This window comes from Bos taurus, unplaced genomic scaffold, assembly GCF_002263795.3.
Source record: "Bos taurus isolate L1 Dominette 01449 registration number 42190680 breed Hereford unplaced genomic scaffold, ARS-UCD2.0 Leftover_ScbfJmS_1316, whole genome shotgun sequence".
Classification (NCBI taxonomy): Eukaryota; Metazoa; Chordata; class Mammalia; order Artiodactyla; family Bovidae; genus Bos; species Bos taurus.
Genome location: NW_020190421.1, coordinates 8,674 through 80,762, shown reverse-complemented (window position 1 = coordinate 80,762; position 72,089 = coordinate 8,674). Strand labels below are relative to the sequence as shown.

Here is a 72,089-nt window from a genome sequence, read left to right as displayed (position 1 = left end):
AGACCTTACACTTAGCTGTGAAAAGAAGAGAAGTGAAAAGCAAAGGAGAAAAGGAAACATAAATCCATTTGAATGCAGAGTTCCAAAGAATAACAAGGAGAGATAAGCAATCTTTCCTCAGTGATGGATGCAAAGAAATAGAAAACAACAGAATGAGAAAGACTAGAGATCTCTTCAAGAAAATTAGAGATACCAAGGAAATATTTCATGCAAAGAAGGGCACAATGAAGGACAGAAATGGTATGGACCTAACAGAAGCAGAAGATACCAAGAATAGGTGGCAAAAATACACAGAAGAACTATACCAAAAAAATCTAAATGACCCAGATAATCATGATGTTATCACTCACCTAGAGCCAAACATACTGGAATGCAAAGCGGGCCTTAGGAAGAATCACTATGACCAAAGCTGCTGCTGCTGCTGCTAAGTCACTTCAGTCGTGTCCTACTCTGCGACCTCATAGACGGCAGCCCACCAGGCTCCCCCCTCCCTGGGATTCTCCAGGCAAGAACAGTGGAGCGGATTGCCATTTCCTTCTCCAATGCATGGAAGTGAAAAGTGAAAGTGAAGTCGCTCAGTGGTAACCGACTCTTCGAGACCCCGTGAACTGCAGCCTACCAGGCTCCTCCGTCCATGGGATTTTCCAGGCAAGAGTACTGGAGTGGGGTGCCATTGCCTTCTCCGCTACTGTGCTACTATAAGTGAAAAAAAAGTTGGACTACCTACATTTACTTCAGAGAAAGCAGTACTCAGAACAAGAAAGTCAGGAGCAAAGATTGGAATTACTTAATGATTAAGTGGTCAATTCTCAAAGAAATTACAGCAACCCATAATGTGTATGGACCAAAAAAAAAAAAAAAAAAAAACTACCCTAAAATACACAAGGCAAAGATTGATGATGCAGAAATACTATTATACCAGGAGATGCAAACATATGTCCTTTAGGAATTGACGGACTTAGTAGGCAGGAAATCAGTAAGGTGTAGCTGAACTGAAAAGCACCAATAATTAATAATAATTAGATCTAAATAATAATAATAATAATTGGATCTAAATGACGCCTATAGAATATTTAACAACAGCAGAAAACACACTGTTTTCAAATTCACATGGAACATACATCAAAGTAGATCACATGCTATGCTGTAAAACTCACATCATCAAACTTGAAAGAACAGAAATCATACAAAGAATGTTATCACACTGTGATGGAAAGAAACTAGATACTGACAATAAAAAGCAGTAAAATTGACAGTACTTGGAGATTAAACAATATATTTCTAAATAACACTCGGGTCAAAGAGAAAATCTAATGAGAAATTTTAAAATATTTTCAACTAAATGAAAACAAAATTACAATTTATCAGAAGCTGTGGCATATAGCAAAATCTGTAGATATATATATACAGCATTGAACACCTGTATAAGAAACCTTAAAATTCATAATCAATATTCTTAGTAAACTTGTGAAAAAAAGAAAGAAGCAAATGAAAAAGAAATAAAGGAGCAATCTACAGCACTGGAAAAAGGAAGACAATAGACAAAAACAACAAAACCAGAAGCTGTTTCTCTGGAACAAGAAAGGATGAAATTCTCAGCAGAGAATAATCAAATTTCATCTTGCTTAGATGAAATTTCTAATCAAGAAAACCGAGAACACACAAATTAAATTGCAAATTGTGGAAATGAAAGAAGGGCCATGACTACTGATATCACGGACATTAAAAGGATAATAAATGAATATTATAAACAACTCTATGCCTACAAATATAAAGATTAAATTGAGAAATTGCTGGAGGATGTAATTTATCAAAATTTTGCAAGTAAAACTGAGAAATTGATAAGGTCTGCATCTATTATATAAATTTAATCTGTAAGTAATAAGCTTCTAATTAAGACAGCGACAGGCCCAGATGATTCCACTGATGAAATCTAACAAAAATTTAAGGAAGAAGTGATAACAATTCTTTAAAATGTCTTCCAGAAACAAGAAACAAAGGGCACCCTTCCTCATTCCTTCCATGAGACCAGAATTACATTTTAATTTCAAAACCAGAAAAAGAAATTAAGAGAAAAAAAAATTCACACCAAGATACTATTATGAGAATGAAAAGCTAAGTTGCAAACTGTGAAGAAAGAATTGTAAGACATGTATCTGATAATAAACATGTAGCAAAAATACACAATGAACGCTTAAAACTCAACAATAAGAAAATAATGAAGTTAATTTAAAAATGCTTAAAACTGTTGAATAGACATCTCACCGAAGAATATAAACAGATGGTAAATAGCATATGAAAAGATGATCTATTTCCCATGTCTTCAGGGAATTTCAGATCAAAACAACAACGAGATACCTATTAATAGGGCTAACACAAAAACAAACACCTCTCGATACTAAATGCTGGCAAGGATGTGGACAAATAGGAACTCTAACTCATTGCTGCACTGGGATGAGCCAGAGGGATGGTAAGGGAAGGGAGGTGGGAGGGGGGTTCAGGATAAGGAACATGTGTACACCCATGGCGGATTCATGTTGATGTATGGCAAAATCAATACAATATTGTAAAGTAATTAGCCTCCAATTAAAATAAACACATGTAAATTAAAAAAATAGACAATGCAGTGATACAAATAATTTGGAAACTGGCAATTTCTTTTAAACTAAACATAGTCCTATCATATGATCTAGCAAATGAACGCTAAGGTATTTACTCAAAAGAGCCAAAAACTTATGCACATGCAAAAACCTTCAAACAAATGTTAATAGCAGACAAATTCATAGCTGCCAAAAACTGAAATGACCAAAGATGACCTTCAGTAGATGAGTGCATAAACAAACTATGGTAAGCTACATGGAATGCTATTCAGTCCTGGCAGAAAACATTTCAAACCATAAAAAGATAAACAGACAATTCAATGTATATTGATTAGCTGAAGGAGCCAGTATAAAAAGCCTACACACTGTATGCTGCCATCAATACTATATTCTGGAAAATGCAAACCTTTAGAAAGAGTAAAAAGTTCAGTAGTTGTCAGGGCTTCCAAGTGAGGTTTTGAGGGATGGACAGGTGGAGCATGGGAGATCCATGGGGGATTCAAACTCCTCTGCATGACACCGTGTTGGCGGAGTACAAAATACACATTTGTCGAACACTAAAGAACTGTAAAACACATAAAGTAAAATACATTGTAAACAATGGACAATAGTTAATAATAACGTATTGATATTAGTAGATCCATTGTGACAAATGAACTCGTATCCATTGAACCAATACAAGATGTTAATAACAGAGGATACCAAGTGGAGGAAGAGTGGCTGGATGGGAACTGTCTATACTATCTGCTGACCTTTTTCTAATCCTCAATCTGTTCTTTTAAAAAAGAAATACAGAGGGTCAGCAAACACATGAAAAGATGCACAACACTGCCCATCATGAGAGAAATGCAAATCAAAATTACACTAAGGTGTCATCTCATAATGGTCAGAATGGCCATCATCAAAAATTGTGCAAGCAGTAAATGCTACAGAGAGCTTAGAGAAAACGGAACTCTCTTCCACTGTTGGTGGAAATGGAAATTGATATAGCCATGATGCAGAACAGTAGGGAGATTCCTTTAAAACCTAGGATTAAAGCTATCATATAACCCAGCAATAGAAATACTGTGCATATACACTGAGAAAGGAATAACTTTAAAGACACCTGTATCCAAAGTTCATTGCAGCACTATTTACAATAGCCAGGACATGGAAACAACCTAGATTTCAACTGAGATGAATGGATAAAGAAGTTATGATAGACATATACAAAGGAATGCTGCTGATGCTGCTAAGTCGCTTCAGTCCTGTCCAACTCTGTGTGACCCCATAGACGGCAGCCCACCAGGCTCCCCCATCTTTGGGATCCTTCAGGAAAGAACACTGGAGTGGGCTTCCATTTTCTTCTCCCATGCATGAAAGTGAAAAGGGAAAGTGAAGTCGCTCAGTCGTGTCCGACTCTTAATGACCTCATCGACCAGAGCCTACCAGGCTCCTCCGTCCATGGGATTTTCCAGGCAAGCGTACTGGAGTGGGTTACCATTGCCTCTCCATACAGTGAAATATTAGCAATAAAAAGGAATGAATTTAAGTCACTTGTAGTGAGGTGGATGCACTTAGAGCCTGTAAACAGAGTGAAGTAACTCAAAAACAGAAAAAGAGTGCATATTAATGCATACACATGGAAAATAGAAAATGGTACTTATAAACCTATTTGAAGGGAAGAAATAGTGACACAGATGTAGAGAATGGTCATGTGGACACAGCAAGGGAAGGACAGGGTGGAATGAATTGTGAGTGGCACTGACAAAAATACTGTACCAAGTGTACAGTAGAGAGCTAGTGGGAAACTGCTATATAATACAGGGAGCTCAGCCTGGTGCTATGTGACAAAATAGAGGGGTGAGGTGTGGGGCTGGGAGGGAGTCTCATGAGGCAGGAGGAATATGTACTTATAGCTGATTCATTCGGTTGCATAGCAGAAAATAACAAAACATTATAAAGCAACTATCTGTCAATTAAAACAAGTTTTTAAGTCTACTAATTTAAAAACTAGAAAAAAATATGGATAAGAACACACAGCCAGTACAGAGTTATATGCACCAAAGCAAAATTAATAAAATCAGCAATAGTAAGAAGCAAAATATTACACTAAGTATTTGATCCTTGAACTAAAATTCTTAGAAACAGGCACAGAATATATTGACACATATAACGAACTTCAGAAATCTGGCATAAAAAAGATCAACACAGCAAAATCAAGAGACTGGTCTGGAAGAATCAACAGTTACTTGGATCATGTAATAGAAAATACACCATAAACAAAAGCAACCATATAAAAAACGTACCTACAAAGAAACCTTAGAAAAATGTATCCAGTCTACCTGGAGGAAACAAGAATTTCCTGAGACACTTCGGCAAAGAAGTCTCAAACAGTATCTTAGGTATATACACGAGGAGGACATACTGTAATACTGTCAATTTTCCTGAAATCCTTTACAGATTTAGTACCAAACTGGGAGTAGTTGAGACCACAATCACACATGGGCTGCTGTTTCCTGTACTCAGAACAAACCATGGAAAACTAATACAAGGAATAAAGACAACTACTAACAAAAGCAAGAACACAAAACTAAATAATCCCTGAGGAACAATAAGTCTCCATTGAACTTGACCCTGTGAGTACCCAGGTCGGGGAGTACTCTGAGGCTGACACAGGTGTGCAGGCCACAAAGGAAACAGACAACAGGATTAGCTGGAAAAGGCTTTAAACTGGAGCAGTTGATTCTTCCACTGGGCCGTGGGACCATGAACCTCTACTGCTTCACAGAAGGAACCTGAGGCAGCATCTCAGAGCCCCATGCCAGGATCATGGGGCACCAAAGTTTGGGATGGACATGGCAGTATGGCCCAAGGGTCATGAAAACATCAGCACAAACTTTGTTAGTGGATGAAACTGGCCCTTGTAAATAATCAGCTTAAGAGACTGTCACACATGGACTAAAAGAGAAAAGCTTGTATCACAGTAATTGTACAAAAGGACAGAAATTCATCTCAGAACTTTCAAGCAATGCCCCTGCAGTCGACTAAGAGCCCACAGTGAGAACTGGCAGGCTAAGGAGCCCCTTCACTTTCTCTGCTGGGATTGTGTGGGGCATGGTTGGGGACAGGGGTGGTTTTATACCAGAAAGGGAAGGGTTTCCAGGCTCTGCCTGCAGTCAATATAAAGATCCTGAGTGAGATGTGAGGGGTTCCACACCACAGAAGTTATTCTCCCATCCTTCCCTCTCACTTATCTTACCTGCAGCAGCCATTTCCAGGAAGCCTTAGGCAAAAGCCTCCAAATGAGATGCGGGTGCACTTCTCACCAGGAGTCTGGGGATGTGACATCTTCCAGGTGAGGTCTTGCCCTTAGGACAGCAGATGGGACATAATGCACCATTAAGGTCAGAGGAAGACAGGGACAGAGAACAGAGAGCATCGCTCAGCACACAAGAAGGAGCCCCAGAGTGCCCTCACTGTCTGTCTCAGCAGCTCCAGAAAGGCTGTCAGGCTCGGGCTCCCAAATTCTTCCTGCTTGGTTTACTGGGAGAAGTGAGAGGCAAGGAGTGAGGCCAGTTGACTGAGATCAGTAGGGACGTCCCAGGAGCCACTGAGTCGAAGGGACCACATCCCCCCTCTTGCCTGAAACTCCCTCAGAACCCCGCCCACCCAGGCCCCGCCCCTGCTGACTTCCTGGAGCCCAGATGGGCATGATAAGAAGTGACGGCCCCCTATCCACACTGGGGTGCGATGCCATCTTTGAGAGGGCTGCTATCTTTGAGAGCTGCTGTGGTTGTGACCAGAGGGAGGAGTCCGAGGTCTCACCAGGGGTCCAAGTTGGAGGTGACATGAGTTACAAGTGCACTGGTTAGTTACAAAGATATGCCCTGGCACTCCCAACACCTTTTCCATCTGAATAGAGGGGACTTCCCAGCCCCCAAGCAACCCTGCACCTGCTCTATGCCTGGACGCTCAGACCAGGATCTTAGGTCCAATGTCCATCTGTTATGCACGTCGGTTCTCGGGACATAACCTGGGTCGAGGGGTGGTGGATCTGGGTGTGGGGTTGCTGGACCCTGGCTCTGTTCAGTAGAGGGAAGTCCGGGATCCTGTGAAGTGAAGGAAGGACCTGTGGGGGGACTGAGTGTCTCCACACCTTAGATTGGCGGCCACCCCTAACCCCTTACCCAGGGTGACTTGGCCAGAATGCAACCAGTCAGCATCTGGGCAGTTCTAAAGGCTGAAGGCTCCCTGACTGCGATCACCGACACGGGATGCTCAGGGAACAGGGGACCTCGTTCAGAAGGGCTGGCAACTGGTCAGCAGAGGGAGGATGTCAGGGCTCGGGGGGATTCAGGGTAATGACCATCCTCCGCACCACACGGCCGACTCAGGACCCTCCCCTGTGGCCAGCACTTCCTCCCAGCCAAACATGGGGACAGGGGTGGTGGTCTGTCAGGGGAGGCTGCAGCTTGGTTGTGAAGGGGCAGCTTTTAGACAGCAGAAGGGCGGGTCCCCGCCTCCTTCACTGGGGGCCTGAACATTCCCTCCTCTCATCATCTGGGGTGACAGGGAAGGTGGCAGCGTCAACTTCAAAGCAAGAGAGGGAACAGGGTGGGTGAGTTTGGGGGCGGCGGAGATATGAGGGAGTCTTGCCCCAGTTGTCATCATGACTCTGAAATGTGAACTGAAAGGACCTGCCTCCCCTGCCAGCTCCCACAGGCCTCCCTCTTAACACCGAGGCAGGGTTGTCTGGCTGCACCCCAGTGATCACTCTCACTTCCTACTCAGTGGTCTCAAGGGAGGGGCTCACCAGGAGAACACAAGACTTGTGGGTCCTAGAGCACTGGCCTCAAGGACTGCTCAGAGGCGGATTTGGTTCAAGCCAGGGAGGAATCTCCTCACTGAAGTTGCTCACAACATCTGCTTGTTCTTCCTCTAGGTGCCCTCCTTGCCTGCCCCCTGCCCGAATGCGCCTGTGATCCATAACCTGTGTCACCATGCCTCGAATGCACAAAAACAAGTACCATGCCAGTGTGAAATGTCACCAGGTCAGGGGGACACTCAGTGTCCCCAAGAGGCCCAGTCCAGTGCTGCTGCAGCCCCCAAAGAGGAGTGCCCCTCCTCCCCCTCGTCTGTCCCTCAGGGTTCTCCCCCAGCTCCCCTGCTACTGGAAATCACCAGGAGCTTCAGGGAGCTATGGCCTGTAGCTCTCCTGATGCAGGGCCTTCCTGTGCAGGATCTGATGAAGGTGCCCAGGGCCCAGAGGAGGAAAGTGCAGGTGCCTCCCAGGCAGCCCCTGCCACTCAGAGCCCTCGCATAGATCTTCTGACCAGGAAGGCCAGCATGCTGGTGGACTTCCTCCTGGAGAAGTACACCAAGAAGGAGCCCATCTCGCAGCACGCCCTGCTGAAGGTCGTTGGCAGCAAGTATAGGCAGCACATCCCTGAGATCCTCAGGAGAGCCTCTAAGCACATGGAGCTGGTATTTGGCCTGGAGCTGACGGAAGTCAACCATAGCAGAAACATCTATGCCCTCATCAACAAGCTGAACCTCGGGGGCGATGAAGGTCTGAGTGATGAGGGGAGTCTGCCCAAATCGGGTTTTCTCATGGTGCTCCTGGGCATTATCTTCATGAAGGGTAACCGGGCCACCAGGGAGGAGGTCTGGGAATTCCTCAGTGTGTTGGGGGTCTATACTGGGAGGAGGCACTGGATCTTTGGGGAGCCCAGAAGGCTTATCACCAAACATCTGGTGCAGAAAAAGTACCTGAGGTACTGACAGGTACCCAATGTCAATCTTCCACACTACGAGTTCCTGTGGGGCCCGAGAGCTTGTTTGAAACTAATAAGATGAAGGTGTTGGAAGTGCTGGCGAAGATCCAAGATATTGTCCAGACTTCCTTCCCAGACCTCTATGATGAGGGTCTGAGAGATCAGGCGGAGAGAGCAGGGCTGAGAGTTGTGGCCAGGGCTCCAACAATGGCTGAAGCCAGTGCCCCTTCCAGGGCCAAGTCCTACAGCTCCTCCCACATCTAGGGAGGGAGGCCCAGACACTTTCTTCCCTTTTGTTTTGGAACAGAGCTGTCAAGATCCTAAACAGTAGAGAGTACTAGGGTGGAGGGAACAAAACTGGTATGTTCTTTACTGTTTTATGTAGTAAAGGAGTTTAAGTGCAACTCATTTTTAAAAATATATGTCATTTTTCCTTTATCCATAGGAGAAATATCTAGTGAAAGTTGATTAAATTAGATTAAGGAGATGAAGGGAGGAGTTCAGTATTTTCAAATGTTAATTACTTTTCATAAGTTTTCTTGTGCTTCAGAATACAAATGGATTAATTATATAAATCACATTGTTTGCTGTTTTAAAGTTTTGAAAGCCACAGGTTGGGTATATGTAAAACACACTGAACATATTGAATATGTTGTTCACCATCTAAACAAGGTAAGATGACACTGGAACAGAATTTTCTCAAAGGGTAGTCAAGCTCCTAGATAGTGCAGGTTAGTAGGGGTCGAGAAAACCAAGTTTAGATCTCTATTTTCTTCCTGATTTAAACTAGTAACTTCTGCATATTATCTATTTCATTTTTATCGAATATTTTTACTTCTACAAGATTCCATTTCTTTAGAATACTGATTTGGTAATGATATTCCAGTTTTATTTATTGCTGTTTTAGGATTTTCAAGTTACAGTTTTGGTAGATGTAAAAGAAACCTGACATGCCTCTTGAGAAATTTGTATGCAGGTCAGGAAGCAAGCGTTAGAACTGGACATGGAACAACAGACTGGATCCAAATAGGAAAAGGAGTACGTCAAGGCTGTATATTGTCACCCTGCTTATTTACCTATTAACTTATATGCAGAGTACATCATGAGAAACGCTGGGCTGGAAGAAGCACAAGCTGGAATCAAGATTGCCGGGAGAAATATCAATAACCTCAGATATGCAGATGACACCACCCTGATGGCAGAAAGTGAAGAGGAACTAAAAAGCCTCTTGCTGAAGGTGAAAGAGGAGAGTGAATAAGTTGACTTAAAACTGAACATTCAGAAAACGAAGATCATGGCATCTGGTCCCATCACTTCATGGGAAATAGATGGGGAAACAGTGGAAACAGTGTCAGACTTTATTTTTCTGGGCTCCAAAATCACTGCAGATGGTGACTAGCAGCCATGAAATTAAAAGACACTTACTCTTTGGAAGAAAAGTTATGACCAACCTAGACAGCATATTGAAAAGCAGAGACATTACTTTGCCAACAAAGGTCCATCTAGTCAAGGGTTTGGTTTTTCCACTGGTCATGTATGGATGTGAGAGTTGGACTGTGAAGAAAGCTGAGCGCTGAAGAACTGATGCTTTTGAACTGTGGTGTTGGAGAAGACTCTTGAGAGTCCCTAGGACTGCATGGAGATCCAACCAGTCCATTCTGAAGGAGATCAGCCCTGGGATTTCTTTGGAAGGACTGATGCTAAAGCTGAAACTCCAGTACTTTGGCCACCTCATGCGAAGAGTTGACTCATTGGAAAAGACTCTGATGCTGGGAAGGATTGGGGGCAGGAATATAAAGGGACGACAGAGGATGAGATGGCTGGATCGAATCACTGAATCAATCGATGTGAGTCTCAGTGAACTCCGGGAGTTGGTGATGGACAGGGAGGCCTGGTGTGCTTCCATTCATGGAGTCTCAAAGAGTGGTACACAACTGAGCGACTGAACTGAACTGAAAAGAAATTGATGAACCATCTGTATTGTCTTTATGATCTGGAAGTAGGTAATATGTCGCTAAAAGAGAGATTTTCTTGGTAATGTGAAATGTGACCACAGAAAGTATTGAGAAACCAAAGCAATTAAGCAAATATAAAGGAAAAAGCTGTTAATTTGTAGCCTGCCTTATTTCCTCTAACCATTTTTTTTTGTTTAAAAAAATATATATATTTTGCCTTAATTTGGCTCATTTAAGAGTATTTATATCTTTTGTCCCAGTGCACTGCATAGTCTGTGCTATCCACTGGATAAAAATAACCTCAGATAGGAAGGGGGTATTTTGGATGTTCATAATAATCATAACTTCTGTTAAATTAAAGACGAGTGTTTCTTAATAAGTATGACTCTGCTTTATATGTAGTACATGCATTCCAGCATTCATGCAGGATAGGATTTAGCAGACTCCATTTATAGATGGATAACTTGCAATTGTCTCAAGTTCACAAGACTGATAAAGTGACCTTCATCAGACAAGTCCCCTGATGTGCACTAGTCCAGAGTCCTTCCCTTTCTTTGCAAGAGCAAGCACTGAGGAAATCTCTTTTCACCGTGACATATTTGGTACCATAATTAGGATTGTTGCCACAGTGAACTGCAGTTGTCTTGCCCAAAATGCTGGCTGGAGACCCCTGACTTTTGCTCTATCTCTCCCATGAAAATTTGCTTGCTGTCACTCTCTGCTTTGTTCTTTTTCCATGACCCACAGGGCAAGATCTGGGTCAGCCCACTGTGTCATGGCTCCCCTCAATTAAGAGCTGCAAGGAGTACCCCCAGGCTGTGCATACCCAAAGAACACTTGGGTGGCAGCTGACACTGTCTTAGGCCTGGAAGACACAGAATTTCCAATGGTGAAGGTGTCCACTGAGGCCAAGACTTTTCTCCTCTCAGCCTTTGTCATTTCCTCTATGGCTCTACCCATTTTGAGGTGAGAAGTTTAACCGAGAAGACTGCATGATGTTCAAATTAAGACTGGACAGATAATCATGGACTTGACTGGGTGAGTTTCTTCTCTGTAAGTCCTCGAGCCCAATTCCCTCCCACACATTCTTAATCCCAGTGTGGTTCCGGGACCAGAACTGCATCAGGGGCCAAAACTGGGGGAGTCAGCATCCTTCTCTAGATTTTTGGCATAACTCACCACACCCCAACCTTACACTGTGGGCGATCACCTCCCTTCTGGGGTTCTCAAGCAGACTTTACCTATAAAAAGGGCAATGTGTCCTGGAACTGCAAGCTGAGCTTAGGAACAGAGAACTGCAAAAACTATTGGCATGAACAACTCTGTCCAAACATTTACATTAAGAACCTTGACTGACCTCTAGCATGGTTTCTAGCAGCAACCTAAGGCCACGTTCTAGGACAATTCAGCTACCCCTGAGTTCCTGTTTAGAAAATTTCAAGGCTGCCAAAGGAATCAGTTCCAGCCAACATCTGGCATAAGCCCCTCATCTTCCTTTATTGAGACTGTCTATTTAAAACAAAGATCAAAAAAAAAGAAAAAGAAAAAACCCTCATGATTACAAGAAAAGTGTGACGGAAATAAACTAGAAATTGATAACAAAAAGTCAGCAGGAAAATTAAAGATAATTTGCAGACTAAACAATAAACATCTAAATAACACATGGGCCAAAGATAAAACCTAATGAGAAATTTTAAAATATTTTTACAAAATGAAAACAAAATTACAACTTATCAGAAGGTGTGTGATAACAGCAAAATCAGTAAAGAGGTATACACAGTATTGAGTGTCTATAACAAAAAAACCTACAATTAATAACTTAAGCTTCTATACTAGTAAACCTGTGAAAGAAAAGAAAAAGCAGAGGAAGAATAAATCAAAGCGGAAACCAATGACACTGAAAAAAGGAAGGCAATGCAGAAAAAAACAAAACCCAAAGAAGTTTCTTTAAAGATACAAAATAAAAAGAACATAAAATTCTCCCCAGGCTAAAGAAGAACAAAGAGAAAAAACACAAATTACATTACTAATAGTAGAAATGAAGGAGGGGCCATTACTACTGATTCCATAGTCATTAAAAGGATAATGAGTGAATATTATAAACAACTCTGTGCCTACAAAAAGGAAGGTTCCATTGAGAAATTGCTTGAAGGTATAACTTAGCACCACTTTCACAAAGAAAAATAGATACTCTGAATTGGTCTGTATCTATTAAAGAGAATTAATCTATAACTAATAACCTTCCAATAAAGACACTAACAGACCCAGATGTTTCCACTGATGAATTCTAACAAAAATTTAAGGAAGAAATGATAACAATTCTCTACAGTCTCTCCCAGAAAATAGAAGCAAAAGGAACACCTCCTAATTCCTTTTCTGTGAGGTGAGTATTACACTCGAATATCAAAATCAGATGAAATTAAGAGAAAAAAATTGAACACAAATGCCTCTCATGAACATAGAAGCCAAATCCCCAACAAAATATAAGAAAAGAAACCTAACAATTCATAGAAGGAATTACATACTATAGCTAAGTAGGATGCATTTTAGATGTGCAACATTTGAAAATCAGTAATCACAAATCATAATAACAATATTCTAAGGAAGATAATCACAAGATGAGATCAACAGATGAAGGAAAAAAAATCATCTGATAAAATCCAACACCCATTCATCATAAAAATTCTCAGCAAACTAGATACAGACAGGCATTTCCTCAGCTTCATATACAACATCTGAAAATACAGGTAAAACATCATACTTTATAGTGAGAAGACAGATGCTGTCACACTAAGGTGAGGAAGAAGGCGAGGATATCCCTTCTCACCATGCCTATTCAACACTGTAGTGAAAGTCCTAGCCAATGCAGTGAGATAAGAGAAGGAAGCAAAAGATACAGATATTTGGAAGGGAAAAATGGAATTATAATCATCAACAATAAGAAAACTCCTGGCATTAGTAAGCCAGGACTATATGTTAATAAGGTTAATATATTATCAATATATAACTACTATATAATTAATATATTAATAAGGTTAATACATAATAGTCAATTCTTTTCCAATAAAGAGATGGAAATTGCAAATAAAAACCTAACACCATTCACATTAGCACCAAAATATATTAGAAATAATTCTTCAAAAATATGTATAAGATTTACATGAGTAAAACTCATAAACTGCACTGAAAAAACTTAAAGAAGATCTATATACATAGACACGCCATGTTCATAGATAGGGAGATGCTGTATTGTTGAGATGTCACTTATTTCCAACTTAACCTAGATAATGCAATTCTGTTTAAAATTCCAGCAAGATAGCTTGTAGATAGCAGCCACCAACTTAAATTTTACGTCAAAAATGAAATGATCCATAATACCCACTGAAGTCAATATGAAAGGTCAAAGTTAGAGAATTGATATTACGGGATTTCAAAACTTGCTTTAAAGCTACAATACTCAAGACTGTATGCTATTAACAGAACAATAGACAGATCAATGGCACAGAACAGAAAATCTAGAAACAGACACCCCAAACACTCAACCGACTTTTAACAAAGGCGCAAAGGCAATTCAATGGAAAACGACAGTCCTTTAAACTTACAGTCCTGGGATAACTAGACATCCATATCTAAGAAAAATGAATCCACATACAAACTCTAAACCTTTCAAAATAATTAACTCAAAGGGAATCACAGACCTAAATGAAATACTCACAATTTAAAAGAAACTGCAGGGACATCCCTGGCAGTCCAGTGTTTAAGACTCAACACTTGCACTGCTGGGGGAAGAGGTTTGATCGCTGGTCAGGTACTAGGATTCTACATGCCATATGCAATAGGCAAGAAAATCTAGAAGATAACACGGGGGCAAAACATAAGTTTGGTAATGAGATTTTAGGCTCAACACCAAAAGCACAGTCCATGAAAGAAAATAATAAGCTGAACCTTGTTAATATTAAAAACTTCTATCTGCAAAATATACTAATAAGAGAATGAGAAAGAAAGATCACAAAAGGGTAGTTATAAATCTATTTGCAGGGCAAGAATGGAGACACAGACGTAGAGAACGGGCATGTGGACACATCGGGGGAAGCAGACAGTGAGACGAATTGAGAGAGTGGTGTGGACAAATATGCACTACCATGTGGACGACAGGCATGAGGGGGAAGTTGCTGGGTGACACAAGGAATCAGCTCAGTGATGACCTAGAGGGGTGAGGTCGGGGGTGGGAGGGAGGTTCATGAGGGAGGAGATATATGTATACTTATAGCTGTTTCATACAAGAAGCCTGACACACCATTTAATTATCTTCTAATTAAAAATAATTGTTAAAAAATCTATGAATTTAAAAACTAGAAAAAAAATCTGGAGAAGTACATATAGCCACTAGAGTTATATACAACAATGCCAAATGAATAAAAGTCAGAAGTGATAAAAAGCAAAAGATCACAGTAACAATTTGATTCTCGAATTACAAATCTTAGAAAACAAGACAGAAAATATTCAAACATGTAAGAGACTTCAAAAATCTGGAATAAACAAAGATCACGGCAGCAAGATCATCCAGTTGGTCTGGAAGAATCAACAATTACTTACACCAAGTAACAGAAAATACACCATATACAGAAGCACCATAGAAAAAATTTACCTACAAAGAAACTTTAGAAAAATGTATACAGTCTTCATGTAGGCAACAAGAATTTCCTGAGAGTCTCAGGAAAAATAAGGCTCGAACAGAATAGTATGTTATGTATATTCATGAAGAACAGATCTTGTAAGACTGTCAATTTTCTGTAACTCTTTTACAGATTTACTACCACATTCAGGGTAGCTGAGACCACAGTGAAACACGGTGTGCTGCTTTTTGTACTCAGAAGTAACCACAGAAATCTTATGGAAAGAATGAAGAAAACTATTAAGAAAAGTGAAAATATAAAATTAAATAATCCGTGATGGACAGTAAGTCTCCACTGAACTTACCCTATGTGTGCCCAAGTTGGGGAGTACTTAAGAGACTGGCACAGATGTGCAGGCTGCAAGGGAAGCAGACAACAGGATCAGCTGCAAAAGGCTTTAAACTTGAGCCCTGGATTCTTCCACTCTGCCCTGGGATCATGAATCTCCACTGCTTCACTGAAGGAATCTGAGGCAGCATCTCCAAGGCCCCATGCCAGGACCATGGGGCACCAAAGTTTGGCTTGGATGTGGCAGCATGGCCCAGATCATAAAATAACCAACACAAAGTTTGTTGTGTGTGTGCTTAGTCACTCAGTTGTGTCCGACTCTTTGCGACCCCATGGACTGTAGCCCACCAGGCTCCTCTGTCCAAGGGGAAACTCCAGGCAAGACCACCAGCTTCGGTTGCCATGCCCTCCTTCAGGGGGTCTTCCCAACCCACGGATTGAACCCAGGTCTCCCAGGCCGCAGGCAGATTCTTTACTGTCTGAGCCACCAGGGAATGCTAGTGGATGAGAACTGGCCCTTTAAATGATCACCTTAATAGACTATCACCCAGGGACTAAAAGAGAAAAGTTAGTATCACAGTAATTGTACAAAACGACAAACATCATCTCAGAACTTTTGATCAATGACCCTGCAGTCGACTGACAGCCCACAGTGAGAACTGTCAGGCTAAGGAGGCCCTTCACTTGCTTTTCTGGAATTGTATGAGCATGGTTGTGGACAGGGGTGGACTTATACCAGAAAGGGAAGGATTTCCAGGCCCTGTCAGCAGTCAATATGAATGAAGTTTCTGAGTGAGATGTGAGGGGTTCCACACCACAGAAGACAGTCTCTCATCCTTCCCTCTCAGCTCATCTTACCTGTAGCAGCCATTTCCAGGAAGCCTCCAGTATAAATGGCGAGATGAGATGTATGTACACTTCATACCAGGAGACTCGGGGGTTCACATCTTCGATATGAAGCCTTGGCCTCAGGTCAGCAGATGGGACGTAGCCCAGCATCTACAGGGGTTAAGGCAAGGCATGGAGAACGACAGAGCATCGCTTACTATAATAGCAAAGAGAGCCCAAGAGAGCCTTCGGTGTTGGTCTCATGGGCTCCAGGAAGGCTGTTAGGCTTGGGCTCCCCAATTCTTCCTGTTGGGAGTGCTGACACAAGTGAGAGGCATGGAGTGAGCCAGCTGACAGTTCAGGACAGGGACGTCCCAGGACCCCTTAAGAGTCAAGGTAAAGTCCACGTGCCAATCCTGTGAGAAGCTCGCCCAGAACCCGGCCTGTCCAGGTCCCGCCCTTGCTGTCCTCCAGGAGCCCAGATGCGCATGACAGGAAGTGACGTCCTCCTAAGCACGCTGGGGGAGCGACGCCATCCTTGATAGTGCCGCTATCTCTGAGAACTGCCGTTGACGGTTGCCAGAGGGAGCAGTCCGAAGTGTCATCGGGTGTGAAGATCGGAGGTGACGTGAGTTACGAGTGCAGGGACACGTCTCTGTACCCCCATTTTCTTTTCCTTCTGAAAAGAGGGGGCCGCACAGCCTCCGGCCACCCTACCCCTGCACTCAGACCAGAGGATCCAGGCTAGCTCTTAGGCCCCAAGACCATCCACTAACCCCTAGGGGGTCTCGGGAAAGAATGCCTCGGTCAGGCTCTGCTGGACCCCAGCTCTGCTCGGTAGAGGAAGAGCCACGAGCCCTGTCGAGTGAAGGAGGGACCCTCGAGGGGACTGAGGGCCTCCATACACCAGAACGGCAGCCATGTGTAACCCCCACTCACCGCAATTTGGCTGCGGATTATCCGGCTGAGGGGCTCCCTCACTGCCACCTCGGACACGGGACACTCGGAGAAGAGGGGACTTTGGTCTGAGGGGCTGGCAGCTGGTCAGTAGAGTGAGGATGTGAGGGTTCAGGAAGAGTCAGGATGAGGGCCATCCTCCCCGACAAATGGGTCACTCAGGAACCTCCCCTCTGCTCAGCGCTTCCCCCCGGCCAAACATCGGGAAGGGGATGGCGGTCTGAGAGGGGAGCTTGGAGCCTTGTTGTGAAGAGGCAGACAAGAGACAGCAGAAGGGATAGTCCTGGGACCCTTCAGTGAGGGGCTGAGTATGCCCTCCTCTCCTCGTCTGGGGTGACAGGGAAGGTGGCAGCGTCAATTTCAGACCGGAGAGGGAACAGGCTGGGTCCGGGAGAGGGGGCGTCGGATATGGGGGTGTCTCGCACCAGTTTTCATCCTGACTCTGAATGTCAGCTGAAAGGACCTGCCTCTCCTGCCAGCCCCACTGGTCCCCCTTTTAACACCCAGGCAGGACTGTCTGCAGTGCCCCAGGGCTCACTCTCCGTTGCTACTCAGTGGTCTCAGGGGACAGGCGGACCAGAGAACAGGAGCCTTGTGGGTCCTAGAGAACTGGCCTCGAGGACCCCTCAGAGGTGGCTACCACTCTCCTCGCTGAAGGTTCTCACAGCATGTCCTTGTCCCTCCTCCAGGTGCCTTCCTGCCTGCTTTCCTGCCCGCACTCCCACCTGCGGTCCCTGACCTGCTGTCACCATGCCTCGGAGGCACAAGAGCAAGTCCCATGCCCGTGGGAAACGCCACCAGGTCCGGGGGGACACTCAGGAGGCCCAGGCCAGTGCTGCTGAAGCCCCAAAGGAGGAGTGCCCCCTCCTCCCACTCTACTGCCCCTCAGGGTTTCTCTCCCGAGCTCCCCTGCTGCTGGCAATCACCAGCAGCTTCAGGGAGCCATGGTCCCTAGCTCTCCTGATGCAGGGGCCTTCATGTGCAGGATCTGATGCAGGTGCCCAGGGCCCCGAGGAGGGAAGTGCAGGTGCCTCCCAGGCAGCCCCTCGCAAAGATCTTCTGGCCAGGAAGGCCAGGATACTCGTGGAGTTCCTGCTGAGAAGTAACCAAGAAGGAGCCCATCACGTGGAGACACAGACGTAGAGAACGGGCATGTGGACACATCGGGGAAGCAGACAGTGAGACGAATTGAGAGAGTGGTGTGGACAAATATGCACTACCATGTGGACGACAGGCATGAGGGGGAAGTTGCTGGGTGACACAAGGAATCAGCTCAGTGATGACCTAGAGGGGTGAGGTCGGGGGTGGGAGGGAGGTTCATGAGGGAGGAGATATATGTATACTTATAGCTGTTTCATACAATAAGCCTGACACACCATTTAATTATCTTCTAATTAAAAATAATTGTTAAAAATCTATGAATTTAAAAACTAGAAAAAAAATCTGGAGAAGTACATATTAGCCACTAGAGTTATATACAACAATGCCAAATGAATAAAAGTCAGAAGTGATAAAAAGCAAAGGATCACAGTAACAATTTGATTCTCGAATTACAAATCTTAGAAACAGACAGGAAATATTCAAACATGTAAGAGACTTCAAAAATCTGGAATAAACAAAGATCACGGCAGCAAGATCATCCAGTTGGTCTGGAAGAATCAACAATTACTTACACCAAGTAACAGAAAATACACCATAAACAGAAGCACCATAGAAAAAATTTACCTACAAAGAAACTTTAGAAAAATGTATACAGTCTTCATGTAGGCAACAAGAATTTCCTGAGAGTCTCAGGAAAAATAAGGCTCGAACAGAATAGTATGTTATGTATATTCATGAAGAACAGATCTTGTAAGACTGTCAATTTTCTGTAACTCTTTTACAGATTTAGTACCACATTCAGGGTAGCTGAGACCACAGTGAAACACGGTGTGCTGCTTTTTGTACTCAGAAGTAACCACAGAAATCTTATGGAAAGAATGAAGAAAACTATTAAGAAAAGTGAAAATATAAAATTAAATAATCCGTGATGGACAGTAAGTCTCCACTGAACTTACCCTATGTGTGCCCAAGTTGGGGAGTACTTAAGAGACTGGCACAGATGTGCAGGCTGCAAGGGAAGCAGACAACAGGATCAGCTGCAAAAGGCTTTAAACTTGAGCCCTGGATTCTTCCACTCTGCCCTGGGATCATGAATCTCCACTGCTTCACTGAAGGAATCTGAGGCAGCATCTCCAAGGCCCCATGCCAGGACCATGGGGCACCAAAGTTTGGCTTGGATGTGGCAGCATGGCTCAGATCATAAAATAACCAACACAAAGTTTGTTGTGTGTGTGCTTAGTCACTCAGTTGTGTCCGACTCTTTGCGACCCCATGGACTGTAGCCCACCAGGGCTCCTCTGTCCAAGGGGAAACTCCAGGCCAAGACCACCAGCTTCGGTTGCCATGCCCTCCTTCAGGGGGTCTTCCCAACCCACGGATTGAACCCAGGTCTCCCAGGCCGCAGGCAGATTCTTTACTGTCTGAGCCACCAGGGAATGCTAGTGGATGAGAACTGGCCCTTTAAATGATCACCTTAATAGACTATCACCAGGGACTAAAAGAGAAAAGTTAGTATCACAGTAATTGTACAAAACGACAAACATCATCTCAGAACTTTTGATCAATGACCCTGCAGTCGACTGACAGCCCACAGTGAGAACTGTCAGGCTAAGGAGGCCCTTCACTTGCTTTTCTGGAATTGTATGAGCATGGTTGTGGACAGGGGTGGACTTATACCAGAAAGGGAAGGATTTCCAGGCCCTGTCAGCAGTCAATATGAATGAAGTTTCTGAGTGAGATGTGAGGGGTTCCACACCACAGAAGACAGTCTCTCATCCTTCCCTCTCAGCTCATCTTACCTGTAGCAGCCATTTCCAGGAAGCCTCCAGTATAAATGGCGAGATGAGATGTATGTACACTTCATACCAGGAGACTCGGGGGTTCACATCTTCGATATGAAGCCTTGGCCTCAGGTCAGCAGATGGGACGTAGCCCAGCATCTACAGGGTTAAGGCAAGGCATGGAGAACGACAGAGCATCGCTTACTATAATAGCAAAGAGAGCCCAAGAGAGCCTTCGGTGTTGGTCTCATGGGCTCCAGGAAGGCTGTTAGGCTTGGGCTCCCCAATTCTTCCTGTTGGGAGTGCTGACACAAGTGAGAGGCATGGAGTGAGCCAGCTGACAGTTCAGGACAGGGACGTCCCAGGACCCCTTAAGAGTCAAGGTAAAGTCCACGTGCCAATCCTGTGAGAAGCTCGCCCAGAACCCGGCCTGTCCAGGTCCCGCCCTTGCTGTCCTCCAGGAGCCCAGATGCGCATGACAGGAAGTGACGTCCTCCTAAGCACGCTGGGGGAGCGACGCCATCCTTGATAGTGCCGCTATCTCTGAGAACTGCCGTTGACGGTTGCCAGAGGGAGCAGTCCGAAGTGTCATCGGGTGTGAAGATCGGAGGTGACGTGAGTTACGAGTGCAGGGACACGTCTCTGTACCCCCATTTTCTTTTCCTTCTGAAAAGAGGGGGCCGCACAGCCTCCGGCCACCCTACCCCTGCACTCAGACCAGAGGATCCAGGCTAGCTCTTAGGCCCCAAGACCATCCACTAACCCCTAGGGGTCTCGGGAAAGAATGCCTCGGTCAGGCTCTGCTGGACCCCAGCTCTGCTCGGTAGAGGAAGAGCCACGAGCCCTGTCGAGTGAAGGAGGGACCCTCGAGGGGACTGAGGGCCTCCATACACCAGAACGGCAGCCATGTGTAACCCCCACTCACCGCAATTTGGCTGCGGATTATCCGGCTGAGGGGCTCCCTCACTGCCACCTCGGACACGGGACACTCGGAGAAGAGGGGACTTTGGTCTGAGGGGCTGGCAGCTGGTCAGTAGAGTGAGGATGTGAGGGTTCAGGAAGAGTCAGGATGAGGGCCATCCTCCCCGACAAATGGGTCACTCAGGAACCTCCCCTCTGCTCAGCGCTTCCCCCCGGCCAAACATCGGGAAGGGGGATGGCGGTCTGAGAGGGGAGCTTGGAGCCTTGTTGTGAAGAGGCAGACAAGAGACAGCAGAAGGGATAGTCCTGGGACCCTTCAGTGAGGGGCTGAGTATGCCCTCCTCTCCTCGTCTGGGGTGACAGGGAAGGTGGCAGCGTCAATTTCAGACCGGAGAGGGAACAGGCTGGGTCCGGGAGAGGGGGCGTCGGATATGGGGGTGTCTCGCACCAGTTTTCATCCTGACTCTGAATGTCAGCTGAAAGGACCTGCCTCTCCTGCCAGCCCCCACTGGTCCCCCTTTTAACACCCAGGCAGGACTGTCTGCAGTGCCCCAGGGCTCACTCTCCGTTGCTACTCAGTGGTCTCAGGGGACAGGCGGACCAGGAGAACAGGAGCCTTGTGGGTCCTAGAGAACTGGCCTCGAGGACCCCTCAGAGGTGGCTACCACTCTCCTCGCTGAAGGTTCTCACAGCATGTCCTTGTCCCTCCTCCAGGTGCCTTCCTGCCTGCTTTCCTGCCCGCACTCCCACCTGCGGTCCCTGACCTGCTGTCACCATGCCTCGGAGGCACAAGAGCAAGTCCCATGCCCGTGGGAAACGCCACCAGGTCCGGGGGGACACTCAGGAGGCCCAGGCCAGTGCTGCTGAAGCCCCAAAGGAGGAGTGCCCCTCCTCCCACTCTACTGCCCCTCAGGGTTCTCTCCCGAGCTCCCCTGCTGCTGGCAATCACCAGCAGCTTCAGGGAGCCATGGTCCCTAGCTCTCCTGATGCAGGGCCTTCATGTGCAGGATCTGATGCAGGTGCCCAGGGCCCCGAGGAGGGAAGTGCAGGTGCCTCCCAGGCAGCCCCTCGCAAAGATCTTCTGGCCAGGAAGGCCAGGATACTCGTGGAGTTCCTGCTGGAGAAGTACACCAAGAAGGAGCCCATCACGCAGAACGCCCTGATGAAAATCGTCAGCAGGAAGTACAGGCAGCACTTCTCTGAGATCCTCAGTACAGTCCGTGAGCGCATGGAGCTGGTCTTTGGCCTGGAGATGAAGGAAGTCGACGGTAGAGGGAACATCTACACCCTGATCAGGAAGCTCAGCCTCGGGGGAAACGATTGTCCGCGTGATGAGGGAGCGCTGCCCAAGTCCCGTCTCCTCATGGTGCTGCTGGGGGTCATCTTCATGAATGGTAACCGCGCCACTGAGGAGAAGATCTGGGAATTCCTCAGTATGTTGGGGGTCTATGCTGGGAGGAGGCACTGCATCTTTGGGGAGCCCAGAAGGCTCATCACCAAAGATCTGGTGCAGAAGGAGTACCTGAACTACCACCGGGTACCCAATAGTGATCCTCCGCGCTACGAGTTCCTGTGGGGCCCGAGAGCTTGTGTTGAGACCAGTAAGATGAAGGTGCTGGAGGCTCTAGCCAAGTTCCACGGTAGGGTCCCTAGTTCCTTCCCAGACCTCTATGACGAGGCTCTGAGAGATCAGGCGGAGAGAGCAGGGCTGAGAGGTGCGGCCGGGGCTCGAAGCAAGGCTGAGGCCAGTGCCCCTTCCAGGGCCTCCTCCCACATCTAGGGAGGGGGGCAGGGCACTTTGTTCCCTTTGTGTTGGAAGAGAGCAGTGAAGCTCCTAAATAGTGCAGAGTAGTAGGGGTGGAGGGAACAAAACCCATATCTTCTTACAGTTTAAGTGGTAAGCGAGTTTAGGTCTAGTTTGTTTTAACAAAATATATATCTGTTTTCTTGTATTCACATGAGAAATACCTAATGAACGATGATTTAAATTAGAAATGTAAAGAGGTGAAGGAGGTGTTTAGTATTTTCAAATGTTCTTACTTCTGATAAGGTGTATTGTGCTTCAGAGTTCAAATGTATGAATCATATAAATCATAGTTTTCAGCTGTTTTAATGTTTTAAAAGTTTGTGTATTTGTAAAACACACTGAAAGTACTGAATATATTGTTCACAATGAAAACAAGATAACATGACATTAGAAGAGAATTTTTCTTGAAGACTAGTCAAGCTTCTAAAGAGTGCATGGTGGTGGGGGTTACATCACATTTCTTTCCATCACATTTCTCTTTCTGTTTCACACGAGTAACTTGTAAATATTATTTGTTTCATTTTTTTTTCAAATATTTTTACTTCTAAGAGGTTGTTTTTCCTCAGAGTATTAATTTGGTAATGATACTGCTGTTATGTTCATTGCTGTTTGAAAAGTTTTAAAGGTACAGTTTTGGTAGATATAAAAGAAATTCAGGAGCCATCTATATTGTCTTTATGATCTGAAAGTAGGTAACATAGCACTGCAAGAGTGATTTTCATGCTAATTTGAAAGAAGACTACAGAAACTTTTGAGAATCATAAAGAAAATGGAGAAAAGAATAGAGTAAAAAGTCTTTAAGTTGTGGTTTACCTTTCTTTTAAACTTTCTTTTAGTAAAAATAAAAAAAAATACTTTGACTTATTTAGCTCATTTAAGAATATTTGTTTCTTTTGTCCCAATTCACTGCATATTCTCTGCTGTCTCCTGGATTAAAAGTTAACTCAGATGGGAAGGTGGTATTTGAGGGGTTCATAGTAATCGTAACTTCCACTTATTACAAACCAATACTTAATCAGTATGCCACTGCTTTATATGTAGAACATGCATTCCAGCATTCATGCAGCATCAGATTTAGCACTCCATTTATGGATGGATAACTTGCAAATTTCTCAAGTTCACGAACTGATGAAGTGACCTTCCTAGGACTAGTCCCCCGATCTGGATTAGTGCAGAGCCCACAATGTGCCACTTCTCCCAGCCTAAGCCAGACATCATGTCTTTTCATTCATTTTTCCTCTAAACACTCCAAAAAATGTGTCTGGTTGGATACATGGGGCCCTGTCCCAAAGAACTGTTTTGGAATAAAGTTTAAAAAATGCTGATAAATGAATGGTATGAAAGAAGACAAAACTACTCAGGGACAATGTGGTCATGAACACATGCAATGTTAGATATCCTGAAAAGATCAATATGCCCTCATTTATCCTTCTTGATTCTCAGGGACATAAAAGCCTTAGCTTAAGCACTGTGTCCTCAGGTCAATGGATGGAAGAGTCCCAGTCTCTGATACTTATCAAGGGGAAGATTTTAGAACACTAGGGGTCCCACAAACTATACCCTGCTTCTTGCCTTGTGTGGCCATGGGGAGAGCAGTCTGTCTGAGGTGTGCCTTCCTTTCCTGCAGGGCAAGGGCGGAGGGGTTCGCAGGGAGTTGAGTGCCTTGGTCTTGTGACAGCAGCTCCAATTCTGCCCAAGTAGGAGATCCTAAGAGGCCTTCATAGGATTTACAGTGAGGACACTGGGGGCTGATGAGTGGACCCACCGGCCCATAGCAGGGGGGATGGCACGGAGGAACAGGCAAGGGTAGCCAGGGAGTAGCTCTCTCACCTCCCCTTCTGTTGTCTCAAGAAGGCAAAAGCCTTGGCCACAGGCCAGCTGATTCAGCCAATAGAGAGGGTGGATTCCCATATGCTACTGGAAGTCAAGGTAAGAAACCTGATCTAAGACTGGGGGACCACTGACTCCAGAAGAGAGTGGAGCCCTAGAATGTTCTCCTCCTCAGAAGGCCCCAGTAGCTTTGCACACATCTGGTTCATCCTGTCTTCCAATCCAGAACTTCCAAGAAAGTAATGCCTTTGTTCTGAGGAGCACAGCCTCAGGTGAGCGGAGGCTGCAGTCTGGGTCTGGTCAGGAGTGAGGATGAGGTCCCTGAACGGGGTGCAAGAGGACCACTCAGCCCAGAACAGGGGAGACTGTGGAGGCCCAGCCCTGATGCCAGCCCTATGAGACCCAGGAGAAAGCTTTCTGGCTGAAGAGCTTCTCTTTCCACTAGAGTGGTCTCAGGGAGGTGAGAGCCTTGGTCTACTGGGAGAAGCCTCACTTCAGTACAGAGTGGAAGCTAGTGACTCCAAATGAGAATAAAGGGACTGCACCTAGAACACAGCCCTGCCCCTCTACACCTCGCACTGGCAAATTTGGGAACACAGGCATGATGCACCCCACACATTTCTTTTTAAGAGAATCTCAGGAGGTGAGGTGCTGGGGCTCAGGGGTCAACCTCAGGAGGAATTCCAGTTCATGCCAAGAGTCACGTAGAGGACCATGAGGACTAAAGGAACCACTCACACTATACCACTTTTATAGAATCCCTCCCCTAGGGTCAGCCATGAGTGACCACAGGTTGGCAGCCCTCACATCCTCCGAGGAGGTCTCAGGGAATTTAAGGCTGTCGCATGAGAGGACAGGTCTCGTTAGGAGATGGGAAGTCAGTGTGAGGACCTGGAGAGAGGACATTAATAATGAAGAGAGGGAAGAAATACAGGTCTTCCTAGGAGCCTGACTGAGGACAGGTGCAGCCAGCCATCAGAAGGCCTCAATTTCCAGTCACAGCTTTCTGTCCTGAGAGACAACGGGTAGATGTGGTAAGTTAAGCAACCTCTGCTTTCTTCTATTGGGTCTCAGAGAGTTGTGGGCCTTACTCTGAGGACATGTCCTCAGGTAAATAGATAGGAGCTGCAAGACCTCCCAACAGTTCCCAGAGGACCCCTGGTCATTTTGCCAGAGGAGCTTCAGGTAACCCTTGATGTGGCAGGGAGGATAGTTCTTTCATACCTGGGTCAGCTACTCTGTGCAGACTGATTTCCCTGGGCCTTTGTCCTTCCAATCCTCCATGATAAAGGGAATTGAAGTTAGGCTTCAAACCAAGTGGCGTGCTCCTCCCCTAAAGTCCTTGCTAGGCAAGTTTACCTTTGATGTTTCTGCACATGTATGACTACCCCTTTCACTTTTTGGGAAGAAAATTGCTCACTAAAAGCCAGACAATAGTCCAAGCTGGAGACCTTCATTAGAAGGCTCCCACCAAGAGAAACGACAGCTCTTGGCTCGGGGAGCCTGCCTCCATATGACAGGGATAGAATAGCATAGGATACAGGTAGCTGTCCCAGGTGATTCTGTGGAAAAGAATCCACGTGCAATGCAGGAGATGAAGGTTTGATCGCTGTTCTGAAATATCTCCTGGAGGAGGAAGTGGCTACCCATTCCAGTATTCCTGCCTGGAGAATCCCATGGACAGAGAGCCTGGAGTGCTGCAGTTCATGGGGTTGCAAAGAGTCAGACATGAATGAGGGCTTGAGCACAGACAGACAGACTGGTAGATCTAGAAGTCTAGGAGGGGAATAGAGGTAGAGAAACATAGGAACAATTGGTAGACCATTATAAGTTAACATTGTTCAAGAAAGGCATCAGAATATAGTGGAAGAAGGCAGGTTTGTTTAAATATAAAGCCATAAATAATACATGAGATGTTCCCCAGGCCTTTAGGTAAAAGAGGAATGTCACGACCCTTCTATCCATTTGAAGAAGTTCTACAATAATCCAAGTTTGACCTCATAAGGTCAGACACTCTCCTGCTCCAAATGAATTGGGAGGCAGTGATGTAAGCCTGACCTGTACTCAAAGAAGGCAGTCTTTCCTAGTCCTCCACTTTCCATTGACTATAGAATGTATTCCACTTAATCCTCCAGGCAGAGCTCCAACACCTGACTGCTTGCATCTCTTACAAGCATCCTATATACATTAATCTATTTCTTGCCTAACACTTTGCCTCTTGCTGAATTCCTTCTGTGCTGAGACACAAACAACCTGAGCTGCCTTAAGTCCAGCTACCAGGTGAGTGATTCTAATTAAAAAACCACGGTTCAAGTTCCAATCTGGATTTTTGGGGGGTTGGAGTCCTGGCCATGTGGATTTGAGTCAAAACCTGGTGTGATAGGTTTCATCTAGAGGAAGTCTCCATGCCACCCCTTCGAAAATTTAAACTACGGCCTGTTAAACTAGCTCATAGGGCTAGTATGAAAGTCACTTTCTTCTGCATGTCTCTGCACGTAGACTCCCAATATCTTTGCCTTTGGGTGTCCAAATCCAGACACTGTATGCCATGAATGCCTCCACTTTGTGTTTATAAAATTCAAGCTGAGAGTGTCTAAAGGATAAGGTGAGAATGGACAAAAAAAGAAAAGAAAAGAAATTGAGCTAAACATTTTCTGGCTACCTTCTGAAATATGGCTGTCCTGGTGCCTCAGATGGTAAAGAATCTACTTGAAATGGCAGGAGATCGGGGTTCGATCCCTGGATTGGGAAGCTCCCCTGAAGTTGGGAATGGCAACCCACTCCAGTATTCCTGCCCAGAGAATCCCATGGACAGGGATCCGGAGGGCTACAATCCATGGGGCCACAATGAGTCAGACATGACTTAGAGACTGAACAACAACAGCAATCTTCTAAACCTTCTTCTACTTTACCACTTCTTGCTGCAACTAGTGAAGCCCATGCGTCCTAGAGCCTGTGCTCCACAGTAAGAGAAGCCACCACAATGAGAAGCCAGTGCACCCCAATGAAGGGTAGCCCCTGCTCCTCGAAACTAGAGAACACACACGCAGCAGAAAGAGCCAGCCCAACCAAAATGAAATACATAAATAATTTCTTAAAAAAAAATACTCAGGGAAGCCACAACGTTCCCTGGGGTGAGAACTGAACCACATTCTGCCCAGCAAGATTACAGGTGAGGGATGCCACAGCCATGAAAAATCCATAAGGGAATTCAGTGACACCAAAAGCCCCTTATGAGCATTCGTCATTTCCTTTTCAGATGGGTAACTGACTGTCCATTGCTGAAGACTTGCCCTTAGGATTCCAGCGAGGTCCCTTATGTCCAAGTCTTCCTTGCCTTTAGGAAAAACTCTGAACTTTGAAAGACTTGCCAGGTAGACTCTGCTGGCTTGGCAATGCTTAATTTGCCTACAAAAGCCCTTCCCCTTCTCCAGATGGTACTAACCATCAGCCAGCCACTGAGCCCTGTTCACAGGAACTCTTTTTGGACAAAAGAAGGAGCCTCTTGGACCACAGACCTCTTCTTCATTTGTACTCAGCATTGAACACCACTATTCCCGGCCCTCATCTAACCTGGGGCTCCAGAACTCCTTAAACTCTATCCACCTCAGGAAGTCATAGGGCCCACCAGACTTCCATAAGAATCCAAGTTCCCCTCTCCATGCAGGATCTCAGTTGGATAAAACAAGATTAGGGAAAATTCTCAGATGACCCCAAAAAATATCTAGACAAGTTTAGACATCTATGACTTTTGAATTAATCCAGAAGGACATTTATATCATCCTTGCTCAGACACTCTCTCAGGCAGAAAGGACAACTATATACAGATTCTGCACTCAGCTGGGAGACAGCTATCACATGGCAAAGTCCCAACCATTTCCCATGGGAACGATGGCTGTTCCCTGCTCAGAATCTAATTGGGAGTATAATACTTGAGCCAGGTTAGCAGCCAGGGATGCTTTGTCTTCCTCTTCCCCACCTGAACACTGGTGGTCAGAGCACACCCAGAGAGGCTCCCTGTTCTGGCCAATGACCACCACTAGGTTTCCAGCCATGTCAGGACCAAGCAAGACAAAGTGCCAGCAAGGGGTGTCAGAGGTGCACCAAGACCTAAACGGTGACTACTGTAACCCAGGGTTCATGATGCCATATTTATAAAAAATAGCACTGTGGTTTCTGTCGTTCTTCCCACTCCATGGATTTTGCGTGGGTACTTATGGGTAACTGCCTGCACACTAGGAGAAAAGTTATATAACCTAAAGCTGTCCATCAACTTGTCAGTCAAATGACACAGGACACACATGACCCTACCACATGGCAGGACCACTTCTGGTTTCCAGACAGCCTGCTCTCCTCCTTCTCAGGAGTGTAATTTTGCTCTGCTTCATAAAACTGCTACTTAAAACTGCTCTGTTTCTCCAATAAATTCTTTCTCTTTGGGAGGACAAAAACAGGAAATCAGTGTTCTGCTGGTGAAAATATGGATCACATATTTATTACTGTTCATCAGGTTCCAGTTAAAGTTTTTATATTTTATAACACAAATTTAGAATCTTTTGATTGCTGTGTGATCTAGAACAAGAAAACACAGCAATGGAAGAGGGATTTTCATGCAAATTTGAAGAGACTCTGAGGTAAAATAACTTAGGTCAAGTAAAAAAGAAAAGAAAAAGTCAATTTTGGTAAGTTTTTGGTGAAATTCTTTTAATACTCCTTTTTAGTAAAAGTATTTCCTGAGTTTATTCAAGATTGTGGGAGAAATTACATAGTAATAAAGTAGACAACTTTATCATTGTCACTCTTATTTCCAACCAGTAATTGAGTACTCCTTGGAATGCTCCATGGCAGAACTGGGGATGGTAATAAAAAGAAGCCTGAGCCACTGTCCATAGAAGTTAAGTGTCTATAAGTTGCGGCCATATCAAGCAGATGGGGAGATACCCTTTGAGACCTAAACATGTGGCAAGTTGAAACCAGGGATGAGAACGAGAGGAGGTTGCAGATTAGAGCAAGTCAAAAGTAAATGCTTTGAGGCGAGGCATGTGGGTGCTTTGGAACACTGCAGTTCCCTTGAGGATGTAATTTGAAGTTACGTGGGTTGGTGGGCTAAATGAGGCTGAGTGAATTGAGGGCAGTGGGTGACCCTGAAATGGGGGGTTTAAGTTGAGAAGTTGAAGAACGGAATGGAAGATTACCCTTGATTCTTACTTTGAGACTGTGGGTAAAACAGAGAGACTCTCCACCTCGGACAGGAATTAAATGGGTTCTGTGCTCCTGCCCTAGTATGGAGAAACACAGTGCACAAACTGGGGATTTACCCCACTGCCTCCAGGGTGTTTGCCGGAAAGAAGGATGGTATTTCCTTGAACTGAGATATCTAATACTCACTGTAACAGCAGTCTCCACACTGGGGTCAGAGGCCACTATGTTACAGAAATGTTCTACTACCTATTTTAAGCATAATTTGGGGAACTTCAAATGAAGGCTACACTTTTGGTGCTGGTAAAATTAATGAAAATGGGGGTTGTTGGTATGGATGAAAAGGCAACTGGAAGGGAAGATCTTTGTCCTTGACACAAATTCTAGAAGTTCTGAGTAGCATCCAGGCAGGGGAGATTCCTCTACATTCAAATGGCATATTTACAAATGGGGAAATTTTATTTAGTTTTACTAAGCAGAACTGTGTTCATTCTGAAAGTGCCACATATTTCTGATATCTCATGCAACTAAAAAAACAAAATTCACAAACTATGGTCTGTAGTCATTATCAGAGGAATAAATGTCATTCTTTGAAATCCATTTTTGCAAGAGCTTTAGATCCTCTACATAGAAAACCCTAAAGACTCCACCAGAAAATTACTATAACTAATCAAGGAATACAGTAAAGTTGCAGGATATAAAATCAACACACAGAAATCCCTTGAATTCCTATACACTAATAATGAGAAAATAGAAAGAGAAATTCAGGAAACAATTCCATTCACCATTGCAACGAAAAGAATAAAATACTTAGGAATATATCTACATAAAGAAACTAAAGACCTATATATAGAAAACTATTAAACACTGGTAAAAGAAATAAAAGAGGACACTAATAGATGGAGAAATATACCATGTTCATGGATTGGAAGAATCAATATAGTGAAAATGAGTATACTACCCAAAGCAATTTATAGATTCAATGCAATCCCTATCAAGCTACCAACGGTATTCTTCATAGAGCTAGAACAAATAATTTCACAATTTGTATGGAAATACAAAAAACCTCGAAGAGCCAAAGCTATCTTGAGAAAGAAGAATGGAACTGGAGGAATCAACCTGCCTGACTTCAGGCTCTACTACAAAGCCACAGTCATCAAGACAGTATGGTACTGGCACAAAGACATAAATATAGATCAATGGAACAAAATAGAAAGCCCAGAGATAAATCCACGCACATATGGACAACTTATCTTTGACGAAGGAGGCAAGAATATACAATGGATTAAAGACAATCTCTTTAACAAGTGGTGCTGGGAAAACTGGTCAACCACTTGTAAAAGAATGAAACTAGAGCACTTTCTAACACCATACACAAAAATAAACTCAAAATGGACCAAAGATCTAAACTTAAGACCAGAAACTATAAAACTCCTCGAGGAGAACATAGACAAAACACTCTCCGACATACATCACAGCAGGATCCTCTATGACCCACCTCCAAGAATTTTGGAAATAAAAGCAAAAATAAACAAATGGGACCTAATTAAACTTAAAAGCTTCTGCACCAGGAAACTATAGGCAAGGTGAAAAGACATCCTTCAGAATGGGAGAAAATAATAGCAAATGAAGCAACAGAGAAACAACTAATCTCAAAAATATACAAGCAACTCCTACAGCTCAACTCCAGAAAAATAAATGACCCAATCAAAAAATGGGCCAAAGAACTAAATAGACATTTCTCCAAAGAAGACATACAGATGGCTAACAAACACATGAAAAGATGCTCAACATCACTCATTATCAGAGAAATGCAAATCAAAACCACTATGAGGTACCATTTCACGCCAGTCAGAATGGCTGCGATCCAAAAGTCTACAAGCAATAAATGCTGGAGAGGGTGTGGAGAAAAGGGAACCCTCTTACACTGCTGGTGGGAATGCAAACTAGTACAGCCACTATGGAGAACAGTGTGGAGATTCCTTAAAAAACTGGAAATAGAACTGCCTTATGATCCAGCAATCCCACTGCTGGGCATACACACCGAGGAAACCATAATTGAAAGAGACACATGTACCCCAATGTTCATCAGAGTAGTGTTTATAATAGCCAGGACATGGAAGCAACCTAGATGTCCATCAGCAGATGAATGGATAAGAAAGCGGTGGTGCATGTACACAATGGAGTATTACTCAGCCATTAAAAAGAATACATTTGAATCAGTTCTAATGAGGTGGATGAAACTGGAGCCTATTATACAGAGTGAAGTAAGCCAGAAAGTAAAACACCAATACAGTATACTAATGCATATACGTGGAATTTAGAAAGATGGTAACAATAACCCTGTATATGAGACAGCAAAAGAGACACTGATGTATAGAACAGTCTTTTGGACTCTGTGGGAGAGGGAGAGGGAGACGGTGGGATGATTCGGGAGAATGGCATTGAAATATGCATATCATATATGAAACGAGTCGCCAGTCCAGGTTCGATGCACGATACTAGATGCTTGGGGCTGGTGCACTGGGATGACCCAGAGGGATGGTATGGGGAGGCAGGAGGGAGGAGGGTTCAGGATGGGGAACACATGTATACCTGTGGCAGATTCATTTTGATATATGGCAAAACCAATACAATATTGTAAAGTTAAATAAAATAAAATTTTAAAAAAATTTAAAAAATCACATATATTACAATAGTTCTACAAAATAGGGTTTAGAAGACTCACTTTGCAGATTACGAATTTGGTAGTATTCTCAAGTTCACAAGACTTGTGACAGAGCTGGAAATAGACATTTGGTCTGCATCTGTCGAGAGGCCACACTGTTCCACTCCTCCCAGCCTGAGGCAGACCTAGTGTCCTTCAGTTCTCCTGTCATCTTCCTACTCCAAACTGTATTTCAGAGGCTTCTGTTTCAAGACAGCGGTGTAGGAGGATGTCTGTTCATCTCCTCCTGCACCATAACTGCAACTAGCTGTTGAACAACTATCAACAGGAGGACGCTGGAACACACCAAAAATGATACCCCACGTTCAAAGAAAAAGTGGAAGTCGCAACAAGATAATAGGAGGGGTACAATCACAATGAATTCAAATCCCATACCCTCTGAGTAGGTAACTGGAGAACAAAAATACCAAAGAAGTTCTCCCACGATTGTGAAAGCTCTGCACCACACATCAAGGAATGCAGCCTGCGGTTCTGACAAAGGGACTTGGAATTCCCTGGTTATCTGACCTTCAAGGGCAGTGGGATTTGATTATAGGACTCCCACAGAAGTAGGGGAAACAGACACACCACTCTTGGAGGGCACAAACAAATCTCGCATGCAGCAAGATCCAGAGAAAAGGAGCATTTACTCCACAGGAGACTGAATCAAACCTACCTCCAAGTGTTCGAAAGTCTCCTGTGGATTCATGGGTCAGCTGGGGCTCAACACAGGGATGGGGGCACTGGCAGAAGCAGTCCTAGAGGTCCTCCTTGGCATAAGCCTTCCTACAGGTCAGCATTAACTCTGCCATAGAGACCACAGACCCATAATTCAAAGAGAGACAAGCACTCTAATGTTCACTGCAGGACTGTTTACAGCTGTTTACAACAACCAGCACGTGGAAGAAACGTAGATCTACATCAACAGATGCAAGTATAAAGAAGCTGTGGAAGGCACATGCAATGGAATATTGTTTTTGTTATTTTGTCACTAAGTTGTATGTGATTCTTCTGAGACCCCAAGGACTGTAGCTCACCAGAATGCTCTGTCCTTGGGATTTCCCAGGTAAAAATACTGGGGTGTGTTGCCATTTCCTTCTTCAGGGAGTCTTCCTGACCCAGAGAGAGAAATCACGGTTCCTACATTGGCAGGCAGATTATTTACCATTGACCCACGAGGGTAACCCAGTGGAATATTACTCAGTCATAAAAATGAACAAAATTGTGTCATTGTTAGAGAGATGGATGGACCTAGAGAGTGTTATACTGAGAAGGAAGTCAGAAAGAGAAAAACAAAGATTGAAAATTAATGTATATATATGGGATCGAGAAGAATGGCATAGGTGACCCTATTTGCAAAGCAGAAATAAAGACAGTGATATAGAGAACTAATGTATGGTACCAAGGGAGAAAGGGTTAGGGTGGGAGGAATTAGAATATTGGGATTGACTCATACACACTATTGATACTATGTATAAACTAGACAACTGTTGGGAATATACTGTATAGCACAGGGAACTCTCCTTAATTCACTGGGATGCCCTCAATGCGAGGGAAATCCAAAGTGAGAGGATATATGTATATGTATGTCCGATTATTTTTAGCATGGAATAGAAGCTAACACAACATTGTAAAGCAACATGCTGCAAGAAATATTTGCTGCCATTGACTCGAAACAGTGACTGTAAATGTACTTTTATTTAAACATTCCATGGTTTTCCAAAGAACAATGCAAAGTAAATCAGATTTTTCCTTCATAGGCTGTTATTTCACACAGTGTTTTTATATGTTAACATGTATCTTTCAAAATGTAAATGTCATACAAAGGAAACTAGGATTAATAACTTTTTAAATTTCTCTTCTTTACTGTAATTGTTTTTACTTTCCTAGTTAGTATGGGAGAGCAAAACATGCCATCTCAAACTGTCTCTTTTGATACACAGATTATTCTAACTGAAAACAATCAAGGCCAAAATACTCAGAAAGGAACCTGACCTTTGGCCTAACTGCTGAAAGAACTTAGGCAAAGGTCCTGTTCCCTGAAGAGAACTATGACCAGAGATAGCTGCAAAGATTATAGGCAAGGTGTGGTGGCGAAATCTTGGCAGGGCCTAGAGATGAGAGTCCACTCTGTGGCCCGGGGTCTCTGCCTGGCACAGAAAACATTCATTTACCAACATTGCCTTTCCCATCTCCATGGGAACTTCCTTCTTATTCTTTCAGGTCCTAAAGAACTACCATTAAAATTTTCTTTTCTCTTTGGCTCTGGGCTTTGGCCATGTTGATGAGCTATTCAGTTTTCCTGGGTCTCTCTCATGTCTATGTGTTATTATACATTTATTTTATCCTATTAATCTGTCTCACATCAGTTTAATTCTTCGACCACCTGCAAAAACCTGCAGAAGGGCAGAGGGAAGTATCATGCTCCTCCATATTAGCTACATCTCACATATTTCTCTCTGTGATCAAAATCCCTAATGAGGTATTCAGTAACAAACTAATGGCTATGAATATCATTAAGGATTTTACTTATATTGATATAATTACATATTTATTTATGATATTCTAATTTTTATTTATTTATTTACTGAGCATTACCCCGCCCAATAGAGCAAGAGCCAGGTTTCCTCATAGGCAGTACCTCCCATCAGCAAGCTTCCACAAGCCTCTTCATCTCAATCTTCAGAGGGCAGACAGAAGAACTACAATGCCCTATTCTCTAGAATGAAAACCACAGTCACACAAAGCTAACCTAAATGATCACATGGATCACACCTTTGTGTAACTCAAAAGCTACGGGCCAGGCTTTGCATGGCCACCCAAGGTGGATGGCTCATGGTGGAGAATTCTAACAAAATGCAGTCCACTGGAGAGGAGAATAGCAAACCACTTCACTATCCTTGCCTTGAGAACCCCATGAACATCATGAAAAGGCAAAAAGATATGATACCAGGAGATCATACCAGGGGGAGATACCTGCGCACCCCAGGTCAGTAGGTGTCTAATATGCTATTGGGGAAGAGGCCAGAAATAGCTCCAGAAAGAATGAAGAGACTGGGCCAAATCAAAACGACGCTTAGTTGTGGATGTGTCTGGTGTTAAAAGTAAAGTCTGATGCTGTAAAGAATAGTACTGCATAGGAACCTTGAATGTTAGGTCCATGAATCAATGGAAATTGGTCAAGCAGGACATGGCAAGAGTGACCATCAACATTTTAGAAATCACACAACTAACATGGACAGGAATGGGTGAATTTAATTGAGATTACCATTGTATCTGTGGGCAAAAATCCATTAGAAGAAATGGAGTATATCATAGTCAAAAAAAGAGTGCAAACTGCAGGTACTGGGTGCAGTGTCTATAAGGACAGAATGATCTTGGTTCATTTCTAAGGCAAAGCATTCAGCATCACAGTAATCCAAGCCTATGCTCCAACCACTGATGCCAAAGAAGCTAGAGTCCAGTGGTGCTATGAAGATGTACATCACAGCCTAGAACTAACAATCCCTAAAAAATGTCCTTTTCATAATAGGGGAATGGAATGGAAAAGTAGGAACTAAAGGAATAACTTGCAGCTGAAGATGGAGAAGCTCTATATAGTCTACATAAACATGACCCGGAGCTCACTCTGGCTCAGATCATAAGTTCCTTACTGCAAAATACAGACTTACATTGAAGAAAGTAGAGAAAATCACTAGGCCATTGAAATATGACCTAAATCAAGTTCCTTATGATTATACAGTGGAGGTGAGGAATAGTTTCAAGGGATATGATCTGGTAGGAAGACTGCCTGAAAAACTAAATATGAAGGTTCAGAACAAGGTATAGGTGGTAACCAAAATCATCCACAAGAAAAAGAAATGAAAAACGCTAAATGGTTGTCTGAGGAGGCCTTATGAATACCTGACAACAAAGGGAAGCAAAAGGCAAAGGAAAGGTGTACCAATCTGAATGCAGATTTCCAAAGAGCAGCAAGGAGTAATAAGAAAGCATTTTCAAGTGAACAATGCAGAGAAATAGAGGGGAAAAATAGAATGGGAAAGACTAGAGTTCTCTTCAAGAAAATTAGAGATACCAAGAGAACATTTCATGCAAAGATGGGCACAATAAAGGACAGAAACTATAGGGACACAACAGAAGCAAAAAATTTTAAGAAGTGGTGGCAAGGATATACAGAAGGACTGTTCAACAAAGGTCTTTATGACCCAGATAACAGTGATGTTGTGATCACTCACTTAGAGCCAGATATCCAGGAGTGTGAAGTCAAGTGGGCCTTAGCAAACATTCCTAAGAACAAAGCTAGTAGAGGTGACGGAATTTCAGCTGAGCTATTTCAAACCCTAGATGATGATGTTGTTAAAGTACTGCACTCAATATGCCAGCAAATTTGGACCACTCAGCAGAGGACACAGGACTGGAAAAGGTAAGCTTTCATTTCAATCCCAAAGAAGTGCAATGCCAACGAATGTTCAAACTATCATATAATTGCGCTCATTTCACATGCTAGCAAGGGAATGCTCAAAATCCTTCGAGCTACGCTTCAACAGTATCTGAAAAGAGAACTTCAATATGTACAAGCTGGATTCAGAAAAGGCAGAAGAATGAGATATCAAATTGGTAATCTCCACTGGGTCATAGGCAAAGCAAGTGAATTCCAGAAAAACTTCTACTTGTTTGACTATGCAAAAGCCTTTGCCTGTGTGTATCACAGAAAACTGCAAAATTATTAAAGAGTTGGGAATACCCGACCACCTTTCTTGCCTTCTGAGAAACTGGTGTACAGGTCAAGAAGCAACAGTTAGAAGTGGACAAGGAACAACAGACAGGTTCAAAATTGGGATATGGGTACATTAGGTTGCATATTGTCACCCTGATTATTTAAGTTATATGCACAGTACATCATGAAAATTCCCGGATGGATGAACACAAGCTGGAATCAAATTGCCGGGAGAAATATCAATACCTTCAGACATGCATATGATACCACCCTTATGGCATAAATTGAAGTGGAACTAAAGAGACTCTTGATGAGAGTGAAAGAAGAGAATGAAAAAGCTAGCTTAAAACTCAACATTCAAGAAATTAAGATCATGGCATCTGGTCCCAACACTTCATGGCAAACAGATGAGGAAAAACTAGAAACAATGGAAGATTTAATTTTCTTCTCCAAAATCACTGTGGATGGTGGATGCAGCCATGTCGGTGGTGGTCGTGGTTTAGTGACTAAGTCGTGTCCGATTCTTGTGACCCCATGGGCTGTAGCCTCCCAACCTCTTCTGTTCATGAGATTCTGTAGGCATGAATACTGAAGTGGGTTGCCATTTCCTTCTCCAGGGGATCTATCTGACCCAGGAATTGACCCCAGATCTCCTGCACTGCAGGCACATTCTTTACCAACTGAGCTATGAGGGAAGCCCCAAATTAAAAGATGCCATGAAATTAAAAGACGCTGTTTCCTTGAAAGAGAAGCTATGACAAACGTAGATCACATAATACACAGCAGAGACATCACATTAGTAAAAGAGGTGTGACTAGTCAAAGCTATGATTTTCCCAGGGATCATGTGTGGATGTGAGCGCTGGACCGTAAAGAAGGCTCAGCGCTGACAAATTGATGCTGTTGAATTGTGGTGCTGGAGAAGACTCTTGAGAGTCCCCTGGACAGAAAGGGGACCAAACCAGTCATTTCTGAAGGGAATCAATGCTGAATATTCATGGGAATATCTGATGCTGAAGTTGAAGCTCCAAACTTTTGGCCACCTGATGGGAAGAGCTGATTCATTGGTAAAGACCCTGATGTTGGGAAAGATTGAAGGGAAAAAGAAAAGGAGGCAGCAGAGGATGAGATGGTTGGATGGCATTACTAATTGGATGGATAAGAGTCTGAGCCAATTCCAAGAGTTTGTGAAGAATAGGGAGCCTGGCGTGCTAAGGAGCATGGGGTCACAGTCAGAGATGACTGAGCAACTGAACAAAAGCAACAACACAGAACTGCAAAACAACAAAAGTAAAATATATTGTAAGCAATGGACAATAGGTAATAACACCATATTGATATTAGTTGCTCAGTTTTAATAAACGAACTTGTATCAGTTGAACCATTCCAAGATGTTAATAACAGAAGATGCTAAGTGGAGGAAGAGACTGGCTCTATAGGAACTCTGTACACTATCTGATAAATTTTCTATAATCCTAAATCTGTTCTTTAGAAAAATAGAGAGGCTCACAAGACAAGATGTTGACCACTCATTATGAAAGAAATGCAAATCAAAGCTACAATGATGCATCACCTCATACTTGCCAGAAAGGCTATCATAAAAAAATCTAGAAACAATCAGTGCTGAAGTGGCATGGAGAAAAGAGAACCCTCTTGCACTTTGAGGGGGAATGTAAATTGATATAGCCACTATGGAGAACAGTATGGACAGTCCTTTAAAAACTAGAAATAAAACTACCCGATGACTCAGCAATCCCACTACTGGGCATACACACTGAGAAAGCCATGCGTGAAAAGATTCACGGACCGCACTGTTTATTGCAGTACTATTTACAATAGCTAGGACACGGAAGCAACCACCTCAACTTCCACTGAGAGATGAATAGATACAGAAGTTGTGGTAGATATATACAGTGGAATATTCTTCAACCATAAAAGTAACAAATTTAAGTCAGTGGCAGTGAGGTGGATGCACCTAGAGTCTGTTTCACGGAGTGAAGTAAGTCAGAAAGAGAATAAAGAGTATTGTGTATTAACACATTTATATGGAATCTAGAAAATAGCACTGATGAATCTATTTGCAGGGTAGGAATAGAGACACATGTAGAGAAAAGACATGTACACAGCAAGGGATGGAGAGAGAGGGACAAACTGAGAGTGGCTATGACATATATGCACTACCATGTGTACAAGAGAGAGCTAGTGGGGAGGTGCTCTACAACAGAGGGAGCTCAGACTGCTGTTCCGTGACAACCTGGAGGACTGAGATGGGGGTGGCGTGAGGGATGCTCATGGAGGGGATATATGCATACTTAGAGCTGCTTCATACTGTTGTACAACAGAAACTAACACACTATAAAGCAATTCTCCTCCAAATAAAATTTTTCATAAACTCTACTGATTTAAAATGTAGAAAAAATCTGGACAAGAACACATAGCCAGTACAGAGTTATATACAACAATGCCAAATGAATAAGAGACAGGAACAATGAAGAACAAAAGATAATGTAGGAATTTATCCTCGAATTAAAAATCTGAGGAAACAAGCACAGAAAGTATTCAAACGTATAAATAACTTCAGCTATCTCGTATAAAATAGATCACCATAGCAAAACCAAGAGTCTGGCCTGGAAGAATCAACAATTACTTAGACCACGTAATAGAAAATCCAGCACAAATAAAAGCAACCATACCAAAAAAAAACGTACCTACAAAAAATCCTCAGAACAATGTATAGGTTCCACATAGAGGCAACAAGAAGAATTTCTTGACAGCCTTAGGACAAAAAAGTCTCAAACAGAATAGTATGTTATGTGTATTCATGAGGAGCAGATATTGTAAGACTGTTGATATTGCTTAACTCCTTTGCAGATCTACTCCAGTCAGACCAGCTGAGACCACAATCAAACATGGGCTGCTGTTTCCTGTACCCAGAATAAACCATGGAAAACTTACACAAGGAATAAAGACAAGTATTAACAAAAGCAAAAGCACAAAACTAAATAATCCCCGAGGCAAAATAAGTCTCTCATGTACTTGACCCTATGAGTGTCAACGTGAGGGAGTACTCAGAGACTGACAAGGGCTGTGCAGGCTACAAGGGAAGAAGGCAACAGGATCGGCTGGAAAAGGCTTTAAAGTGCAGCCCTTGATTCTTCCACTGTGCCCTGGGGCCATGTATCCCTACAGCCTCACTGAAGGAATCTGAGGTAGCATCTCAGAGCTCCCATGCCAAGACCATGGGGAACCAGTCTGAGTTGGATGTGGCAGCATGGCCCAGACGTCATGAAATAACCAGCACAAACTTTGTTAGTGCATGACAACTGGCCCTTTTAAGTGATCACCTTAATAGACTATCATGCAGGGACTAAAAGAGAAAATTGAGTACCCCAAAAATTATACCAAAGGACAGAAATTCACCTCAGAACTTTCGAGCAATGCGCCTGCAGTCGACTAAGAGCCCAAAGTGAGAACGGTCAGGCTAAGGAGCCCCTTCACTTACTCTGCTGGGATGGTGTGGGGCATGGTGGGGGACAGGGGTGGATTCATACCAGAAAGGGAAGGATTTCCAGGCCCTGCCAGCAGTCAATATGTAGATCCTGAGTGAGATGTGAGGGGTTCCACACCACAGAAGGTAGTCTCCCATCCTTCCCTCTCAGCTCATCTTACCTGCAGCAGCCATTTCCTGGAAGCCTCAGGCAGAAAGGTCCAGAGGAGATGTATGTGCACTTCTCAGCAGAAGTCTCGGGACTTGATGTCTTCGATGGGAGGCCTTGGCCTCAGGTCAGCAGATGGGACGTAGCACACCACCTACAGGGGTCAAGGGAAGACACGGAGAGTGGACAGAGCATCACTCAGCCCAGAAGACGGGGCCCGAAAGTGCCCTCACTGACATTCTCAGAAGCTCCAGGAAGCCCGTTCGGCCAGGCCAGAAACAATTCCTGCTGGGGTGCTGATGGAACCTAGAGCCTGGGAGGGAGGCCCGTAGACTCTGCTCGGTACAGGGAAGGTCTCAGGATCCGCGACAATTCAAGGAAAAGTGCACATGCCAATCCTCTGGGAAGGTCCCCCGGAACCCCGCCCGCCCTGGCCCCGCCTCTGCTGTCCGCCTGGAACACAGATCCACATGACCGGAAGTGACGACAACGCACCACGCTGAGGCTGCGAAGCCATCTTTGAGAGCTGCTGCCGTCTTAGAGAACTGCCGTCTTAGAGAACTGCCGTGTAGGGTGCCCAAACGGAGGACTCCCAGGTCTCAACAGGGGTCTGAGTGTGAGGTGACGTGAGTTACAAGTGTGGGACACACGTCCAGCACGCCCAAGCCTTTCCCTCTGAAAAGAGGGGGCCGGACAACCCCCGGCCACTCTGCCCCTGCTCTCCCCTGGAGAATTCGGGCCTGCATCTTAAGCCCCAAGTCCATCCACTTCACCCAGGTGGTCTCCGAGAGGAAGGCTTCAGTCCGGGGCTGGTGGACTCCAGTTCTGCTCATTAGAGGGAAAGCCCAGAGCCCTGTAGCTAAAGGAGGGACCGTCGGGGAGTACTGAGGGTCTCCACACCCTAGAACAGCAGCCACGTGAAACCCCCACCCCCCGAACTTGGCCTCAGAGCATCCGGGTAGGATCTGGGCAGCTCTAACGGCTGCAGGTCACCCTCATTGCAATCTCGGATGCGGGACACTGAGGGAGGAGGGCACCTCGGTCCGAGGGATTGGTAGCTGGTCAGTACAGGGAGGATGTCAGGGCTCAAGAGGAGCCAGGGTGAGGACCATCCTCGCGGACACACGGGCGAATCAGGACCCTCCTCTGTAGTCAGTGCTTACTCCCGGCCAAGCACAGGGAAGGGAGGCTGCGGTCTGAGTGGGGAGGTTAGAGCTTGCATACAGAAGGGCGGGTCCCGGGACCCTTAGGTGGGAGGCTGAGCACTCCCTCCTCTCCTTCTCCAGAGTCACAGGGAAGGTGGCAGCATCAGCCTTCAGAGCAGAAGAGGGATCGGGGCGGGTGCTAGGGAGTCATTCCCCATTTTTCATCCTAACTATGAATGTGAACTGAAAGGACATGCCTCCCCTGCCAGCCCTCACAGGCCCCCCTCTAACGCCCAGGCAGGGATGTCTGGCTGTGCCCCAGGGCTCACTCTCACTTCTTCCTCAGGGGTCTCAGGGAACAGCCTGACTAGGAGAACAGGAGACTTGTGGGTCCTAGAGCAGTGGACTCAAGGCCACCTACGAAGCAGACTTGGTTTAAACCGGGGACGACCCTCTCTGGTGTAGGTGCTAACATTTCTTTTTCTTTCCTCAAGGCCACTCAAAGCCTGCCTTCGTAACTGCACGCCCGCCTGCAGTCCCTGACCTGTGTCATCATGCCTCGGAAGCACAAAAACAAGCAACATGCCCATGGGAAACGCCACCAGGTCCAGGGGGACACTCAGGAGGCCCATGCCAGTGCTGCTGCAGCCCCAGGAGAGGAGTGCCCATCCTCCCCCTCTTCTGCCCCTCAGGGTTCTCCCCCGAGCTCCCCTGCTGCTGGCGATGGCCAGGAGCTTCAGGGAGCCATGGCCCCTAGCTCTCCTGTTGCAGAGGCTTCCTGGGCAGGATCTGAGGAAGGTGCCCAGGGCCCCGAGGAGGAAAGTGCAGATGCCGCCCGGGCAGCCCTGCTCGCTCGGAGCATTCGCAAAGATCCTCTGATGAGGAAGGCCAGCTTGGTGATGGATTTCCTGCTGGAGAGGTACACCAAGAAGGAGCCCATCACACAGAACGGCATGCTGAATGTCATCGGCAGGAAGTACAAGCAGCACTTGCCTGAGATCCTGAGCAGAGCCTCTGAGCGCGTGGAGCTGGTGTTTGGCCTGGAGCTGAAGGAAGTCGACTGCAGCAGGAACATCTACACCCTCGTCAACAAGTTCAGTCTCGGGGTTGAGGAAGGTTCAAGTGATGAGGAGGAGCTGCCTAAGTCTGGTCTCCTCATGGCGCTCCTGGGCATCATCTTTACGAAGGGTAACCGCGCCAGTGAGGAGGAGATCTGGGATTTCCTCAATGTGTTGGGGATCCATGCTGGGAAGAAGCACTCCATCTTTGGGGAGCCCAGAAAGCTCATCACCAAAGATCTGGTGCAGAAGGGGTACCTCATCTACCGCCGGGTGCCCAATAGTGATCCTCCGGGCTATGAGTTCCTGTGGGGCCCGCGAGCTTATGCTGAGACCACTAAGATGAAGGTGTTGGAAGTTCTGGCCAAGATCCAGGATAAGGTCCCGAGTTCCTTCCCAGACCTCTATGATGAGGCTCTGAGAGATCAGGTGGAGAGAGCAGCACTGAGAGGCGCGGCCAGGGCTCCAACAATGGCTGAAGCCAGTGCCCCTACCCGGGCCAAGTCCTACAGCTCCTCCCATATCTAGAGAGGGATCAGGGCACTTTGTTCCCTTCGTGTTGGAAGAGAACAGTCCACCTCTTAAATAGTTGAGGGTAGTAGGGGTGGGGGGAACAAAACCCATATGTTCTTCACAGTTTTAAGTAGTAAGGGAGTTTAGGTGCAGGTTTAACAAAATATACATGTTTTCTTTTTATCCATATGAATAATATCTAGTCAAAAATAGATGATTTAGGTAGGGAGGTAGAGGCTTTTTGTATTTTTAAATGTCACTACTCTTCATAAGGCTTATTATGCTTCAGAATATCGGTTAATTAATGTCATGGATGTCATGTTTACTGCTGTTAGGTTTAAGACTAGGAGTTCATTGTAAACAAGTTGAAAAGACTTCAGTGTTTTCCTTATGGTCCAGAACAAGGTAACATAACATTGGAGTAGAATTTTACTTGGAAATGTGTAAGAATCTTAGAGATAAGTATTTGGGAATCACAAAGCTTTCAGAGTAAACGCTGGTTTATTCTTTGTCTTCTTATCTGTCCTCTTTTTTCCTTGTAAAAGTTAATAACATGGACTTAGATTTGTTTAGCTTATTCAAACTGTATGACATTTAAATCATAATAAAAGAGAGTCTTTGCTCATTATTCCTTTTTTCTCCCAAATTAATTGACCATCTTGTGTTTAGAAGGCTTTTTTATAGTACTGGGTTGATAAAAAAATGAAGCCCAAGCCACTGCCCATGGAATTTTGAGTCTAGCAGCAGGGACCATATAAGGAAGGTGGTGAGCTAACTCTAAGGAATAAACAAATCATAAATTTAAATGGGGGAGGTGTGGAAGAGGAGGTTCCAGATGAGAGCAAGGAAGGCGAAGTTACCTGATTAAGGTGGCATTGGGTCTTGGGAAAAGTCTAGTTCCTCGGTGGGAGGTCCTGTTCAGTCCAGATGCATGATGGGCTAGATGAAGCTGTGGGAGTGATGCCAGACACTCATATGATGGTTCTCAGAGGTGAGGCTGTAAACCTGGAATATATCTAAACCATATATTCACCATTATTTGGGGATATCCGAAGACCATAGGGAATGGAAGGGGCCCTGTGCACTTGAGCCAGGGCAAGTGAACACTCACACTATGTGTTTTCATCAAAAGCTGTCCAGAGAGTTTCTGAGAAATAAAGGTGATACCCATTGAAGTGAGATGCCAAGACGTCACTGGACTGTCTCTCTTTTTCTGGGATGGGAGCACCAGAACTTGCTCTGTTAAACAGTTTAATTAGGTTATGTTTAGTGTAATTTGGCAAACTTTAAGGGAGGGCTCAATTTTTACTGTCAGTGGGATTGAATTAGGGGTGGTTTGGACAAAAAAAAAGCATCTGCGAGGGAAGTTGCTGGTCCTTGAGACAAACGAACTTGTCCTTGCATCCATGTGGAGAAGATAACCCCAAACACCTATTAAAACACGTGCTCAAATAGGGAAATACTGCTTAGTTTTACTTGCTTGGGAGCATTAGTGCTGATGTCGATTTGATTATTGTTTGGACTTGCATATTCTCTAGTATAGCCTGGAAATAAAATTATGTGATGGAAGTTTGTTATCATTCGGGGTCAAAATCACCTTCGTAAAAACGGCTATTCATTCAAAGTACCAAAGCTTGCCTCATACTGTGCCAGGTGATTTACATACATCACACATGTCTGTGGTCCTACACTATAGACTCTTTCAAACACAATTTGCAGATAAAGAAGCTGGAATAAAGAAGCTCAGACTCAAAGCTCATAAATGATAGGAGCTGGACTGAACCCTGGCACTGAATTCCTCCAGAGCCCATACTGTGCCACTCCTCCAGGATTAGGCTAACCTTGGGTCACTTCCTCTTTCTGAACATTAGTCCAAAAGGTATTTCACATGTGAAATAGCAGAATTTCATACCCCAAACACAGTTTTGGAATAAAAAGCCCCAGAAATAAGTAACAAAAAATGAAAATAAAAGTGAAGTACGAATAAGGAAGGAGACTGCATTCAGTGACAATTTATCTACATAGGAAATGTCAGTAAACTGCAATAGATCAGGGATGCAGAAAATCATTTAATTCAGCCCCTTCCTTTCAGAGAGTAAATCTGTTAAGAGTGAAGGTTCTACAAGAGGCTGTGTCTGGTCAGTGAAGAGAAGGAAGAGATCAGCGTGTTTTCTCTGATAGCACACCACCTATGCTGGGGCCCCCTCCCGGACTGTAGCCTCCCTATCACTCCTGGGACTCAGTCCACTCTCTGTGAGATTTGTTGCAGGCAGACTAAGACTTTTCAAAGACGTGGCTTTTACCAAGAACTCTTTCATAGAAGAGACAGGAGTCAAGGTAAAGACAGATGAATGAGGAACTGAAGTCACAGAGAGACTGGCCTGTGTCGGCTCTCAGAAGGCCAAGAGAGGGTTGCCAGGCTGCATGTTCCCTCACTTCTTTTCAGGGCTTGCAAGGACATGGTCTTTGGTCTACATGGGTCACCTTGGGTTGAAAGAAAGAGGAAATCCAGAGTCCCCCAGGAGTCAAGGTGAGGTACCTGAGTGAGGGCATACCCCTACACTGAACACAGAGAGCCCCAAGAAGCCTGAATCCTGATGTCATCCCTGAAGGCACAGGTAAGAGTAGCCTCATGTGGCATTCCCAGACTTTCCCTCTCTGGCACCACAGGGAGTGAGGACCTTGGCCTGAGGAGAGCTCCCTTATGTAAACAGAGAAAGGAGCCCCAAATGCTTCCAGGAGTCCAGCTTTGGACTTACAAAACCCCCTGATCTCAGAACTCTGAGGAAACCACACAGAACCCTGCCCTTCCTGGCATCCCTGGGATACCTGCTTATTGTTGACATGACATGCCCATTTCCTTCTGTGATGTCACAAGAGGGGTTGGGACATGGTCCAAGGGGTATAGCCTAGGGCCAGCAGTGGGATTATTTCCAGGTTTTCCAGAAACCAACTGAATACCCTGAAGACGAAGGGAACCACACAGCCCATAACCATATGATTCATCTCATCCACCCTCGCCTCAGAAAACCAAGGACAGCTATGGACGGATGAGGAGAATCTTACTTTCTCCTAGGGGTCTCACAGGGATGCTTGCCCTACTGTAAGAAAGTATTGTAGTAGAGGGGGTGGACCTAAGTGGAAGGGAGTGTAGAATTTCAGGCCACAACAGAGGTCAAAGCAAGGACTGAGGGATCATCTACCAATAAAAAGAAGTGATAATGAAACCAGCCCTGTTCGTTATAGCCCTTGAAGAACCAGGGCAGAGCTATCAAGCTGAAGTTCCATCAACATTTATTTACACCAGGTGTGTAGGAGGTGAACCCCTTAGTATGAAGGTGCAAATACTATTCCAAGAAAGGGGTGGGGACACCAGGCCCTATGGGGAACCAAAGGAAGCTCTCTTAATTCGTGTTGAGGACTCCAGAGGCCAGGACAGAAAACTTCCCACTTAGCACTCAGTACTGGGTGATAACTACTGACTGGGGTGATAAGCTGAGGACCTCTTCACTTCTCAGAAATCCCAGGGAAATTTGTGATGACAAATACAGGACAGCAGAGGGAATGGGTCTTATGACTGGCCACTAGTTGGGTGGTGGTCTTGAATGTGAAATAACAGATGCCTCTGTGTAGGAGACTACCAGCCCCTTCTGTCACCCCAGCGTGCCTGAGGCAGGGGTAGCAGGATGGAGCCTAAAGATCACTCTAATTTCCTTCAATATGTTTCCCAAAGGACAGCTGATTAGGAGAATAGGAACCCTGGGGGTTTTCAGAACAGTGCCCCCCAAAAAACCACAAATGTAGCCTTCGTGATAACCAAGGTGGTATTTCCCTTTTGCCAATGCACACTCAACCTTCATCTTCCTGTGGGCCCTTATCACCTGCCCTCCTACTCACACTTCTAATCATTGTCCCCCAGTGCAGGCATCATGCCTCAGGGTCAGAATCATAAGCTCTGCATCCATGAGAAACGCCACCAGGCCCAATATGAGCCCCAGAGTCACAGGGGAGTTCAGCCCGCTGCAGTAATGGAAGAGCTTCCCTCTACTTCTTCTCTTTTAGAAGATAATTCACAGAGCTCATCAGCTACTGGGTCAAATAGCACTTCCCAGGGGTCTTTGGAAGCCCCATCTACTACCAGCACTTTTTCAACTACTTCTGACACAACATCTGATGAAAAAGATACCAGTCAAAATGAGGAAGATCCACGTTCCTCCAATGTCTCATCTTCTACTTAGAACACCTACAGTGATACTCTGAACAGCATGACAAGTTTGTTGGAAGAGTTCCTTCTGCATAAATATAAAATGAAGCAGCCCATCATGAAGGAAACCATACTGAAGATTATCCACCCAAAATACCATAACCGATTTGCCGAGATTCTCAAGAGAGCCTCTGAACACATCGAGGCTGTCTTTGCAGTTGACTTGAAGGAAGTTGATTCAACCATCCACTCCTATGACCTTGTTAGCAAACTGAACCTGCCCAACAATGGGAGAGTGTAGGATGGTAGGGGCTTACCTAAGACCAGTCTCTTGATGACAGTTCTGGGTTTGATCGTCGTGAAGGGCAACTGTGCTGCTAAGGAAGACATCTGGAGATTCTTGAATATGATGCGAGTATATGCTGGGAGAAAACACTTCATCTACGGAGAGCCCAGGAAGCTCATCACCAAAGACTTTGTGACGATGAAGTACCTGGAGTACCGCCAGGTTGCCAACAGTGATCCTCCACGTTAGGAGTTCCTGTGGGGCCCACGAGCCCATGCGGAAACCAGTGAAATCAAAGTCTTGGAGTTTTTGGCAAAAGTCAATGATATAGTCCCCAGTGCCTTCTCATCACAATATGAAGAAGTTTTGTGAGATGAGGAGGAGAGAGCTCGAGCCACAGTTCCAGCCAGGCCTGGCACGACTCTCACTTCCAGACATGTTCCACGGCCATGTCCAGCAGCTTCTCCCACCCCTACTGAAGACCAAGACTTTTAAAAAATCATCCAGATAAGAAAATTTGACATCAAAATAGGGACTTTTGCCAAAATGGGAAGCAATCCCACAATAACACTGCTGGGACAATGGAATGAAAAAATAAAATGAAAAAAATTTCAAAACATGATCAACCATGATTGTTCTCCATCTTTTCTGTCTTCTGTTTTGTCAATTTAAATAATTTATACCTCGATATGCTTCTTCAAAATGCAGGAAGTATTACACCTTAACAAGTTTGACCTCTTACTGTCTTCATTTATTTTTTGAGTGTCTGCTCTTTGAAAGGCTCTATGCTAGTTCTGGTGAGGCTAAGATCAAGACCTAGCCTATGCCTAGACAACTTTTGAAACAAGTAGTTGCAATCACATAAGCAAGATCTTGAGATAGCCTTTAGGAATGACAGGAAAGTAGAAAGAGTATCCAGGAAGAAATCTCTACCTGGGGTAACATACTGATTTGTTAGGCTTTCCACAACAAAACCCCACAGAATGAGTGGCTCAAACAACGGAAATTTATTTTCTCAGAGTTCTAGAGGCTGCAAGTCAAAGATGAGGGCTGGTTTAACCTGAGGCCTCTCCTCTTGGCTGCCAGGTGGCCACCCTCTTCACTTGGCATTCCTTTTGAGTGCATATATCCCTGGTGTCTCCTTTTGTGTCTCAATAACTACTTATAGTCACACTGGGTTATGGCCCACCCTAAGAGAACAGCCCTAGGATTTCTTTGGAAGTAATGATGCTAAAGCTGAAACTCCAGCACTTTGGCCACCTCATGAGAAGAGTTGACTCATGGAAAAGGCTCTGATTTTGGGAGGGATTGGGGGCAGGGGGAGAAGGGGATGATAGAGGATGAGATGGCTGGATGGCATCACTGACTCAATGGACGTAAGTCTGAGTGAACTACTGGAGTTGGTGATGGACAGGGAGGCCTGGCGTGCTGCGATTCATGGGGTCACAAAGAGTCCGACACAATGGAGCGACTGAAGTGAACTGAACTTAATGACTTGATTTTAACTCAACCATCGCTTTAAAGACCTTATTTCTAACTACAGTTGCATTCTCAAGTACTCTGAGTTATGCCTTCAATATGCATATGTGGAGGGGGCACAATTTGGCCCCTAACAGACAGAAATCTACAGTGTCTCTGCTCTTATCTCAATGCAGGAGATTCCAGTGCACAGACTGGTATTCTATGCCCATCGTCTCCAGGGAGTTTCTGAGATGTAAGGGTGAGCTCCCTTGAGGTGTTTAGGGAAGAAGGACATTCCTCCCTTTACCCATTTTGAGTTTTTGTGGTTAGACTACCAGTAAACTTGACACAAGACAGGGTAACAGGAGAAAAAGAGACAAATTTTAATTCACGTGCACAAAAAGTATCATAGAAATGGGACCTAAGAAGTTGGCAAAGCAGGCAGCTTCTTTATTTTGTAGATAACGAAACAATTTGTGAGAAATCGACAGGACAAATCAACTTAGGTTTTAGGTACTCAACTAGTAAGGAATCTAAACAGAATCTGTACCCAGGGTAGTAAATGAAAGACTTAACAAGGTTTGTGTATACAGGCTTCTCTGCTTGAACTGCCTACTTCTGGTTAGAAGGGTTTCCCTCTGCCTCCAGATGCAGGCAGTACATCCTTCATATGAGATGCATTTCCTGCTCTCAAGGAGGCAGATATCGGGGGGTGGTGGAATGTCCCTCCTCTGTTGGCTGTTTCTTAAGTAACTTGAATTCAAAATAATCAATACACCACTGTGGTATATTTGGGGGCCGAGTGCCCTAAGCCTTGACAGGTCCCTCCTCTGAAACTTGCCTACAAGTCTCACCTGGTAAAAGCTGATCTGGTCACTGTGGAGAGAGAGAATGAATTAGTGGAATCCTCCATTTCATGGCAGCAGTTGCATCATTCTGAGAACAGGTCAGTTCATTTAAAGAGTGGTATCTCATTTCAATAAGTGGTGATGCAGGTGGGCTCCCAAAGCTAGGTCTAGGGTGCAAGTGGTATCAGGTAGTTATTAATAAGAGGCATTTCTATGGAAATAAAAGAAAAGCGGACGTTAATGATTGGAGCTTCTTATAAACCAGTTTGTGAGCCCAAGGGGTGTTCAGTCAAGAAGTCTTCTAGGTGTGAGGATCGAAGCAACTATTGCAGTTTGAAATGTCTCTATCACAGTTAGCAATATCTCTGGGTGATCAGGTTAACTTTCTGAGTGGCTTATATAGCAACAGGCATGAAATCTATTTGAACATAAGGTGTTGTAACAATTTCTCTGATCTTTGCATCAAGACATCCTGCTTCATGATGCAGGACTTCAGGAAAATGGCAATGTTAGTTCTCAGTGATTCAAGTCAAAAGAATGGGAGAGTCAGCAGATCAAGATGGCAGAGGTGTATCGCTCGGATCTTACCGTCCTCACACAGACACATCAAAAGGATGAGAGAAATTGGGAATTTTAGTAAGAAAGTTGCAGCTACATACGGGTGGACACTAGAAAAATTCAGGATCGAACCCAGTTTGCAGGTAAATAATAAAACTTCAAGGAAATGTAATACCACTAGAACCTAACACCCACACATGTGTAGTATACTTTCTATTGAACCATTTTTTTCTGTCTATCATCTCCCTCACTTCTATTGAAGACAGGTAAACTAAGACCTAATTTGTTTGCAAAGGAAATCTAAATTCAATAAAGTCGGCCTGATTATTTATTTAAGTACAGTAAGAATAACAATTTACCAATAGTTGCTTTTAAATCTGCTTTGCTGGAACGGTTCATAAGGAGTCTCCAGAAGGAAATTTTAATAGCCTCTTGAGGCTAGGAAGAAGGCACAGCAAAGACTTGTTGTCAAACCTAGAGATCTGGATAAACTCCTCTTCCTGAAGTCCCCCAAACATCCTAAAGTTCCTGTGCCTGCCAGAAGTGATCTTCCTTACTCACCTGATAAGGCTGATGGGAATTCTGTCAGCAAGGTCCCAGGCTGTTTTTCCAACGGGTTTTTATGGCTCCCTATGGTTAACCTTGTTTTCCTCAAGTAATGTGGCCATATCCAAGGCTACCTGTGTCTGTCAAATATGACAGTCCAGTCAAAGTCTCGGTAGTGTAATCACAGTCTCAACTTGTGTCCTGCTATAAGAACAGATTCTCACAAAACCTTTGAAAAATAACAATTTTCCTAAGAAAATAAGAATACTGACAGTTTCTAATTTCTGGAGTGATACTGTAGGCAGATAAAAATTAATGTTTCAATGCTAATGACAAAGATACAATTTATCAAATTGCTGTGTTTAAAAAATTCCTTATATCAAGAAAATGAAAGATTTTTAAAAGACAGTACTCTTTCAAAAAAATCAGGAAAATTATCATCATATTTGTAATTCAAGTGGAGAGTGAAAAAGTAGGCTTAAAGCTCAACATCCAGAAAACAAAGATCATGGCATCCAGTCCCATCATTTCATGGGAAATAGATGGGGAAACAGTGGAAACAGTGGCAGACTTTATTTTTCTGGGCTCCAAAATCACTGCAGATGGTGACTGCAGCCATGAAATTAAAAGACGCTTACTCCTTGGAAGAAAAGTTATGACCAACCTAGATAGCATATTGAAAAGCAGAGACATTACTACAAAGGTTTGTCTAGTAAAGGCTATGGTTTTTCCTATGGCCATGTACAGATGTGAGAGTTGGACTGTGAAGAAGGCTGAGCGCCGAAGAATTGATGCTTTTGAACTGTGGTGTTGGAGAAGACTCTTGAGAGTCCCTTGGACTGCAAGGACATCCAACCAGTCCATTCTGAAGGAGATCAGCCTTGGGATTTATTTGGAAGGAATGATGCTAAAGCTGAAACTCCAGTACTTTGGCCACCTCATGCGAAGAGTTGACTCATTGGAAAAGACTCTGATGCTGGGAGGGATTGGGGGCAGGAGGAGAAGGGGACGACAGAGGATGAGATGGCTGGATGGCATCACTGACTCGATGGACGTGAGTCTGAGTGAACTCCGGAAGTTGGTGATGGACAGGGAGGCCTGGCATGCTGTGATTCATGGGGTCGCTAAGATTCAGACACGACTGAGTGACTGATCTGATCTGATCTGATCTGAAGCCCCATGTTCGTAATTCTTATATTGCCAGAGTCCAGTTTTTGTATTGTTTCTGTCAATCCTCCCTGAAGTTTGTGGCTCATAGGGACAATGATAATTTCAAGAAGCCTTCAAGGTTTTGGTTAAAGCTCGTATAATTTGCCCAGGGAAATGTGTGCCTGGATCACACTTGATAAACCAAGCATAGAACACATTTTCTCACAGTTTCTTTGCCACCGTAAGGGAATCAGCCTTGCAGCAAGGACGACTTCAATTCATCCAGAGAATATAGGAATGACTAGAATATTTTGATGAGTCATCTGTTCTGTTCAGTCTCTTGGTCGCGTCTGACTCTTTGCAACTCCATGGACTTCAGCATGCCAGGCTTCCCTGAGCATCACCTATTCCCAGAGCTTGCTCAAACTCATTTCCATTGAGTAGGTGATGCCAACCGTTTTATCCTCTGTCATCCCCTTCTCTTCCTGCCTTCAATCTTTCCCAGCATCGCTGTATTTTCCAATGAGTCAGTTCTTCACATCAGGTTGCAAAAATACTGGAGTTTCAGCCTCAGCATTAGTCCTTCTAATGAATATTCAGGAATGATATGCTTTAGAATTGACTGGTTAGATCTCTTTGCAGTCCAAGGAACTCTCAGGAATCTTGCCCAGGTGGAACAAGATGGCAAGAGGAGTTGGTGGACGTGGAATACATCTCTCTCCACGGATATATCAGTAATACATCTTCAGACACAGAAGTGCATGCAGAATACCAGCTGAGAGTGGACAGGAGTACATCACCAGCAGAAAAGAATGTACAGACCCACGCAAAACACAAGGTCAAGCCCTGAGCCTTTACAGTGGGTCCACTGGCTCCAAGATCCTAGACTACCAGAGAACTAACCCTAGGATATCAAATACTGAGAACTGACACAAAGTAAACCACAGGAATACAAGACCCGGCATCACCGAACCATTGATAGCACCCTCTGCAGGACGCCTCATCTAAACTACAAAGAAAACAAAAATACAAACCTGCTCATCTGCAGACAGAATTACCACCTTACTCAGCCTTGCCCCTCAGAGGAAAAAGCAAACAAACAAACAAAAACTCAGCACAAATCTCACCCTATAAGAAGCTTACACAAACCACTGGACCAACCTTAGAGGGCAGAAACAAAAAGGAAGAAAGAATTTAACCTTGAAGCCTGGGAAAAGGAGACCTCAAACATGGTAATTAAAATAATAATAATAATGAAAAAGAAAAGAAATACAACACAAATGAAGGAACAAACCAGAAACACAGAAGTCCAAATCAATGAAGAGGCAAGAGGCAAACTACCTGAAAATGAATTCATTGCTAAAGAGAATGCAGTGATAGTGATACTTTGGAAACTGTCTGGCAAATTCTTTTCAGCTACATATAGTCTTATCATATGATCTAACAAATGACCATTAAGGTATTTACTCAAAAGAGCCAAAACCTTAAGCCCATCCAAAAACCTTCAACCAAAATTTAATAGCAGAATAAGTCATAGCTGCCAAAAACCGAAATCACCAAAGATGACCTTCAGTAGACGAGTGGGTGAATAAACTATGGTAAGCTACATGGAATGCTATTCAGTCCTGGGAGAAAACATTTCAAACCATAACAAGTTATAGAGAAAATTCAATGTATATTGATTAGCAGAAGGAGCCAGTATAAAGAGCCTACATACTGTATGAGTCCATCAGTGTTACAGTCTGGAAAATGCAAATCTTTAGAAAGAGTAAAACGTTGAGTAGTTGTCAGGGGTTCCAAGTGAGGTTTTGAGGGATGAACAGATGGAGCATGGGAGATCCATAGGGCATTCACACTCCTCTGCAAGATACCATGTTGGCTGAGTTGATCCTATCATGCATCTGTCAAACACTAAAGAACTGTAAAACACAAAAAGTAAAATGTATTGTAAACAATGGACAATAGTTATTAATAACATATTGACATTAGTTGATCAACTGTGAAAAACGAACTTGTATCCATTGATCCAATACAAGATGTTAATAATAGAAGATACCAAGTGGAGGAAGAGAGTGGCTGTATGGGACCTCTCTATTCTATCTGCTGAATTGTCTCCAATTCTAAATCTGTTCTTTTAAAAAAGAAATGCAGAGGGGCAGAAAACTCATAAACACATGTAAAGAGGAGCTACATCACTCATCATGAGGGAAATGCACATCAAAATTACAATGAGGTGGCACTTCATACAGGTCAGAATGGCCATCATCAAAAACTGTACAAGCAGTAAAGGCTGCGGAGAGTTTAGAGAAAAGGTGGGAATGGAAATTGATATAGCCACTATGGAGAACACTGGAGAGATTCCTTTAAAACTAGAATTAAAACTACCATATGACCCAGCAATAGAAATACTGGGCATATACACTGAGAAAAGAATAATTGAAAAGACACCTCTATCCAGTGTTCATTGCACCACTGCTTACAACAGACAGGATGTGGAAGCAAAGCAGACTTCAACTGACCGATGACTGGATAACGAAATTGTGGTAGCCACATACAATGGAATATTAGCCATAAAAAGGAATTCATTTAAGTCACCTGTAGTGAGGTTGATGCACCTAGAGCCTGGTTACAGAGCGAAGTAAGTTAGAAACAGAAAATTAACGTACATTAATGCATATACATGGAAAGTAGGAATGGTACTCAGAAAACTATTTAAAGGGCAGGAAAAGTGACACAGATGTGGAGAATGGACCTGTGGACACAGCAAGGGAAGGTGTGTGTAGGACGAATTGAGAGCGTGGCACTGACAAATATCGAGTCCTATGTGTACAAAAGATAGCTGGTGGGAAATTGCTATATAGTACATGGAGCTCAGCCTAGTGCTGTGTGACAGCCTAGAGGGGTGAGATGAGGGGGTGGGAGGAAGTCTCATCAGGCAGGAGGAATATGTATACGTAGCGCTGATTCATCCTGTTGTATAGCAGAAACAACACACCATTATAAACCAAGGATCTGTCGATAAAAACAACTTTTTAAGTCTACTAATTTAAAAACTAGAAAAAAAATAGATAAGAACACATAGCCAGTTCAGAGTTACATGCACCAATGCAAAATGAATAAAAGTCAGCAATAATGAAAAACAAAATATCACAGTAAGAATTTCATCCTCGAATTAAAATTCTTAGGAAACAGGCTCAGAAAACATTGACACATATAACTAACTTCAGAAATCTGGCATAAAATGATCAACACAGCAAAATCAAGAGACTGTTCTGGAAGAATCGACAATACTCAAACCATGTAATAGAAAACACACCATAAACGAAAGCAACGATATGAAAAATGCAGTTACAAAGAAACCTTAGAAAAATGTATGCAGTCTACATGAAGGCAACAAGAATTTCCTGAGCGCCTTAGGAAAAAGAAGACTCAAACAGAATAGTATGTTTTGTGTATTCCTGAGGACATATTGTAAGACTGTCGATTTTCCTTAAATCCTTTACAGATTGAGTACCACATCCAGAGTAGCTGAGACCACAGTCATGCATGGGCGGCTGTTTCCTGTACCCAGAACAAACCATGGAAAACTTATACAAGGAATAAAGACAACTACTAACAAAAGCAAGAACACAAAATTAAATAATCCCTGAGGAACAATAAGTCTTCATTGAACTTGACCCTGTGAGTGCCCAGGTCAGGGAGTACTCTGAGGCTGACACAGGTGTGCAGGTCACAAAGGAAACAGACAACAGGATCATATAAAAAAGGCTTTAAACTGGGGCAGTTGATTCTTCCACTGGGCCATGGGACCATGAACCTCTACTGCTTCACAGAAGGAACCTGAGGCAGCATCTCAGAGCCCCATGCCAGGATCATGGGGCACCAATGTTTGGGATGGTCATGGCAGTATGGCCCAGAGGTCATGCAATAACCAGCACAAACTTTCTTAGTGGATGACAACTGGCCCTTGTAAATGATGAGCTTGAGAGACTGTCACCACGTGCACTAAAAGAGAAAAGCTAGTATAACAGTAATTGTACAAAAGGACAGAAATTCATCGCAGAACTTCCAAGCAATGCCCCTGCAGTCGACTAGGAGCCCACAGTGAGAACCGTCAGGCTAAGGAGCCCCTTCACTTTGTGTGCTGGGATTGTGTGGGGCATGGTTGGGGACAGGGGCGGTTTTATACCAGAAAGAGAAAGGTTTCCAGGCTCTGCCTGCAGTCAATATGAAGATCCTGAGTGAGATGTGAGGGGTTCCACACCACAGAAGGCATTCACCCATCCTTCCCTCTCGCTTATCTTACCTGCAGAAGCCATTTCCAGGAAGCCTTAGGCAGAAGCGTCCAGATGAGATGCCGGTGCACTTCTCACCAGGCATCTGTGGATTTGACATCTTCCAGGGGAGAAGGCAATGGAACCCCACTCCAGGACTCTTGCCTGGAAAATCCCATGATGGAGGAGCCTGGTAATCTGCGATCCATGGGGTCGCTACGAGTCGGATAGGACTGAGCGACTTCACTTTCACTTTCATGCACTGGAGAAGGAAATGGTAACCCACTCCAGTGTTCTTGCCTGGAGAATCCCAGGGACAGGGGAGCCTGGTGGCCCGCCGTCTATGGGGTCACACAGAGTCGGACACGACTGAAGTGAGTTAGCAGCAGCAGGAGGTGAGGTCTTGCCCTCAGGTCAGCAGATGGGACGTAATGCAGCACTATGGTCGAAGGAAGACAGGGTTAGAGGACAGAGAAGATCACTCAGCACACAAGAAGGAGCCCCAGAGTGCCCTCACTGTCTGTCTCAGCAGCTCCAGGAAGGCTGTCAGGCTCGGGCTCCCATATTCTTCCTGCTTGGTTTACTGAGACAAGTGAGAGGTAAGGAGTGAGGCCAGTTGACTGAGATTGGCAGGGTCGCCCCAGGACCCACTATGAGTCAAAGAAGGGACGACATCCCCCCTGTTGCCGGAAACTCCCCCAGAAACCCGCCCACCCAGGCCCCGCCCCTGCTATCCTCCTGGAGCCCAAATGCGCATGATAGGAAGTGACGGATCCCCTATCTATGCTGGGGTGCCATGCCTTCTTTTAGAGGGCTGCTATCTTTGAGAGCTGCTGTAGCTGTGACCAGAGGGATGAGTCCTTTGTCTCATCAGGGGTCCAACTCGGAGGTGATATGAGTAACAAGTGCACTGGATAGTTACAAAGATATGCCCTGGCACTCCCAATACCGTTTTCATCTGAAAAGAGAGGACTTCACAGCCCACCGGCAACCCGGCACATGCTCTATGCCCGGAGGCTTGGACCTGGCTCTTAGGTCCAATGTCCATCGGCTACGCACGTGGGTTCTCGGGACATAACCTGGATCCAGGGGTGGTGGATCTGGGTGCGGGGTTGCTGGACCCTGGCTCTGTTCAGTAGAGGGAAGACCGGGATTCTGTGGAGTGGAGGAGGGACCCACGGGGGGACTGAGTGTTTCCATACCCCAGATTGGCAGCCACGCCTAACCCCTTACCCAGCATGACTTGGCCACAAAGCAACCGGTCAGCATCTGGGCAGTTCTAAAGGCTGAGGGGCTCCCTGACTGGGATCACTGACACGGGACACTCGGGGAAGAGGGGACCTCGTTCCGAAGGGCTGGCAGCAGGTCAACAGAGGGAGATGTCAGGGCTCGGGAGGAGTCAGGGTAATGACCATCTTCCGCATCACACAGCCGACTCAGGACCCTCCCCTGTGGCCAGCACTTCCTCCCAGCCTAACACGGGGAAAAGGGGCTGCAGTCTGAGACGGGCAGTTAGAGCTTAGTTTTGAAGGGGCAGCCTGAAGGCGGCAGAACAGCAGGTCGTGTGACCCCTGGGTCCGGGGCTGAGCACTCCCTCCTCTCCTCCTCCCGGGTGACAGGGAAAGTGTCAGTGTCAACTTCAGAGCACGAGAGAAAGAGGGTGGGGGGAGGGTTTGAATATGGGGATCTTGCCCCAGTTTTCATCCTGACTCTGAATGCGAACTGAGAGAAACTGCCTCCCCTGCCAGCCCCGGCTGGCTCCCCTCTAACACCCAGGCAGGGGTGTCTGGCTGGGTCCCAGGGTTCACTCTCACTTCTGGTTCAGCAGTCTCAGGGGACAGGCTCACCAGGAAAACAAGAGCCCTTGTAGGTTCCAGAGCCCTGGTCTCAAGGACCCTGCAGAAGCCACCTTGGTTCATGCCGGGGAGGAATCTCCCCACTGAAGGTGCTCACAATATCTCCTTATCCCTCCTCCAGGTGCCATCCTTACCTGCTTTCCTGCCAGCATTCTCGCCTGTTGTTCCTGATCTGTGTCATTATGCCTCAGAGGCACAACAATAAGTACCAAACCCACGGGAATTGCCACCAGGTCCAGGGGGACACTCAGGAGGCCCAGATCAGTGCTGCTGCAGCCCCAGGAAAAGAGTGCCCTTCCTTCCCCTCGTCTGTCCCTCAGGGTTCTCCCTCGAGCTCCCCTGTTGCTGGCGATCACCAGGAGCTTCAGGGAGCCACGGCTGCTAGCTCTGCTGGTGCAGGGTCTTCCTGTGCAGGATCTGATGAAGGAGCCCAGGACCCAGAGGAGGAAAATGCAGGTGGCTCCCAGGCAGCCCCTGCCACTCAGAGCACTCACAAAGATCCTCTGTCAGGAAGGCTAGCATGCTGGTGGAGTTCCTGCTGGACAAGTACACCAATAAGGAGACCATCACTCAGAATGCCCTGCTGAAGGTCGTGAGCAGGAAGTACAGGCAGCCCTTGCCCGAGATGCTCAGGAGAGCCTCTGAGCGCGTGGAGCTGGTGTTTGGCCTGGAGCTGAAGGAAGATCATCTCACATGCTAGCAAAGTGATCCTCAACAATCTCCAAGCCAGGCTTCAGCAATACAAGAACTGTGAACTTTCAGATGTTCAAGCTGGATTTAGAAAAGGCAGAGGAACCAGACATTAAATTCCCAACATCTATTGGATCATCAAGAAAACATCTACTTCTGTTTTATTGACTACACCAAAGCGTTTGACTGTGTGGATCACAACAAACTGTGGAAAATTCTTAAAGAGGTGGGAATACCAGATGACTTTACATGCCTCCAGAGAAATCAGTATGCAGGTGAAGAAGCAACAGTTAGAACTGGACATGGAACAACAAACTTGTTCCAAATCGGGAAAGCAGTATGTCAAGGCTGTATATTGCCACTCTGCTTATTTAACTTATATGCAGACTACATCATGTGAAATGCCAGCCTTGATGAAGCACAAGCTGGAATCAAGACTGCCGGGAGAAATAGCAATAACCTCAAATATGCAGATGATACCACCCTTATGGCAGAAAATGAAGAAGAACTAAAGAGCCTCTTGATGGAAGTGAAAAAGGAGAGTGAAAAAGTTTTCTTGAAACTCAACATTCAGAAAACTAAGATCATGGCATCTGGTCCAATCACTTCATGGCAAATAGATGGGGAACCTATGGAAACAGTAAGAGACTTTATAATTTTGGGCTCCAAAATCACTAGACATGGTGACTGCAGCCATTAAATTAAAAGACACTTACTCCTTGGAAGAAAAGCTATGACCAAGCTAGACAGCATATTAAAATGCAGAGACATTACTTTGCCTTCAATGGTCCATCTAGTCAAAGCTATGGTTTTCCCAGTAGTCATGTATGGATGTGTGAGTTGGACTATAAAGAAAGGTGAGCACCAAAGAATTGATGCTTTTGAACTGTGGTGCTGGAGAAGACTCTTGAGAGTCCCTTGAACTGCAAGGACATAAAACCAGTCCATCCTTTAGGAAATCAGTCCTGAATATTCATTGGAAGGACTGATGCTGAAGCTAAAACTCCAATACTCTGGCCACCTGATGCGAAGAAATGACTCATTGGAAAAGACCCTGATGCTGGGAAAGATTGAAGGCAGGAGGAGAAGGGGATGACAGAGGATGAGATGGTTGGATGGCATCACTGACTTGATGGACATGAGTTTGAGCAAGATCCAGGAGTTGGTAAAGGACACAGAAGCCTGGCATGCTGCAGTCCAAGGGGTCACAAAGAGTTGGACACAATTGAGTGACTGAACTGAAAGCCTTTGACTGTGGGGATCACAACAAGCTGTGGAAAATTCTAAAAGAGATAGGAATACTAGACCACCATGCCTGTTGCCAAATTAACATGTATGAAGTTTAAGAAGTAACAGAACATCACATGGAATAGTGGTCTGGTTCAAAAGTGGGAAAGGTGGATATCAAGGCTGTATATTGTCGCCCTGCTTATTCAACTTCTATGCAGATTATATCATGCAAAATGTTGGCCTAATAAATCACAAGCTGGAATCAACATTGTTGTAAGAAATATGAACAACCTCAGATATGTAGATGATACCTCTCTAAAGGAAGAAATCAAAGAGGAGCTAAAGAGCATTTTGATGAGTTTGAAAGAAGAGAGTGAAAATGCCTGCTTCACAGTCAACACCCAAAAAACTAAGATCATGGCATCTGTTCTTATCATCTCATGTAAAATAGATGCGGAAAAGTGGAAACAGTGGCAGACTTTATTTTCTTGGGCCCCAGTATCTTTGTGGATACTGACTTCAGGCATGAAACTAAAAGATGCTGGCTCCTTCAAAGGAAAGCTATGTGAAATTTAGACAGCATATTTAAAACAGAAATGTCAATTTGTCAAAAAAGGTACCTATAGTCTAACCTATGACTTTTCCAAGTAGTCATGTACAAATGTAAGAGCTGGGCCATAAGGAAGACTGAGTGCCCAAGAATTAATGCTTTCAAACTCTAGTACAGGAGAAGACTTTTGTAAGTCCCTTGGACAGCAAGGAGATCAAACCAGTCAATGTTAAAGGAAATCACCCTGAATATTCAATGGAAGGACTCATGCTGAAGCTGAGCCCCAATAATCTGTCCACCTGATGCTCTGAAAGATTGAGCACGGGAGAACAGGGTGACAGAGGATGGGATGGTTGTATGGCTTCACCAACTGAATGGATGTGAGTCTGAGCATACTTTAAGAGAGACTGAAGGACAGGGAAGTCTGGCATGCTGTAGTCCATGGGATCGCTAAGAGTCAGACATGAGTTAGTGACTGAAGAAAAGCAACAAAGAAATTGAAATGTCAGGCACCTACAGTAACGGCAAACAGTGAACACAGTGTGAACACACACACACACATACAAACACACAAACACAGCATACCTGTTATTGAGATAAACATAAACCCTCATGCTAAAAGCCCAGTTAAGTCAGTTCATATTATCCAATAACTTATGTTCAGCCTTCAACCAAAAATTGTAAACTATGTTAAAAAGCAGGAATGTCTAGTCTGATGAAACAATGAAAGAAATTAATCACACTCAGATATAGGATACCATTTTTAATATCAGATTAGGATTTTAGAATAGCCATAATTCACATAGCTTATACCATCCCTCGTTGCTCAGCAGTAAAAAATCCACCTGCCAATGCAGGAGACGCAGGTTTGATCCCTGGGTGGGGAAGATACCCTGGAAAAGGTATTGGCAACTCAGTCCTGTATTCTTGGCTGGGAAATCCCATGAAGAGAAGAACCTGGTGGGCTATAGTGCTTGTGGTCACAGAAGTGTCAACCAAATAATAATTTTAAAGAACAGTAATCAAGGATTGTGGAAGAATTACAAGGAACAAGGAATGTATACAACTGGAGGAGCCTGGTGGGCCACAGTGCATGACATCACAAAAGCCTCAGAAAAGACTTAGCAACTAAAAAACAATGCAGAATGGGAATAATATAAGAAGCAATAGAGAAAGAAGCAGAATATATAAATTAATAATGACTGAGAATTTTCCCAAATTAATGAGAGCCAGTAAACCACAGATTTAGAAAACTCAGAGAACATGAAGCAGGACAAACAGAAAAATAAAATAAAATCTACACCTAAGCATATCATACCCAAACTGCAGAAAACCATGAAAAAGAGAATTCTTGAGAAACAGTAGAGGAAAAAAAAAAAAAAAACACTATAGAGGAAAAAGAGTCACAATTACCTAAAGTTTTTCTTCAGAAAGGGCTTCCCTGGTAGCATAGTTGATAAAGAAACTGCCTGCCATGCAGGAAACCTGGGTTTAATCCCTGGGTAAGGAAGATCCCCTGGAGAAGGAAATGGCAATCCATTCCAGTATTCTTGCTTGGAATATCCCATGGACAGAGGAGCCTGGCAGGCTACAGTCCATGGGTCACAAGAGTCAGACATGACTTAGCTACTAAACCACCACGACCATTTCTTCAGAAACCATGCTATCATGAAAAGACTAGAGTTAACTTTTTATTTATTTATTTTTTAAGTGTTTTTTTTTAATTTTATTTTATTTTTAAACTCTACAATATTGTATTAGTTTTGCCAAATATCGAAATGAATCCGCCACAGGTATACCTGTGATCCCCATCCTGAACCCTCCTCCCTCCCCATACCCTCCCTCTGGGTCGTCCCAGTGCACCAGCCCCAAGCATCCAGTATCGTGCATCGAACCTGGAATGGCGACTCGTTTCATACATGATATTATACATGTTTCAATGGCATTCTCCCAAATCTCCCCACCCCCTCACTCTCCCACAGAGTCCATAAGACTGATCTATACATCAGTGTCTCTTTTGCTGTCTCGTACAGGGTTATTGTTACCATCTTTCTAAATTTCATATATGTGCGTTAGTAAGCCAGAAAGAAAAACACCAATACAGTCTAGAGTTAACTTTTTAAATCATTGAAAGAGAGAGGAAAAAAAGAAACACTAAAATCAACCTAGAATTCTGTAACCAGGGGAAAAAAAATCCTTCAATAGTAATGAGAAACAGATCCTTAAATGGACAAACAAAAACTGATGGAAAGTTGTCACCAGTAGATCTACTCTGCAAGAATTGCCGAAACAAATTCTTCTGGGTAAAGGAAAATGATACAGGTCACAAACTTTGCCTACACAAGGAATGTAGCAGAGTTAGAGACAAAATAAATGAAGATCTCATAAAGCTTTTTATTATGTTCAGTTCAGCAAAAACATAGCTGTTTTTCCAAAATAATAATATAACTACAATATATCCAGTGATTATATATTCTGAATAAAAGGAATAAATGGCAGAAATGATACAAAGGACAGAAGAGGAAGAACTAGGAATATCTGCTACGAGATACACGGACCAACCTTCAAGCAGGATCGTGTTACTCCAAGAGGATTTGAATAAGTTGCAATTGTATGATGCAAACTCTACAGAAACCATTAAAAATGTTAAGAAGTATAACTGATATGCCAAAGAGAACAGAAAACAAAATACAGTTAAATCTTGATTCAAAACTAGAGAATGCATAAAAAGAATATTAAAAAAGGAACAAAATATAAGTTCAATAAATAGAAAACAGTTACAAATACTGTTAATCCAATACTATGCATAATCACTTTTCATGCTAATAGTCTAAATAGACCAATTAAAAGGAAGATATTGATGAAAAGAATTAAAACAACAAAAATATACCTAACCTTATGCTGTGTATAAGAAATCCACTGTACATTTGAAGATAAAATAGATTAAAAATAATGTGATGGAGAAAACTATACCATGCTAATATGAGTGGGAAAAAAAGGTGGACTACCTAAATTTACTTCAAACAAAGCAGTATTTAGAACAAGAAAGCCAGGAGTAAAGATAGGCATTATGTAATGATTAAGTGGTCAATTCTCACAGAAATCGTAACAACCCTTAATGTGTTTGGACCAAAAAAACTGTTAAAATACACATGGCAAATATAGATGATGCAGAAATACTCTTACACCTAGAGATGTCAACACATGTCTTTTAGGATTTGTCAGACCCAGTAGGCAGAAAATCAGTAAGGTGTAGTTGAACTAGATCTAAATGACATTTATAGAATACTTAACAACAGCAGAAAACACACTGTTTTCAAATTCACATGGAACATACAGCAAGACAGATCACATTCTATGCCATAAAACTCACATTGCTGCTGCTACTGCTAAGTCGCTTCAGTCGTGTCCGACTCTGTGCGACCCCATAGACGGCAGCCCACCAGGCTTCCCTGTCCCTGGGATTCTCCTGGCAAGAACACTGGAGTGGGTTGCCATTTCCTTCTCCAATATATGAAAGTGAAACGTGAAAGTGAAGTCGCTCAGTCCTGTCGAACTCCTAGCGACCGCATGGACTGCAGCCTACCAGGCTCCTCTGTCCATGGGATTTTCCAGACAAGAGTACTGGAGTGGGGTGCCATTGCCTTCTCTGAAACTCACATTATCAAACTTAAAAGAATAGAAATAATATAAAGACTGCTCTCACACTGGGATCAAAATAAACTAGAAATTGACAACAAAATGATAGCAGTAACACTGAGAGTATTTGGAGATTAAAAAATATATACTTCTAAATAACATGTGGGCCAAAGAGAAAATCTAATAATAAGTCTTGAAATATTTTCAACTAACTGAAAACAAAATTACAATTTATCAGAAGTTGTGGGATATAGCAAAATCTGTAAAGAGCTCTATATACAGCATTGAATGCCTATATTAGAAAAACCAAAAATTAATAATTTACCATTCCATCTTAGTAAACTTGTGAAAGGAAAAAGAGGAAAAAGAAATGAAGCAGAAATTAATGACACTGGAAAAAAGAAGACAATAGAGAAAAACAACAAAACCAGAAGCTGTAACTCTAAAGAAAAAAAAAATGATAAAAGTCTCAGCACCATAATCAAGAAAAAAAAGAGAAAACACAAATTATATTATGAATAGTAGAAATGAAAGAAGAGTCATGATGACGGATATGATGGACATTAAAAGGATAATAAATGAATATCATAAACAACTTTGTACCTTCAAATTTAAAAGTTAAATTAAGAAATTGCTTGAGGATATGACTAACCAAAATTTTGAAAGGAAAAATACATAGTTTGAATAGGTCTGCCTCTATTAAAGAAATTTAATCTATAAGTAATAAGCTTCCAATAAAGACAGCAACAAGCCCAGATGATTCCACTGATGAAATATAACAAAAATTTAAAGAAGAGATGATAACAGTTCTCTACAATCTATTTCAGAGAATAGAAGCAAAGGGAACACTTCTTCATTCCTTCCATGAGGCCAGCTTTACATTTTAATTTCAAAACCAGAAAAAGAAATTAATAGAAAAAAAATTTCACACAAAGATTGTATTCAGAGAATGAAAAGCTAAGTCACAAACTGGGAAGAAAGAATTGTAGGACACATATCTGAAAATAAATATGTAGCAAAAACATACAAAGAACACTTACAACTCAACAATAAGAAAACAAGGAAGTCAATGTAAAAATGCTTAAAAGTGCTGAATAGACCTCTCACTGAAGAATATAAAAAGATGGTAAAGAGTATATGAAAAGATGATCTACATCATATGTCTTCAGGGAATTTCAGATCAAAACAACAATATAAAAACAGCCAATAATAGGGCTAACGCAAAAAAAAAAAAAAAAAAACAAACCTCACGATATCAAATACTGGCAAAAATGTGGACAAATAGGAACTCTAACTCATTGCTAAAGGGAATGCAGTGATATAAATACTTTGGAAACTGGCAATTTATTTTAAGCTAAACATAGTCTTATCACATGATCTAGCAACTGAACGCTAGGGTATCTACTCAAAAGTGTCAAAACCTTATGCCCATCCAAACACCTTCAAACAAATTTTAATAGCAGACTAATTCATGGTTGCCAAAAACTAAAAATTACCAAAGATGACCTTCAGCAGATGAGTGGTTAAAGAAACTATGGTACTCTACATGATGGAAAGCTATTCAGCCCTGAAAAAAAAGGTTTCAAACCATAAACAGATATAGAGAAATTTCAACATATATTGATTAGCAGAAAGAGCCAGTATAAAAAGCCGACATACTGTATGATGCCATCAATATTATATTCTGGAAAATGCAAACCTTTTAAAGAGTAAAAAGTTCAGTAGTTGTCAGTGGTTCCAAGTGAGGTTTTGAGGGATGGACAGGTGGAGCATGGGAGATCCACAGGGGATTCAAGCTCCTCTGCAGGACACCGTGTTGGCTGAGTACAAAATACCCATTTGTCAAACACTAAAGAACTGTAAAACACATAAAGTAAAATACATTGTAAACAGTGGACAATAGTTAATAATAAGGTATTGATATTAGTAGATCCATTGTGACAAATGAACTCGTATCCATTGAACCAATACAAGATGTTAATAACAGACGATATCAAGTGGAGGAAGAGTGGCTGGATGGGAACTGTCTATACTATCTGCTGACCTTTTTCTAATCCTCAATCTGTTCTTTTAAAAAAAGAAATACAAAGGGTCAACAACCACATGGAAAGATGCACAACACTCATCATGAGAGAAATGCAAATCAAAATTACACTAAGGTATCATCTCATAATGGTTAGAATGGCCATCATCAAAAATTGTACAAGCAGTAAATGCTACTGAGAGCTTAGAGAAAAGGGAACTCTCTTCCACTGTTGGTGGGAATGGAAACTGATATAGCCATTATGAAGAACAGTAGGGAGATTCCTTTAAAACCTAGGATTAAAGCTATCATATAACCCAGCAATAGAAATACTGTGCATATACACTGAGAAAGGAATAACTGTAAAGACACCTGTATCCAAAGTTCATTGCAGCACTATTTACAATAGCCAGGACATGGAAACAACCTAGATTTAAACTGAGAGATGAACGGATAAAGAAGTTGTGGTAGATGTATACAACTGAATATTAGCCATAAAAAGGAATGAATTTAAGTTACTTGTAGTGAGGTGGATGCACCTACAGCCTGTTACACAGAGTGAAGTAAGCCAGAAAAAGAAAAAGAGAGTATATTCATGCATAAACATGGAATATAGAAAATGGTACTTGTGAACCTATTTGCAGGGCAGGAATAGAGACACAGATGTAGAGAATGGTTATGTGGATGCAGCAAGGGAAGGAGAGGTGGAATGAATTGAGAGTGGCACTGACAAATATAGAGTACCATGTGTACCACAGACAGCAAGTGCAAAATTGTATATAATACAGGGAGCTCAGCCTGGTGCTGTGTGACAGCGTAGAGGGGTGAGATGAGTGGGTGGGAGAAAGGCTAATGAGGCAGAAGATCTATGTATACTTATAGCTGATTCATTCTGTTGTATAACAGAAACTAACACAACATTATAAAGCAATTATCCTCCAATTAAAACAATTTTTTAAAGCTCTACTAATTTGAAAAATAGAAAAAAAAAACTATGGATAAGAACACATAGCCAGTACCAAGTTATATACAAAAATGCCAAATAAATAAGATTCAGGAAAATGAAAAGCAGAAGATGATGGTAAAAACTTGATCCTCAGATTAAAATGCTTAGGGAACAGGCACAGAAAATATTAACAAATATAAGGAACTTCAGACATCTGGTATAAAAAGATCAACACAGCAAAGTCAAGAGACTGCTCTGGAAGAATCAACAATTGCTCAGATCATGTAATAGAAAGTACAACATAAACAAAAGCAACCATATAAAAAATATACCTACAAAGAAACCTTAAACAATGTATACACCCCAGATGGAAGCAACAAAAATTCCCTGAGAGCCTTAGGAAAAACAGGTGTCAAACAAAATACTATGTTATGTGTATTCAGGAGGAGCAGATATTGTAAGGCTCACTTTTCCTTAACTCCTTTACAGATTTAATACCACATGCAGAGCAGCTAAGACCCCAATCAACCATGGGCTGCTATTTCCTGGATCCAGAAAAAAAAAAAAAAACACATGGAAAACTTACACAAGGAATAAAGAAAACTATTAACAAAAGCAAAAACACAAAATTACATAATCCCTGATGGACAATAGGTCTCCATTGAACTAGGCCATATGAGTGCCCAGGTTGGGGAGTACTCTGAGGCTGACATAGGTGTGCAGCCTCCAAGGGATGCAGACAACAAGATAAGCTGGAAGAGGCTTGAAAGTTGAGCCCCTGATTCTTCAAGTATGCCCTTGGACCATGAATCTCTACTGCTTCACTGAGGGTATCTGAGGCAGCATCTCAGAGCCCCATGCCAGGACCATGGGGCACCAAAGTTTGGGTTGGATGTAGCAGTATGGCCCAGAGGTCATTAAAAAACCAGCACAAACTTTGTTGTGTGTTTGCTGAGTTGCTCAGCTGTGTCCAACACTTTGCAACCCCATGGACTATAGCCTGAAAGGCTCCTGTGGCCATTTTGATTCTCCAGGCAAGAATACCGGATTGGGTTTCCATGCCTTCCTCCTGGGGATCTTTCCAACTCTGGTATCGAACCCAGGTCTCCCACATTGCAGGCGGATTCTTCACTGCCTGAGTCACCAGGGAATGTTAGTGGATTACAACTGTGCCTTTTCAACGGTCACCTTAATAGACTATCGCACAGGGACCAAAAGAGAAAGACTAGTATTACAGTAATTATACAAAAGGACAGAAATTCATCTCAGAACTTAAGAGCAATGCCCCTGTGGTCAACTAAGAGCCCACAGTGAGAACTGTCAGGCGAAGGATCCCCTTCCTTCACTTACTCTTCTGGGATTGTGTGGGCCATGGTTGGGGACAGGGGTGGATTCATGCCAGAAAGGGAAGGATTTCCAGGCCTTGCTAGCAGTCAATATGAAGATCCTGAGTGACACGTGAGGGGTTCCACACCACAGAAGACAGTCTCCCATCCTTCACTCTCAGTTCGTCTTACCTGCTTCAGCCATTTCCAGGAAGCCTCAGGCAGAAGTGTCCAGATAAGCATCAGGCAGAAGTGTCCAGATGAGACGTACGTGCACGTCACACCAGGACTCTGGGGATTTGATGTCTTCCATGTGAGGCTTTGTTCTCAGGTCAGCAGATGGGCCCTAGCCCAGCACCTACAGCAGTCAAGGGAAGACACAAAGAACAGAGAGCATCACTCAGCACAGAAGAAGGGGCCCCAGAGAGCCCTTGCTCTCAGTCTCCAGAGCTCCACGAAGGCTTTTAGGCTCAGACTCCTCAACACTCTCTGCCAGGGTTGCTGACAGAAGTGAGAGGCATGGAGTGAGGCCAGTTGACTGAGCTCATCACAGTAACGTCCCAGGACCTCCTAAGAGTCAAGGAAAACTCCCATGCCAATGCTGCAGGAAACTCCCCTGGAACCCCACCCACCCAGGCCCCGCCCCTGGTGTCCTCCTGGAGCTCAGATGTGCATGACAGGAAGTGACATCTTCCGAAACACGCTGGAGTGAGACACCATCTGTGAGAGTTGCGTTATCTTTGAGAGCTGCTGTGGACGGTGACCAGACAGAGGAGTCCCAAGTCTCATCAGTTGTCAAAGGTGGAGGTGACATGAGTTACTAGTGCGGGGACACATCTCCACACCCCCAAACCCTTTTCCGGCCAAATAGAGGGGACCGCACAACTTCAGGCCACCCTGCCCCTGCTCTCAGACCTAGTTCTTAGGCCACAAGACCATCTGCTAACCCCTAGTGGGTGTCAGGGAAGAATGCCTCAGTCAGGCTCTGCTGGACTCTGGCTCTGCTCAATAGAGTAAGAGCCACGAGCCCTGTGGAGTGAAGGTGGGACATTCGGGGGACTGAGGGTCTCCACGCCCCAGAACGGTGGCTACACATAACACCCCAACCACTGAGACTCAGACGCGGACCATCCGGGCAGCACCCGGGCGGCTCTAAAGAATGAGGTGCTCCCTTACTGTGATCGAGGACACAGGACACAGCGAGGAGGGGACCACGGTCCGAGGAGCTGGCAGCCAGTCAGCAGAGGGGGGATGTCAGGGCTCGGGAGGAGTCAGGGTGACGACCATCCTTCCCATCACATGGACCACTCAGGACCCTCCCCTGTGCTCAGCATTTCCTCCCAGACAAACAGAGGGAAGTGGGGCTGCAGTTAGGGGAAGTTAGGGTGTTATTGTAAAGGAGCAGCCGCCGGACAGCAGAGGGGCAGATCCCGGGACCCTTTGGTGGAGGGCTGAGTACTCCCTCCTCTCTTCCTCTGGGGTGACAACAAAGGAGGCAGTGTCAACTTCAGAGCAGGAGAGGGAACAGGGTGTGTGCGGAGTGGTGGGGGTGGGGTTCGGATATGGGGGAGTCTTGTCCCAATTTTCATCCTGACTCTAAATGTGACCTGAGAGAACCTGCCTCCTCTGCCAGCCCTGACAGGCTCCCCTCTAACACCCAGGCAGGGCTGTCTGGCTGTGCCCCAGTGCTCACTCTCATATCCTCCTCAGGGGTCTTACGGGATAGCCTGACCAGGAGAACAGGAGCCCTGTGGTTCTAGAGCACTGGCCTGAAAGACCCCTCAGAGGCAGCCTTAGTCAAGCCAGGGAGGACTCTTCCGGGTGATGGTGCTCACGGAATCTTCTTGTCCTTACTCTAGGTGCCCTTGGTGCCGGCCTTCCTGCCTGCATGCCCACCTGCAGTCTGAGACCTGTGTCCTCATGCCTCGGAGGCACAACAATAAGTACCATGCCCATGTGAAACGCCACCAGATCCAGAGGGACACTCAGTGTCCCCAGGAGGCCAAGACCAGTGCTGCTGCAGCCGCAGAAGAGGAGGGCCCCTCTTCTCCCTCTTCTGGCCCTCAGGGTTCTCCCCCGAGCTCCCCTGCTGCTGGCGAAAGCCAGAAGCTTCAGGGAGCCTTGGCCACTAGCTCTCCTGATGCAGGGGCTTCCTGTGCAGGATCTGATGAAGGAGCCCAGGGCCCGGAGGAAGAAAGTGCAGGTGCCTCCCAGGCAGCCCTGGCCACTCAGAGCATTCTCAATGATCCTCTGACCAGGAAGGCCAGCATGCTGGTGGAGTTCCTGCTGGAGAAGTACGGCACGAAGGAGCCCATGACAGAACGCCCTGCTGACGGTCATCAACAGGAAGTACAGGCAGCACTTCCCTGAGATCCTCAGGAGAGCCTCTGAGTGCATGGAGCTGGTGTTTGGCCTGGAGCTGAAGGAAGTGGACCACAGCAGGAACATCTATGTCCTCATCAGCAAGCTCAGCCTCGGGGGTGACGAAGGTCCAAGTGATGAGAAGGGGCCGCCCAAGTCCAGTCTCCTCATGGCGCTCCTGGGGTTCATTTTCATGAAGGGGAACCAGGCCACCAAGGAGGTCTGGGAATTCCTCAGTGTGTTCGGGGTCTATGCTGGGAGGAAGCACCTGATCTTTGGGGAGCCCAGAAGGCTCATCACCAAAGAGCTGGTGCAGAAGAAGTACCTGAAGTACCTCCAGGTGCCCAATAGTGATCGTCCACACTATGAGTTCCTGTGGGACCCAAGAGCTTGTGCTGAGACCAGTAAGATGAAAGTGCTGGAGGTTCTGGCCAAGACCCATGATACGGTCCCTAGTTACTTCCGAGACCTCTATGATGAGGCTCTGAGAGATCAGGCAGAGAGAGCAGGGCTGAGAGTTGCGATGCAGCATCCAGCTATGGCTGAGGCCAGTGCCCCTCCCAGGGCCAAGTCCTGCAGCTCCTCCCACATCTAAGGAGGGAGGCCAGGGCACTTTGTTCCCTTTGTGTTGGAACAGAGCAATCTAGCT

The 72,089-nt window shown here is 44.3% G+C and overlaps 2 protein-coding genes and 1 pseudogene across 2 annotated transcripts; all 3 read left to right on the top strand.

Moving 5' to 3' along the window:
• The first annotated feature begins 21,538 nt into the window (after nucleotides 1–21,538).
• Nucleotides 21,539–44,133, top strand: LOC112445420 (melanoma-associated antigen C3-like). The gene is made up of 2 exons (XM_059884381.1): nucleotides 21,539–22,625; nucleotides 42,442–44,133. The coding sequence occupies exons 1-2, from the start codon at nucleotides 21,639–21,641 to the stop codon at nucleotides 43,507–43,509; spliced, it is 2,055 nt and encodes a 684-aa protein (XP_059740364.1). The 5' UTR covers nucleotides 21,539–21,638; the 3' UTR covers nucleotides 43,510–44,133.
• Nucleotides 44,134–47,050: 2,917 nt separating this feature from the next.
• LOC112445418 (melanoma-associated antigen B5-like) lies at nucleotides 47,051–48,567 on the top strand (annotated as a pseudogene).
• A 22,336-nt stretch (nucleotides 48,568–70,903) lies between these two features.
• LOC112445417 (melanoma-associated antigen B4-like) lies at nucleotides 70,904–72,089 on the top strand. The gene is given in 2 exon segments (XM_059884379.1): nucleotides 70,904–71,397; nucleotides 71,399–72,089. Coding segments are annotated over 2 exon segments (1,131 nt in total). The 3' UTR covers nucleotides 72,036–72,089.

What these genes read in the sequence shown, in the direction of transcription:
- LOC112445420 (XM_059884381.1), top strand. Translation starts at nt 21,639, where the DNA reads ATGCCTCGGAGGCACAAGAGCAAGTCCCATGCCCGTGGGAAACGCCAC. An exon ending in AGGCCAGTGCCCCTTCCAGG is followed by an intron (nt 22,626 to 42,441) that starts GCCTCCTCCCAC and finishes CTGCCTTCGTAA; the next exon opens with CTGCACGCCCGCCTGCAGTC.